The 72,089-nt window shown below is 43.4% G+C and overlaps 2 protein-coding genes across 3 annotated transcripts in view; one reads left to right on the top strand and one right to left on the bottom strand.

Moving 5' to 3' along the window:
* LOC135558220 (leukotriene B4 receptor 1-like) overlaps nucleotides 1–2,287 on the top strand; it is a 3,540-nt gene extending 1,253 nt beyond the window's left edge. Inside the window, exons 2-5 of the mRNA XM_064991947.1 lie at nucleotides 122–777; nucleotides 1,040–1,240; nucleotides 1,369–1,412; nucleotides 1,533–2,287. Coding sequence (XP_064848019.1) covers nucleotides 139–777; nucleotides 1,040–1,240; nucleotides 1,369–1,412; nucleotides 1,533–1,797 — 1,149 coding nt within the window. The 5' untranslated portion in view covers nucleotides 122–138 and the 3' untranslated portion in view covers nucleotides 1,798–2,287. The remainder of the gene's footprint in view (nucleotides 1–121; nucleotides 778–1,039; nucleotides 1,241–1,368; nucleotides 1,413–1,532) is intronic.
* Nucleotides 2,288–40,316: 38,029 nt separating this feature from the next.
* On the bottom strand, nucleotides 40,317–61,272 carry LOC135559003 (E3 ubiquitin-protein ligase ZNRF1-like). Of its 2 annotated transcripts, none has more exons than XM_064993295.1 (5): nucleotides 60,554–61,272; nucleotides 55,166–55,261; nucleotides 54,509–54,614; nucleotides 45,523–45,622; nucleotides 40,317–40,582 (listed from the first exon to the last, which is right to left on the bottom strand). In XM_064993295.1, exons 1-4 carry the CDS (start codon nucleotides 61,065–61,067, stop codon nucleotides 45,565–45,567), a joined length of 774 nt encoding a protein of 257 aa, XP_064849367.1. In that variant the 5' UTR covers nucleotides 61,068–61,272; the 3' UTR covers nucleotides 40,317–40,582; nucleotides 45,523–45,564. The 2 variants fall into 2 exon arrangements, with proteins under 2 accessions (XP_064849367.1, XP_064849366.1); XM_064993294.1 differs by lacking the exon at nucleotides 40,317–40,582 and adding an exon at nucleotides 45,113–45,363.
* Between the last annotated feature and the right edge of the window lie 10,817 nt (nucleotides 61,273–72,089).

Raw genomic sequence — 72,089 nt, 5'->3', positions numbered from 1 at the left:
TTCGAAGATCAAGCTCGATGCCACTTCCCAAATCCAAGCTTCATAAGAACAGGTCGAATTTCACCCAAATAGTACTATGCATGACTCTTTCTCTTTCTCTCTGTTCACCTCTCTCCCTCAGAATCAATAACAATCCCAATGGCCAATGACAGTGACTTCCTTCGTTCAGACTCATCCATCTCCTTCCTTGATGTCTTCAATGACACAGGGATCAAAGGTGACATCAATGTCCTGTTCTCGAACAGCACTGTTGAGGATCCCAGCGTTGTGAGTAACAACGCCACCACAGCCATTGGGGCCCTCATCCTGGGCCTGGTCTTCCTCTTCGGCGTTCCAGGGAACCTCTTCATCATCTGGAGTATCCTGGCCCGTGCCCGCCAACGCTCTGTCACCACCATCCTCATCCTCAACCTGGCGTGCGCCGACGGCTCCCTCATGTGCCTCACCATCTTCTTCATCATCTATTTGGCTAGGCGGAACTGGGACTTTGGTACCTACATGTGCAAGGGGGTGTTTTACCTGTGCAACACGAACATGTATGCCTCCATCTTCCTCATCACGCTGATGAGCCTGCACAGGCTGGTGGCAGTGGTTTGGCCCCAGCGGGTAGCGGCCCTGGCCAGCAAGAAGATGGTAGTGCGGGCAATAGTTGTGCTCTGGGTCCTGGTGTTCTTCATGGCTATCCCAGCTCTGGTGTTCAGGGAGCAGAGGGATGATCGTGACGAACTGAACAAAACCCAACGGGTTTGTGCCTCAGATCACAGAATGCCTCAACATGTAAGTTTAAGAGATAAGTGAATATTAAGTTAATAGTGGAGTTAGGTACATAATATATTGTTCTGGTTTAAGTGCATTGTTATTTATGTTGATACAGGTACGGTCATGATATGACTACTAAAAATCATAAATCCTAACCAATCCTACATTTTTGCTCGAGATCTTGTTATGACAGACTCATTCATGTTCAAATACGCCTGGTATTCCACTATGCTATCACTACATGTGAGCAGTTAATCGTTACCTCATTTCTCATGTTCAGTTGGTGTTCCAGTACACCTTTGAGACTGTCGTGGGATTCCTGGTTCCGTACGGGATTATAGTGAGCAGCTACGTTTGCATCCTGAGGCGTCTCAGACAGACCAAGTTCCATCGCAAGGTCCGCAGTGAGAATCTCATCCTGGCCATCGTTGTGATGTTTGCCATCTTCTGGTTGCCTTATCACGTCATCAACATAATACAGGTGTGTGATCATATGGGATTGGTTAATTTTGACGTTTCACTCAGAATGTGGTGAGCAGCACAGGAAGTTGTGGTATTTTACAGTGAAGGAATGAAGGAAAGGTTTTGCTCTGTGGTTGCTTCTCCTAGGTGGTGGCTGAGCATTTGAAAGACGATTCAGCAACAAAAAAGAGGTAAGTGCTCACCAACTGACCCAACATTTCCCCTTCCATTTTAATATAACATAAGCACCGCCATACAATGACAGTAAAAAGACTAATGGCAAAACATGAACTGCATCCCTCCCTCTGCAGACTATATATGATATGGCAGTCCAGTCGTGCTGTGACCTCCGCTCTGGCCTTCATCAGCAGCTGTGCCAACCCTATTCTCTACACATTCGCTGGGAAGTCCTACATCAGAGAGAACGGCATGGCCTTCATGGCTCGCCTCTTTGAAGGGACATCTCTGGACACTGGGATAAGGAAGGGCCAGCATACAACTAGGGACAAGGAGGGAAAACGAATCAAAGAGACATTGTCTTTCAGCAGCACTGGGGGCAATGTTGTGATGAAATGAAAATAGACACTCATATGCAGGGTTGCACTGCACATACTATCCACTCATCATGACGATGCACTCCTGCACACAGACCTCTTACATTTTTTTATTGCTATATAGATCTGCTCCTCTACTTGCATATGGGACCATCTGAAACAATCCCTACAATATTCAGTGCACCTCATGTGAGACACAGGTTTCTCACTAGACCCAACTTCTCTGCCACAATTCTTTTGTAAATGTGTTTGTCAAATGTGCCTTTTTTTACTTTTAATTCATTGCTTGTGCCTCTTGAATGTTTGTTGAATCGCACGCAGGCATTCAATACACTGCGTTGACAGCCACACACCCAACAACCACAGTACTAGCACACAAACACATATTCTCAACCCCTGCCCCATGGAGAGCATCACTCCAGACACCACACAGCCAGAGCACCACACAGCCAGAGCAGCACACAGCCAGAGCAGCACACAGCCGGAGCAGTACACAGCCAGAGCAGCACCCAGCCGGAGCACCACACAGCCAGAGCAGCACACAGCCAGAGCAGCACCCAGCCGGAGCACCACACAGCCAGAGCAGCACACAGCCGGAGCAGCACCCAGCCGGAGCAGCACACAGCCGGAGCAGCACACAGCCGGAGCAGCACACAGCCAGAGCAGCACTCAGCGAGAGCAGCACACAGCCAGAGCAGCACTCAGCGAGAGCAGCACACAGCCAGAGCAGCACCCAGCCAGAGCAGCACACAGCCAGAGCACCACCCAGCCAGACACCACCCAGCCAGAGCAGCGCACAGCCAGAGCAGCACACAGCCAGAGCAGCACCCAGCCAGAGCAGCACACAGCCAGAGCACCACCCAGCCAGAGCACCACACAGCCAGAGCACCACACAGCCAGAGCAGCACACAGCCAGAGCACCACACAGCCAGAGCAGCACACAGCCAGAGCAGCACTCAGCGAGAGCAGCACACAGCCAGAGCAGCACCCAGCCAGAGCAGCACACAGCCAGAGCACCACCCAGCCAGAGCACCACACAGCCAGAGCACCACACAGCCAGAGCAGCACACAGCCAGAGCACCACACAGCCAGAGCAGCACACAGCCAGAGCAGCACTCAGCGAGAGCAGCACACAGCCAGAGCAGCACACAGCCAGAGCAGCACTCAGCCAGAGCAGCGCACAGCCAGAGCAGCACACAGCCAGAGCAGCACCCAGCGAGAGCAGCACACAGCCAGAGCACCACCCAGCCAGAGCAGCACACAGCCAGAGCAGCACACAGCCAGAGCAGCACTCAGCGAGAGCAGCACACAGCCAGAGCAGCACACAGCCAGAGCAGCACACAGCCAGAGCAGCACACAGCCAGAGCAGCACACAGCCAGAGCAGCGCACAGCCAGAGCAGCACACAGCCAGAGCAGCACCCAGCCAGAGCAGCACACAGCCAGAGCAGCACTCAGCGAGAGCAGCACACAGCCAGAGCAGCACTCAGCGAGAGCAGCACACAGCCAGAGCAGCACACAGCGAGAGCAGCACACAGCCAGAGCAGCACACAGCCAGAGCAGCACACAGCCAGAGCAGCACACAGCCAGAGCAGCACTCAGCGAGAGCAGCACCCAGCCAGAGCAGCACACAGCCAGAGCAGCACTCAGCGAGAGCAGCACACAGCCAGAGCACCACACAGCCAGAGCAGCACACAGCCAGAGCACCACACAGCCAGAGCAGCACACAGCCAGAGCAGCACTCAGCGAGAGCAGCACACAGCCAGAGCAGCACACAGCCAGAGCAGCACTCAGCGAGAGCAGCACACAGCCAGAGCAGCACCCAGCGAGAGCAGCACACAGCCAGAGCACCACCCAGCCAGAGCAGCACACAGCCAGAGCAGCACACAGCCAGAGCAGCACTCAGCGAGAGCAGCACACAGCCAGAGCAGCACACAGCCAGAGCAGCACACAGCCAGAGCAGCACACAGCCAGAGCAGCACACAGCCAGAGCAGCACACAGCCAGAGCAGCGCACAGCCAGAGCAGCACACAGCCAGAGCAGCACCCAGCCAGAGCAGCACACAGCCAGAGCAGCACTCAGCGAGAGCAGCACACAGCCAGAGCAGCACTCAGCGAGAGCAGCACACAGCCAGAGCAGCACACAGCGAGAGCAGCACACAGCCAGAGCAGCACACAGCCAGAGCAGCACACAGCCAGAGCAGCACACAGCCAGAGCAGCACTCAGCGAGAGCAGCACCCAGCCAGAGCAGCACACAGCCAGAGCAGCACTCAGCGAGAGCAGCACATAGCCAGAGCACCACACAGCCAGAGCAGCACACAGCCAGAGCACCACACAGCCAGAGCAGCACACAGCCAGAGCAGCACACAGCGAGAGCAGCACACAGAGGACAACATTGTCATCCTGTGTGACCCCAACGACAAATATCTTGATGGAAGTTGGCTGTTCCCAAAGAGAGGAGTGAGGAAGATCTGGTGCCCAACTATGCAGTCAGCCCTTGGGATCCTGGCAGAGCAGAGACTGAGACCACCGACTCACATAATCTTTCACACAGGGACGAAAAATATCTGCAAGCAGGGTGGATGTAACCAAGGCTCTGACCAAAATGTTTTATTTTTTATTTTTTTACTTCAGTTTAATTTAGTAAATACTAAATAGTTGGTTAAGGGCTTGTAAGTAAAGCATTTCACTGTAAGGTCTACAGTTGTTGTATTCGGTCCATCTGACAAATAAAATGTGATTTGATTTGATGTTGATCTATTAACAATTTTAGAGACATGGTTGAGTAGGAACATTTCTGACACTGAGTTAAAAATCCAGGGTTACATATTATATAGCATTGATAGGTGCCCTCTAGGTGGGGGAGTAGCAACCTTTGTCCTCGATAAATGACTGTTTTTGAAGATTTCACGTGAAATTGTCCCTCTAAATTTTGAAGTTTTTTTGTTAAAATAACTCTACATGTCATTGATGAATGGTAACATTTACAGACCACCCAATGCCCAAGTAGACTCCATTAACAATATTATCACCACAGTAATTGAATGCATTGGTCAAATGAATGGATCATATATGTTAGGTGACTTCAATAAGAATCTGCTAAGGATTATAAAACTATTTAAAAAATATGTACTTTACTGAATTAAAGTACCAACTAGAGTCAATCCACAAACTCATAATGGGACTTTGGTGGATTGGATCTTGGTGACATGTCCTGACAGGATTATACACTGCTCAAAAAATAAAGGGAACACTTAAACAACACAATGTAACTCCAAGTCAATGACACTTCTGTGAAATCAAACTGTCCACCTAGGAAGCAACACTGATTGACAATAAATTTCACATGCTGTTGTGCAAATTGATTAGACAACAGGTGGAAATTATAGGCAATTAGCAAGACACCCCCAATAAAGGAGTGGTTCTGCAGGTGGTGACCACAGACCACTTCTCAGTTCCTATGCTTCCTGGCTGATGTTTTGGTCACTTTTGAATGCTGGCGGTGCTTTCACTCTAGTGGTAGCATGAGACGGAGTCTACAACCCACACAAGTGGCTCAGGTAGTGCAGCTCTTCCAGGATGGCACATCAATGCGAGCTGTGGCAAGAAGGTTTGCTGTGTCTGTGAGCGTAGTGTCCAGAGCATGGAGGCGCTACCAGGAGACAGGCCAGTACATCAGGAGACATAGAGGAGGCCGTAGGATGGCAACAACCCAGCAGCAGGACCACTACCTCCGCCTTTGTGCAAGGAGGAGCAGGAGGAGCACTACCAGAGCCCTGCAAAATGACCTGCAGCAGGCCACAAATGTGCATGTGTCTGCTCAAACGGTCAGAAACAGACTCCATGAGGGTGGTATGAGGGCCCGACGTCCACATGTGGGGGTTGTGCTTACAGCCCAACACCGTGCAGGATGTTTGGCATTTGCCAGAGAACACCAAGATTGGCAAATTCGCCACTGGCGCCCTGTGCTCTTCACAGATGAAAGCAGGTTCACACTGAGCACATGTGACAGACGTGACAGAGTCTGGAGACGCAGTGGAGAACATTCTGCTGCCTGCAACATCCTCCAGCATGACCGGTTTGGTGGTGGGTCAGCCATGGTGTGGGGTGGCATTTCTTTGGGGGGCCGCACAGCCCTCCATGTGCTCGCCAGAGGTAGCCTGACTGCCATTAGGTACCGAGATGAGATCCTCAGACCCCTTGTGAGACCATATGCTGGTGCGGTTGGCTCTGGGTTCCTCCCAATGCAAGACAATCCTAGACCTCATGTGGCTGGAGCGTGTCAGCAGTTCCTGCGTAGTTGGATCAGCCTGTAGTGTGGTTTTCCACTTTAATTTTGAGTGTGACTCCAAATCCAGACCGCCATGGGTTGCTAAATTTGATTTCCATTGATAATTTGTGTGATTTTGTTGTCAGCACATTCAACTGTGTAAAGAAAAAAGTATTTAATAAGAATATTTAATTCAGATCTAGGATGTGTTATTTTAGTGTTCCCTTTATTTTTTTGAGCAGTGTACATTCAGGTGTTCTTTCAGTGATCATTCCATCATCTACTCCATTTGGAAAATTAAGATACCCAAAGCACCACCAAATTTATTAATTTAAGACAATATAAAAATGTAATTATTGATTATTTCATTGAAGACTTGATATCCATAAACTGGCAAAGATTCCAGCTAATCCCACCAGCCCAAAATGCATGGGATTACTTTCTCACTGAATTCACAAAAGTATGTGATAAACATGCACCTTGGAGAACAGTGAAGGTTAAGGGCCATCACCTGCCCCAGGTTAGCTCTGACTTAATACATCTGTTCAGAGAAATGGATAAAGCCGGAGCTAAGTACCGTAGTACCAAAGATCCATCTGACTGGGAGTCCGATAGAAAATGAAGAAACACCAGTAAAACGAAAAATGCAAAAGCATCCTTCTATATGAATATTCTTAAAAATCCACAGCAGTTCTGGAAATACACAAATTACTGTTTCAATAGGTCATAGCTGCACTATGAACCCAAATACATAAAATGGTCTGCTAATGTTACAATCTATCATGGTGTTGACTCTTTTCATCAACTTCATGTAATTGTCAATAAAAGCCTTTGACACTTATGAAATGCTTGTACTGTAATGTAATTATACTTCAGTATTCCACAGTAACATCTGACAAAAAATATCTAAGGACACGGAAGCAGCAAACTTTGTGAAAATTAATATTTGTGTCATTCTCAAAGCTTTTGGCCATGACTGTACATGTTATGTACTTGAGTGAAGACCCAAAAGCGGTTTTAACAGAAAACAGAGTTCTTTAATGAAAAACAGGAATGGCATAAATCCTCTTCCAACGTTGTCAATGGAACAAAAAGAACGTTAGTATAATGCAGGATGCACCTGCCAGGCAGACTCCGACAGGATAGGACAAGGTGGAAGCAAAGCGAGGCGACAGCTTGCTTCTGGCATCAAAAACACAAACAAGAATCAGACACTGAAAGTAGCAGGAACAGAGAGAGAAATAGAGACCTAATCAGAGGGGGAAGAGAGAACAGGTGGGAAAGAGTGAATGAGCTAGTTAGGGGAGATGTAGAACAGCTGAAGAATGAGAGACAGAGAAGGTAACCTAAAAAGACCAGCAGAGAGAGACAGAGTGAAGAGAAAGGACAGGAACAGACATAACAAGACATGACAGTACCCCCACTCACCGAGCGCCTCCTGGCGCACTCGAGGAGGAAACCTGGCGGCAACGGAGGAAATCATCGATCAGCGAACGGTCCAGCACGTCCCGAGAGGGAACCCAACTCCTCTCCTCAGGACCGTACCCCTCCCAATCCACTAGGTACTGATGACCACGGCCCCGGGAGGCGCATGTCCAAAATCTTACGAACCCTGTAGATGGGTGCGCCCTCGACAAGGATGGGGGGGAGGGACGAGCGGGGGCGCGAAGAACGGGCTTAACACAGGAGACATGGAAGACCGGGTGAACGCGACGAAGATAGCGGGAGAAGAAGTCGCACTGCGACAGGATTAATGACCTGAGAAATACGGAACGGACCAATGAACCGCGGGGCCAACTTGCGAGAAGCTGTCTTAAGGGGAAGGTTCTGAGTGGAGAGCCATACTCTCTGACCGCAACAATATCTAGGACTCTTGGTCCTACGCTTATTAGCGGCCCTCACAGTCTGCGCCCTATTACGGCAAAGTGCCGACCTGACCCCCTTCCAGGTGCGCTGCAACGCTGGACAAAAGCCTGAGCGGAGGGGACGCAGGACTCGGCGAGCTGAGATGAGAACAGCGGAGGCTGGTACCCGAGGCTACTCTGAAAAGGAGATAGACCAGTAGCAGACGAGGGAAGCGAGTTGTGGGCGTACTCTGCCCAGGGGAGCTGTTCTGACCAAGACGCAGGGTTACGAAAAGAAAGACTGCGTAAAAATGCGACCAACAGTCTGATTGGCCCGTTCGGCTTGACCGTTAGACTGGGGATGAAAGCCGGACGAAACTCCCTCCAAAATTGAGACGTGAACTGCGGGCCTCTGTCGGAAACGACGTCAGAAGGAAGGCCATGAATTCGGAAAACATTCTCGATAATGATCTGAGCCGTCTCCTTAGCAGAAGGGAGCTTAGCGAGAGGAATGAAATGAGCCGCCTTAGAGAATCTATCGACAACCGTAAGAATAACTGTCTTCCCCGCTGATGAAGGCAGTCCGGTGATAAAATCTAAAGCGATGTGAGACCACGGTCGAGAGGGAATGGGAAGTGGTCTGAGACGGCCGGCAGGAGGAGAGTTCCCAGATTTAGTCTGCGCGCAGACCGAACAAGCGGCGACAAATCGACGCGCGTCACGTTCCCGAGTGGGCCACCAGAAACGCTGGCGAATGGAAGCGAAGCGTACCCCGAACGCCGGGGTGGCCGGCTAACTTGGCAGAGTGGGCCCACTGAAAAACGGCCGGACGAGTAGGAACGGGAACAAACAGAAGGTTCCTAGGACAAGCTCGCGGCGGCGGAGTGTGAGCGAGTGCTTGCTTTACCTGCCTCTCAATTCCCCAGACAGTCAACCCGACAACACGCCCCTCAGGGAGAATCCCCTCGGGGTCGGTGGAGACCTCAGAAGAACTGAAGAGACGAGATAAAGCATCAGGCTTGGTGTTTTTTGAGCCCGGACGATAAGAAATAACAAACTCGAAACGAGCGAAAAACAGAGCCCAACGAGCCTGACGCGCATTAAGTCGTTTGGCTGAACGGATGTACTCAAGGTTCCTATGGTCAGTCCAAACGACAAAGGAACGGTCGCCCCCTCCAACCACTGTCGCCATTCGCCTAGGGCTAAGCGGATGGCGAGCAGTTCGCGATTACCAACATCATAGTTACGTTCTGACGGCGATAAGCGATGAGAGAAAACGCGCAAGGATGGACCTTGCCGTCAGAGAGAGAGCGCTGAGAAAGAATGGCTCCCACGCCCACCTCTGACGCGTCAACCTCAACAACAAACTGACTAGAGATGTCAGGTGTAACAAGAATAGGTGCGGATGTAAAACGATTCTTAAGAAGATCAAAAGCCCCCTGGGCGGAAACGGACCACTTAAAGCACGTCTTAACAGAAGTAAGGGCTGTGAGGGGAGCTGCCACCTGACCGAAATTACGGATGAAACGACGATAGAAATTAGCGAAGCCCAGAAAGCGCTGCAGCTCGACGCGTGACTTAGGAACGGGCCAATCAATGACAGCCTGGACCTTAGCGGGATCCATCTTAATGCCCTCAGCGGAAATAACGGAACCGAGAAAAAGGGACAGAGGCGGCATGAAAAGTGCACTTCTCAGCCTTCACATAAAGACAGTTCTCCAAAAGGCGCTGGAGGGCGCGTCGCACGTGCTGAACATGAATCGAGAGAGACGGTGAAAAAATCAGGATATCGTCCATGTAAACGAAAACAAAAATGTTCAGCATGTCTCTCAGGACGTCGTTAACTAGTGCCTGAAAGACAGCTGGAGTGTTAACGAGGCCGAAAGGAAGAACCCGGTATTCAAAGTGCCCTAACGGCGTGTTAAACGCCGTCTTCCACTCGTCCCCTCCCTGATGCGCACGAGATGGTAGGCGTTACGAAGGTCCAATTTGGTGAAAAACCTGGCTCCCTGCAGGATCTCGAAGGCTGAAGACATAAGAGGAAGCGGATAACGATTCTTAACTGTTATGTCATTCAGCCCTCGATAATCCACGCATGGGCGCAGGGACCCGTCCTTCTTCTGAACAAAAAAAACCCCGCTCCGGCGGGAGAGGAGGAGGAGACTATGGTACCGGCGTCGAGCGAAACCGACAAATAATCCTCGAGAGCCTTACGTTCGGGAGCCGACAGAGAGTATAATCTACCCCGGGGGAGTAGTTCCCGGAAGGAGATCAATACTACAGTCATACGACCGGTGTGGAGGGAGAGAAGTGGCCTTGGAACGACTGAACACCGTGCGCAGATCGTGATACTCCTCCGGCACCCCTGTCAAATCGCCAGGCTCCTCCTGTGAAGAAGAGACAGAGGAAACAGGAGGGATAGCAGACATTAAACAGGTCACATGACAAGAAACATTCCAGGATAGGATAGTATTACTAGACCAATTAATAGAAGGGTTATGGCGCACTAGCCAGGGATGACCCAAAACAACAGGTGTAAAAGGTGAACGAAAAATTAAAAAAGAAATGGTTTCGCTATGATTACCAGAGACAGTGAGGGTTAAAGGCAGCGTCTCACGCTGAATCTTGGGGAGAGAACTACCATCTAAAGCGAACAAGGCCGTGGGCTCCCTAACTGTCTGAGAGGAATGTCATGTTCCCGAGCCCAGGTCTCGTCCATAAAACAGCCCTCCGCCCCAGAGTCTATCAAGGCACTGCAGGAAGCAGATGAACCGGGCCAGCGGAGATGGACCGGAAAGGTAGTGCGTGATCCAGAAGGAGAGGCCTGAGTAGTTGCGCTCACCAGTAGCCCTCCTCTTACTGATGAGCTCTGGCTTTTACTGGACATGAGGTGACAAAATGACCAGCGGAGCCGCAGTAGAGACAGAGGCGATTGGTGATTCTCCGTTCCTTCTCCTTGGCCGAGATGCGGATACCCCCAGCTGCATAGGCTCAGCATCCGAGCCGGCGGAGGAGGGTGGCAGTGATGCGGCAGGTGGCAGTGATGTGGAGAGGGGAGCAACGGAGAACGCGAGCTCCTTTCCACGAGCTCGGCGACGAAGATCAAACCGTCGCTCTATGCGAATAGCGAGAGCTATTAAGGAGTCAGACTGGAAGGAACCTCCCGGGAGAGGATCTCATCCTTAACCTCGACGAGGAGACCCTCCAGAAAACGAGCGAGCAAAGCCGGCTCGTTCCAGTCACTAGAGGCAGCGAGAGTGCGAAACTCAATAGAATAATCCGTTATGGATCGATTCCCCTGACATAGGGAAGACAGGGCCCTGGAAGCCTCCTCCCCAAAAACAGAACGGTCAAAAACCCGTGTCATCTCCTCCTTAAAGTCCTGATACTGGTAAATACACTCAGCCCTCGCCTCCCAGATTGCCGTGCCCCACTCACGCGCCCTTCCGGTAAGGAGAGAAATGACGTAGGCGATGCGGGCTGCGCTCCTGGAGTAAGTGTTGGGCTGGAGAGAGAACACCACATCACACTGAGTGAGGAATGAGCGGCACTCAGTGGGCTCCCCAGAGTAACACGGCGGGTTGTTGATCCTGGGCTCCGGAGACTCGGAAACCCTGGAAGTGGGCGGTGGATCGAGGTGGAGTTGGTGAACCTGTCTTGTGAGGTCGGAGACTTGGACGGCCAGGGTCTCAACGGCATGTCGAGCAGCAGACAATTCCTCCTCGTGTCTGCCTAGCATCGCTCCCTGGATCTCGACGGCGGAGTGAAAAGGGTCCGGAGCCGCTGGGTCCATTCTTGGTCTGATTCTTCTGTTATGTACTTGAGTGAAGACCCAAAAGCGGTTTTAACAGAAAACAGAGTTCTTTAATGAAAAACAGGAATGGCATAAATCCTCTTCCAACGTTGTCAATGGAACAAAAGAACGTTAGTATAATGCAGGATGCACCTGCCAGGCAGACTCCGACAGGATAGGACAAGGTGGAAGCAAACGAGACGACAGCTTGCTTCTGGCATCAAAAACACAAACAAGAATCAGACACTGAAAGTAGCAGGAACAGAGAGAGAAATAGAGACCTAATCAGAGGGGAAGAGAGAACAGGTGGGAAAGAGTGAATGAGCTAGTTAGGGGAGATGTAGAACAGCTGAAGAATGAGAGACAGAGAAGGTAACCTAAAAAGACCAGCAGAGAGAGACAGAGTGAAGAGAAAGGACAGGAACAGACATAACAAGACATGACTGTACACTCTCAAAATAAGGCCCAATGGGCAAAAAGTGGCAAAAATGTTGTTTCCCTGTGATGACGTTGAATCAACGTGGAAAACTGATTGCAAAAAGTAATTTTCACCTAACTTTTACCCTAAATGCAATGACATGGTGACATATTTTGTTGATTTCATGTTGAATTCACGTTAGTTGACAACCAAATGTAAATAAAAACTAAACGTTGAACTGACATCTGTGCCCAGTGGAAGGTGCTAGTTAGTTCCAAAAAAAGGGGTTTTAATTTTGTCCCTGCAGGCCAGGGAACCCCTTTTGGGGCTGTGGAGGACTGATAAGGGAATTTATATGTTTAACTTCTCATGACTCTCAAACCCGCATGCGGGAGCGTAACCGTAGCCTCAAACTAATTAGCATAACGCAGCGGACATAAATCTTCCTAGAAAATCTTCCTATTCATAAAAATCACAAATGAAATATATTGAGACACAGCTTAGCCTTTTGTTAATCACACTGTCATCTCAGATTTTCAAAATTGCTTTACAGCCAAAGCTAGACAAGCATTTGTGCAAGTTTATCATGGCATAATGCTATGGCTAGGCTCTGCTACCAGCAGGCAACATTTTCACAAAAATAAGAAAAGCAATCAAATTAAATAATTTACCTTTGAAGAACTTCGGATGTTTTCACTCAGGAGACTCCCAGTTAGATAGCAAATGTTTTTCCAAAAATATTATTTTTGTAGGCGAAATAGCTCAGTTTGTTCTTCATGTTTGGCTGAGAAATCGACCGGAAAATGCAGTCACTACAACGCTGAACTTTTTTCCAAATGAGCTCCATAATATCGACAGAAACATGGCAAACGTTGTTTAGAATCAATCCTCAAGGTGTTTTTCACATATCTATTCGATAATATATCCGTCGGGACAATTTGTTTCTCATAAGAAGCGATTGGTAAAATGGCTACTTGTGTACTTTACGCAAGATTTTCTGCGGGAGCCATCATGTGACCTCTTGCTAAATGTGGTCCCTTACGGCTATTATTCAACATAAATGCGTAAAAAGACGTCACAATGCTGTAGACACCTTGGGGAATACGTAGAAAACGTAAGCTCATTCGTAGCTCATTCACAGCCATATAAGGAGTCATTGGCATGAGGCGGTTTCAAAAAATGCAACACTTCCTGATTGGATTTGTATCTGGGTTTCGCCTGTAACATCAGTTCTGTTGCACTCACAGACAATATCTTTACCGTTTTGGAAACGTCAGAGTGTTTTCTATCCAAAGCTGTCAATTATATGCATAGTCGAGCATCTTTTCGTGACAAAATATCTTGTTTAAAACGGGAACGTTTTTTATCCAAAAATGAAAATACTGCCCCTAGAGTCGCAACAGGTTTTAAGGTAATGATTAAAGAATTCCACCCTGAAAAGTAATTTTTAGATTATGTAACATATATAATAAATTAGAATGATAAACTTCAGTCTAATAAGGTTTGGTCGAGCCAAGTAGAAATGTGTGTGTCTAGGAAAATACAGAGAACAATTAAACTATGTATGACCTGACCTGGTTAGAAACTTACGACAGGACAGGGAGTCTTGTCAAGGTTCCTCTAATCTCGGGAGGAGGGAACTGCCAGCTTGGAAGTGATAAACGAGTGGTGAGAACTATGGGGAAAGATCCCATCTACTGTTTGTGTGTATGTATGTGCGTGTAGTAGGTAGGGAGGGAGTGAGTTATAAAATGGCATGTCTTTGTATTATGGACTTTAGAACGTTCTCGTGAATAAAGCCAACCTTTTGCATAAGCTGAGTCTTTGCCTAATTATTGTTAAACCCAGGGTCTTACAAACCTCGGGGATTGGTCAAAGCTTAAATAATTGTTAGTTATCATCATTGGGATTGAAAATTCTCATGACAAAGACCTTTTAATATTGGTTATTTGAATAACCCTTTGTATAAACATTTGTACGGTTCTTCATTACACCGATAGAGCCAAAAGGTTTTCATTACACTGTAAAAATCCTGGCTACTAGTTGCAATGAAAATACAGAAAATATACAAAACATTGCTGTATTTTAAGAGCTGGATTGAGGTATTTTTTCAGCCTCTTTTGCAGCCTCCAGTGTTTTTGTACCTGGCCATTCTTGTAGTCCCTCTAAAAAGTGAATGCTGTGGTGGATCAGTATGTCAAAGTGGTCAAGCCTCTGATGGCCTCCGCAGTGCATACACGTAGCCTATAGTTCGTCATCATTCTTGCCACCGCCAGAGAGAAGACAGGAAAGAAACCACCATTTACCTACCTCTAGGTTGCTGTACATATTTATTTGTTTTTTTAATCTATCGTTTTTCATGGAACGTTTGTGGTAATTAAATATAATTTATTTAGAAGTTATCAGAATAGATTTTCCAGGAATAGTTTTACCAGCTCCGTGCAATGTTCCCTCTAATTGTTTTTGTCACTGAGCAAATGTCAGGTCTGCTGAGAGCAAACTTGAAAGTCGTGAAAATTCTGTGCAACTTCCAGTGCACATTTACTGTGAATCATCAAATCAAATCAAATCAAAATTTATTTGTCACATGCGCCGAATACAGCAGGTGTAGAAATGCTTATTTACAAGCCCTTAACCAGCAATGCAGTTTTAAGAAAAATACCTAAAAAAAGAAAGAAATTAAAGCAACAAATAATTAAAGAGCAGCAGTAAATATATATACATGGGGAACGGTACAGAGTCAATGTGCGGGGGCACCGGGCTGTGCCCTCTTAAAGTTAGTTTTAACAGTGGTCAAGTAGGCTACTACTACATTATGTGATCATAATGTAGGCCTACCAGAGTGGCTTCCATCAAAAACAATGGAGAAAATGCATCCCATAACATTTTAACATGGACATATCTGTTCTATCGTTCAGACTACAGTAGTAGCCAATGTGTGGTGTTCAATGTAGGCCTATTACATTCCATGTGACTTTCGAAAGAAACATGCAGGGCTTGACACTAACCAGTTTATTCACTTGTCCTTCAGGCAAGGATGTGACTGAAAAATGTTGTTGTTGTTTGATGCAAGAAACCACTTCACAAAACAAAATGCATCATTATTCACAGAGAATCAGACAAAGTATGCTACCCTCTGCCTATTAGCTACTTAGCTTATTCAAGCCTGTCTCAAAATAAAACACTGCCCCTTTAAGATAAAAAAAAGCTCTTTATCTGACTGGCTTCTCAAAAATTTCTAGAAATGCACACGTTTTGTGCTCTTGTAGGAAGCAATCAGTCCCCCATTGCTGACATAAATGATCTTTAACTGGGCTAATACCTCACTAACTAGCAAAGGACATGAACAAATGTACAAAGGTGCACACATTGCTACATGCAACTCTCGCTTTGATCTCAAAATATGCACATCTACTCACGACCGTTCATGCTGTAAAAACAGTCCAGTTGAAAGTGAATGGCACAGATCCCCATATGGCAATAGTTGATTTGCATATAGACCTACTGCAGCTCTGATTTATTATGCCTGTCAGTGCAATAAAATCCTACTCTGATGTGTTCTGCCTACAACAAAATCTCTTGCATAGTATGTTTTGCATGCTAAGTCTTGCATAGTTAGTTTTGTTTTGGTATGTTGCTATAAAAGTGGCTAATATTGCTTTGATTCGATCACAATTACTACAATGGGAAACGTTGATAGTGTTAACTAATGGCGTAAATTAGAAAGTGAGCGATCCCCCTGGCTGTCACCCTGGCCTGATGTTGCATATATTGGCTTCACTATCTAGCTACTTCCCTTCCTTCCCTCTCCTGCCAGACAGCAGTGCATGCCAAGCTGCAGGGAAGCTGTGCCCCATGGTATTGTTGTGTTCCTGGCATGCAGCACACAAACTCGCCCCATTGAGCGGTAATGTTAGACTGTATCACGACAAACAGATTACTACCAATGCAATATTATGAGTTATATCTTGTGTAGGCTGCTATCCTACTCAAAATAACATCTAAGTAAGATGGAACAAATTACCCAAGTAAACTACTGCACTGCAACATGTGATAGAGCTGCCCAGTGGGAAGCAACTCCATAGCACTTTGATGCAACACCGCAATGGTAATTTGCATCGGCTTGTTGATGCATTAGCTAATTGGCATGTCACAGCGACATCCAAATGGTGCACTTTCTTTTGTTTTAACTACCGCCATGCGGATGTTATTGCCAGCTAACCAGCATAAATTAGCTGGCTGGGAAGGGCTCATCAGGACAACTGACTGAACCTAAACTTTTTTTTAATAGTATTTTTTATTAACAATAATAAATCAATACAAAGGTGCATGGGAAACACAAGTACACATAAAGAGTATACAAAGGACAGTTGGGCTAGAGGGTACTATAACACATTACACAAAGACCATAAAAGCTGTTAACTCTGACCCCCTCTGGTGGCATTTTCTAAATTGCGCATAGTATTTTATTCTACCCCCAAAGTACATTTTGTTTTCAAAACTATAAGTCCTACAAACACATGCTGTTAGAAAGGTAAGAAACAATGTGACTACTTTAGAGCCTGAGATATAGCAGACCCAAAAAAGCTGAAACTTATAGAATAAGATAATTGAAAGTCTAGGTTTTAGAGAAAATATGTCACCAATCACTGTTCCAAAAATAATTTTTTTAAATGACAAAAAAATGGTTGGATCTAATGGTGGCACACTAAACATGCGCAAATTCCCATTGAAACACAGTGCTTGTGCAACGTGCCATACATTCATTTTTCGTCTTACAGGAGTTATATACAGTGGGGAGAACAAGTATTTGATACACTGCCAATTTTGCAGGTTTTCCTACTTACAAAGCATGTAGAGGTCTGTAATTTTTATCATATGTACACTTCAACTGTGAGAGACGGAATCTAAAACAAAAATCCAGAAAATCACTTTGTATGATTTTTAAGTAATTATTGCATGACATAAGTATTTGATACATCAGAAAAGCAGAACTTAATATTTGGTACAGAAAACTTTGTTTGCAATTACAGAGATCATACGTTTCCTGTAGTTCTTGACCAGGTTTGCACACACTGCAGCAGGGATTTTGGCCCACTCCTCCATATAGACCTTCTCCAGATCCTTCAGGTTCCGGGGCTGTCGCTGGGCAATACGGACTTTCAGCTCCCTCCAAAGATTTTCTATTGGGTTCAGGTCTGGAGTCTGGCTAGGCCACTCCAGGACCTTGAGATGCTTCTTACAGATCCACTCCTTCGTTGCCCTGGCTGTGTGTTTCAGGTCGTTGTCATGCTGGAAGACCCAGCCACGACCCATCTTCAATGCTCTTACTGAGGGAAGGAGGTTGTTGGCCAAGATCTCGCGATACATGGCCCCATACATCCTCCCCTTAATATGGTGCAGTCGTCCTGTCCCCTTTGCAGAAAAGCATCCCCAAAGAATGATGTTTCCACCTCCATGCTTCACGGTTGGGATGGTGTTCTTGGGGTTGTACTCATCCTTCTTCTTCCTCCAAACACGGCAAGTGGAGTTTAGACCAAAAAGCTCTATTTTTGTCTCATCAGACCACATGACCTTCTCCCATTCCTCCTCTGGATCATCCAGATGGTCACTGGCAAACTTCAGATGGGCCTGGACATGCGCTGGCTTGAGCAGGGGGACCTTGCGTGCGTAGCAGGATTTTAATCCATGACGGCGTAGTGTGTTACTAATGGTTTTCTTTGAGACTGTGGTCCCAGCTCTCTTCAGGTCATTGACCAGGTCCTGCCGTGTAGTTCTAGGCTGATCCCTCACCTTCCTCATGATCATTGATGCCCCACGAGGTGAGATCTTGCATGGAGCCCCAAAACGAGGGTGATTGACCGTCATCTTGAACTTCTTCCATTTTCTAATAATTGCACCAACAGTTGTTGCCTTCTCACCAAGCTGCTTGCCTATTGTCATGTAGCCCATCCCAGCCTTGTGCAGGTCTACAATTTTATCCCTGTTGTCCTTACACAGCTCTCTGGTCTTGGCCATTGTGGAGAGGTTTGATTGAGTGTGTGGACAGGTGACTTTTATACAGGTAACGAGTTCAAACAGGTGCAGTTAATACAGGTAATGAGTGGAGAACAGGAGGGTTTCTTAAAGAAACAGGTCTGTGAGAGCCAGAATTCTTACTGGTTGGTAGGTGATCAAATACTTATGTCATGCAATAAAATGCAAATGAATTACTTAAAAATCATACAATGTGATTTTCTGGATTTTTGTTGTAGATTCCGTCTCTCACAGTTGAAGTGTACCTATGATAAAAATTACAGACCTATACATGCTTTGTAAGTAGGAAAACCTGCAGTGTATCAAATACTTGTCACTGTACATCTGAGGAGAAAGCTGAAGTCTCTTCCTATCCATTGACAAACATATCCTGATTCCCTGTTAATCCAATAGATAGCAGTAGGAGAGCATATGACGTCTCTTAGCCAGTTTAAACCAGTTGCGTCTGCTTTGGGTAGTGAGTCACTGTACCAAAATGGCTGAACAGAATTTCAAGCCTCACGTCTTAAAATGACCATATCAATCAGGGCTTTTAAGAGATGGAGTTTTTAAAAAACACAGACACAGACAGGTGAAGAAACTTCAAACCTCTTTTCAAATTGTAAACGATGAGCTAGCTAAAAAGCGCATGTGGATGGAGAAGGAAATGCATTGCTAATGACCATCAGGGTGTACCCTTTCCATGCATACTGTAACGGCTTTCTTCCTGGGAAGGAGAGGCGGACCAAAACGCAGCGGGGTTAGAGTTCATGTTCTTTAATAAGAGACACTTAACATACACTAACTACAAAACAATAAATGTGAAACCCGAACACAGTCTTATCTGGTGCATAGACACAAAGACAAGAAACAATCACCCACAAAACCCAACACAAAACAGGCTACCTAAATATGGTTCCCAATCAGAGACAATGACTAACACCTGCCTCTGATTGAGAACCATTTCAGGCCAAACATAGAAATAGACAAACCAGACACACAACATAGAATGCCTACCCATCTCACATCTTGACCAACACGAAAACAAGGAAAACACAAAAGAACTATGGTCACAACGTGACACATACTAAATGTTTGCACTTTTGGGGGGGTGGGGGTGATTCTTCTGACATTGCCAGCAGTAAGTTTTGAGTTCGATTTTCAAAAAGACAAGGCATGTAGCTTTGAAATGCTATGTCACTATAGCTGTAGCATGTAGCTTTAAAGTTATATGTTTGGTACCGCCCAAACTCACCAGGCACTGTACAGGGCCAAAAACAGCCGCTCAGAGTTTAACATAATGGATATATACACATTCAGAATTTCAACAGCTTTTTTGTTGGTAGAGTATTAAATTGCCTTAAAATATTGTTACATTTATTTTTGTAAAGTAAGACAACTTTTTTCTGTAAATGTACCTTTGTGAATATTACATTTGGCCAAAATATTTTTACAAATGATTTCTATTGTAGGTCAAAGAATCCAAGCAGTAACTCTCTCCATAATAGGGTAACATCTTCCTAAATATGATAAATTATAAATCTACTGATGTCTTGCCACAGATTCTTTACATGAATACAAATCCAAAATAGATCTAACACTGTCTCTGGGTGGTCGTTACAAAAGGTACAATTTGAGTTTGTCTTTTTCATATAGATGTTGGCAGAATAATATGTATGAATCATTTAAAAGAAACTTCCTTGATTTTGTTAATAAGTAGGTATGTGTGAGGCAACATCCAAACATTTGTTTCCAACAGATGTTCCAATAGATGTTATCAATAAAAAGATTCCAGTAATGCATGACATGAGGTATAGATAGATACATCCTGTTGAAACGATGCATGTATGGCTCTATTGTTTTTGTATGAACCAAAAGAAAAATACATATTTCCTATTGGTGGTGAGTCAATAGGGGTAATCAAAGGTACGTTCTGAGGGTCAGGTCTTGACACGTTCCTGAATAATAAAGCATCACCCCTGGGAATGGGATCAAAAACAATTGCAAAATCTTTAGGTGTTACAGGGATCTTGTAGAGTGATAAGAATTCCTCATAAATAAGTTTTAAAAAACAGCATTTACAAGTTGGCTCACCAATAGGATATTATTTTGGAACCAACAGGGTTAAAATTTTTAGGAAGCCTCTAGACTTTTGATCCTTAGTAATGGTTACGCCTAAATATGTAAGTTCTTCTTTCACTGGAATACCACAGTATTTGTATTTGTATTTATTATGGATCCCCATTAGCTGCTGCCAAAGCAGCTACTTTTCCTGGGGTCCAGCAAAATTAAGGCAGTTTATACAATTTTAAAAACATTACAATACATTTAGAGATTTCACAACACACTGTGTGCCCTCAGGCCCCTGCTCCACGACTACCACATATCTACAGTACTAAATCCATGTGTATGTATAGTGCGTATGTTATCGCCTGCGTGTGTCTGTGCCAATGTTTGTGTTGCTTCACAGTCCCCGCTGTTCCATAAGGTGTATTTTTTATCTGTTTTTTTAGATCAAATTTTACTGTGTGCGTCAGTTACTTGATGTGGACGTAGTCATGGCTCTATGTAGTACTGTGTGCCTTCCATAGTCTGTTCTGGACTTGGGGACTGTGAAGAGACCTCTTGTGGTATGTCTTGTGGGGCATGCATAGGTGTCCGAGCTGTGTGCCAGTAGTTTAGACAAACAGCTCGGTGTCAATACCTCTCATCAATAAAAGTAATGCTGAAGTCAATCTCTCCTCCACTTTCAGCCAGGAGAGAATGACAGGCATATGATTAATATTACCTCTGTGTACATCCAAGTGCCAGTCATGCTGCCCTGTTCTGAGCCAATTGCAAAGTCATTTTTTTGTGACACCTGACCACTAGACTGAACAGTAGTCAAGGTGCGACAAAACTAGGGCCTGTAGGACCTGCCGTGTTGATAGTGCTGTTAAGAAGGCAGAGCATTGCTTTATTATAGGCAGACTTCTCCCCTTCTTAGCTACTACTGCATCAATATGTTTTGATCATGACAGTCAACAATCTAGGGTTACTCCAAGCAGTTTAGTCATCTCAACTTGCTCAATTTCCACATTATTTATTCTAATATTTAGTTGAGGTTTAGGGTTTAGTGAGTGTTTTGTTCCAAATACAATGCTTTTAGTTTTAGAAATATTTATGGTAACTTATTCCTTGCCACCCACTCTGAAACTAACTGCAGCTCTTTGTTGAGTGTTGCAGTCATTTCAGTCACTGTAGCAGCTGACGTGTATAGTGTTGAGTCATCCGCATACATAGACACTCTGGCTTTACTCAAAGTCAGTGTGTCAGAGTCATGTGTATAGGTGGCAGGGAAGTCAGGTGCAGGAGAATTAAACTGAGTGTAATGGAGTTATTTAATAACAATAAATGAAACATACTCCAAACACTAAATGTAACAATAAACAAAGTGGGTACGAGGACAGGTCACGCACCAATACAAAAACAACACAACACTGAATAACAAACAATCTGACAAAGACATGAGGGGAAACAGAGGGTTAAATACACAACAGGTATGAATGGGATTGAAATCAGGTGTGTAGGAAGACAAGACAAAACCAATGGAAAATGAAAAATGGATCAATGATGGCTAGAAGACCGAACAAGGAGAGGCTTCGACTTCGGGAGGAGTCGTGACACAGTGGCATGTCGTTAGTAAAAATTGAAAAAAGCAAGGGGCCTAAACAGCTACCCCGGGGAATTCCTGATTCTAACTGGATTATATTTGAGAGCATTCCATTAAAGAACACCCTCTGTGTTCTGTTAGACAAGTAACCCTTTATTCACATTATAGCAGGGGGTGTAAAGCCATAACAAATACGTTTTTCCAGCAGCAGACTATGATCAACAATGTCAAATGCTGCACTGAAGTCTAACAAGACAGCCCCCATAATCATTTCATCATCAATTTCTCTCAGCCATTTGTGTAAGTGCTGTGCTTGTTGAGTGTCCTTCCCTATAAGCATGATGAAATTCTGTTGTCAATTTATTTACTGTGAAATAGCATTGTATCTGGTCAAACACCATTTTTTTGGTCAGCTATCTGAGCCAGAAAAAGGAACTTTACTATTTTTGGGTAGCGGAATGACTTTAGCTTCCCTCCTTATCTGTTTTTAGTCACCCAACTTCTTAGAAATTCTGTTAAGAATAGTCTTGTACAAGGTATTTCTATAGCGGGACAATAAATTATTATAAACCAGCTGGCTGACGAACTACACTTTTTCTGGAAGATGCTAGTCAGATTCCCATATCGATCAATGTGAAAAAAATATGAAATACACAATAAAGTAAGCATAATATAGACAGGAAATGTTTAAAAAGTCATTTACAATACTATTTACATGTACAGGGACACTGGAGTGATGGAGGTAGATATGTATACGGGTAAGGTGACTAGGCAACAGGATATAAGATAAACAGAGTAGCAGCAGCTTGCATGTGAGTTGGTGTGCGGGTGTGTAGAGTCAGTATAAATGTTATGTGTAAGTGAGCAAATGATGGAGTGAGTGTTTGCGTGTGTATTGGAGACAGTGTGTGAGTGTGTAGGGTTTGTGGGTTTGCATAGAGAAAACTGAAATAAAAGGTCAATAGAGATACAAGGAAATGTCACGTTCATCAAATTGATGAGACCAAGGCGCAGCGTGATACACATACATTCTTCTTTTAATGAAGGAAAAATACTAAACAAACCAAACGAACGTGAAGCTATATCACACGGGTGCTGACACGAGTCTGGGTGGGCATCTAACTTTGGTGGCGGCTCTGGCTCTGGACGCCGCCCCCCTTCTTTACATTGAGCCCTCCGCCCTTGAAGCACTGACCCGTGGATCATCGCCGGAGGCTCATTACTGCGGATCATCGCTGGTGACCCCGGACTGGGGACCGTCGCTGGAGACCCCGGGCTGGGGACCTTCACTGCATGGATCATCACCAGAGGCCCCGGGCTCGGGCCTGTCGCTGGAAACCCGGGACTGGGGACCTTCACTGCATGGATCATCACCAGAGGCCCCGGGCTGGGGCCCATCGCTGGAGACCCCGGGCTGGGGACCTTCACTGCATGGATCATCACCAGAGGCCCCGGGCTGGGGCCCGTCGCTGGAGACCCCGGGCTGGGGACATTCACTGCATGGATCATCACCAGAGGCCCCGGGCTGGGGCCCATCGCTGGAGACCCCGGGCTGGGGACCTTCACTGCATGGATCATCACCAGAGGCCCCGGGCTGGAGCCCGTCGCTGGAGACCCCGGGCTGGGGACCTTCACTGCATGGATCATCACCAGAGGCCCCGGGCTGGGGCCCATCGCTGGAGACCCTGGGCTGGGGCCCGTCGCTGGAGGTTACGGTCTGTGAACTGTCGCCGGACGCTATGGACTGGGTACTGTCGCCGGACACTCTGGACTGCCGAGGCGCACTGTAGGCCTGGTGCGTGGTGCCGGCACTGGTGGTACCGGGCTTGGGACACGCACCTCAGGGCGAGTGCGGGGAGGAAGAACAGGGTGTACTGGGCTCTGGAGGCGCACAGGAAGCCTGGTGCGTGGTGTTGGCACTAGTGGTACTGGGCTGGTGACACGTACCTCAGGGCGAGTAGCGGGAAGGAGGCGCAGGATAAACTGGACCGTGGAGACGCATTGGAGATCCAGAACATAGACCTGGCACAATGCGTCCTGGCTGGATGCCCATTCTAGCCTGGCAAATGCGAGGAGCTGGACTAGAGTGCACCAGATTAGAATAGCGCACTGGAGACACCATGCGCATCTCTGCATAACACGGTGCCTGACCAGTTACACGCTCCCCAAGGAGTTGGCTCAGGTCTCCTACCTGACTCAGCCAATCTTCTCGTGTGTCCCCCCCCCCCAAAACAAATCTTGGGGCTGCCTCGAGATTCCGTGCTAGCCGTGTACCTTCATATCGTCGCTGTTCCTCTATTCTCCTGTATTTCTCCTCGTAGTATCGCCGTTCCGCTTTCGCTGCCTCTAACTCCTCCTTAGGACAGCCATACTCTTCCGACTGTGTCCAGGGTCCTGCTCTATCTAATACCACCTCCCAGGTCCATTTCCCCATTAATCGCTGTTCCTCTGCTTGGTCCTGGTTTGGTGGGTTATTCTGTCACGTTCGTCATATTGATGAGACCAAGGCGCAGCGTGATAAGCATACATTCTTCTTTTAATGAAGGAAAAACACTAAACAAACTAACAAAGATGACCATGCCACTATATCACACAGGTGCTGACAGTCAACTAACTACACATAGACAATAACCCACAAACTATCCAAGGCATATGGCTACCTAAATATGGTCCTCAATCAGAGACAACAATAAACAACTGCCTCTGATTGAGAACCAATCTAGGCAACCATAGACATAAAAACACCTAGACTGGAAAAACCCCATAAACAAACAAATCCCCTAGACAGGACAAAGACACATATATCACCCTCGTCACACCCTGACCTAACCAAAATAATAAAGAAAACAAAGATAACTAAGGTCAGGGCGTGACAGGTAAACTCGGTCTGTGTAACTATTTAGTTAGGTATTTATCAGTCCTATTGCTTGGGGATGGAAGCTGTTCAAGAGGCTGTTGGTGTCAGACTTGACGCACCAGGCTTCTTGCCGTGCGGCAGCAGATAAAATAGTCTACGGCTTGGGTGGTTGGGGTCTTTGACAATTTTCCGGGCCTTCTTTTCACACCGCTGATATAGAGGTCCTGAATGGCAGGGAGCTCGGCCACCATAAAGTACTGGGCTGTCCACACAACCCTCTGTAGCCCCATGCAATATCAGTGTAGACGAAGGGTTAGGTGACAAATATTAGTAAGGTGGTCCTAATGTTTTGTAATACTTAGTATATATAAATCGTATATATATTTTTGTGTTTGTATGCATAGATTGTGGGCTGTAGGCTTGAGAGAAGTGGAAATACTGGGTGAAATACACTAGCAAATGAGACATCAGAATGTGTTCAAGCGTGGTAATAAAATGTGTAATAACATACTGCAGTCTTCTGGGGTCATTGGCTGCCTTTTCTTGTTTCTGGGATAAGACAGAGTAATTTCAATGACTATCATGTATTTAGATATTAAAAGTACGTGGCTAGGCACAGTCACCTCCAAACTGATTTGCACCCTTGATGAAGATGAGCAAAAAAGACTGTATATAATAAATAATACAATTACCGAGCTATAATGTATGCAAAACATTTTGGGAAAATTATATTATTTTATACTAATATAATATTCAGTTTAACAAGTAATAATAATTGGGACCTCTCGACTGGCGCAGCGGTCTAAGGCACTGCATCGCAGTGCTAGAGGCGTCACTAAAGACCCTGGTTTGATCCCAGGCTGTGTGGCAGCTGGCCGCAACAGGGAGACCCATGTGGCGGCGCACAATTGGCCCAGCGTTGTCCGGGTTAGGGGACAGTTTGGTCGGCCGGAATGTCCTTGTCCCATCGAGCTCTAGCGACTGCTTGTGGCGGCCGGGCGCATGCATGTTGACTTCGGTCGCCAACTGTATGGTGTTTACTCCAACACATTGGTGCAGCTGGCTTCCGGGTTAAGCGAGCAGTGTGTGAAGAGGGTCGAGTTTCGGAGGACGCATAGATCTCTTCCATTACAAAAGGTTGATTTTGTGGTCAAAACCATTTCTATGTGGATGTTAATGTGTGCTTGGGGTCATTGTCTTGCTGGAAGATTAACTTGTATTCAAGTTTCAGCCTCCTGGCTAAATTGTTCTTGGTAGAGTTCATGATGCTATTAACCTTAAAACCTCTTAAGGATTAGATCCTTTTTTTATGTTTAAAATGTTTTAGTAAAATGACAAACTCAAATCTAACTGCCTGTAGCTCAGGACCTGAAGCCAGGATATGCTTATTCTTAACTTGAAACAGCAGGGGTTCAAACTATAGAACCCAGTTCCTACATTTGAATATTACAATTGATTTTTATCAAACAAAACTATGATTCATGTTATCTCTGGGACCCTCAGGATGACAAATCAGAGCAGGATTACTGAATGTAAGTACATTATTTACCTTCAGAGGTGAATGTATCAAACCAAGTAACGTGATAAAAGTGTTTTGTTGTTGTGCACTCTCCTCAATCAATAGCATGGTATGTTTTCACTGCAATAGCTACTGTAAATTGGACAGTGCAGTTAGATTAACACGAATTTAAGCTTTCCGCACATATAAGACAGGTCTATGGCCGGGAAAGTTGGATGTTACTAACAACGTCATTCTAGCGCACGTTAGCAACAACCACACCGATCACGTAGCGGTTAGCAAGGGCCCCAGGAGCAGTGAATGCAAAACAGTCCCATAACATCAGTTCCACCACCATATTTTAAGTTATGAGTTTCTTTCTGCATATGCATACTTCTTTCGATACCAATCCCACCCGCTGGTGTGCGAGGTAAAGAGCTCAACTTTCGTCTCATCTGACCATAGCACTCTGTTCCAATCCAAGTGCCAATGCCGTTGAGCAAACTTCAGATGTTTACATTTGTTGGTTGACGTCAATAGAGGCTTTTTTATTGGTATGGAGGTGGTGTGTAATTGTAGATTTATGAGACTTGGTGTCCCCAAGATGCGACCAAGTTCTGCAATTCTCTTCTGTAATTCTCTGTGGCCCGTGGACTTTTCTTTGCTTCCCCAACTACCTTTATTTGAGTCCTCTACCAGGCAAGTTTTCTGCTGTTCCAGGGACTTTAAACTTCTGAAATTGTTGCCCGAATAAAGGTAAGTGGAATATCTGGGCATTTCAGTGGGTTTCTCTACCCATAGCCATATTTATGAAAGTCAACAACCATTTCTCTCTTCATTGGTGAGTACATTTCCTTTCCCATGGTGATGTATGACAAGGGGACTTTACTTGCGTGTTACCTCATTTTTATACACCAGTGAAACAAGAAGCCATGGAAGTCCACAGTACAGTTCCTTAAACTTAAAATAATTTATAAAAGTACAATGTTAATGGAGATTTTATTTTGTCCGATTTTATTTCAAATCATTTTTATAGGTGCTGTGCTGAAATGAATGGAATAATGTGTTGAACTTATTCCGTCCCCTTTCTCTGTCTTAGCCAGCCATGTACTCTTTAGCTAGCTTGTTAGCAGAGCAGTAGATCCAAAAATCATTTTGTATTACTTTGTCTCGATAATTGTTTGTACACTATGTCGATTTTGGTGTCTATTTCAGACCTTGTGGTATTTTTCAAGGATGAGCATAAGCACATTTAAAAGGGGAGAAGACCCCTATAAGTCTGGCCATGTGGAGAAGTGCAGCTATAGTGAGGGGCAACTTACCAGTCTGGTCAGGGCGAGCATGAGGGATAAAGTGAATTCCTGTGTGGGTGAGTGTAGCTATTAAGTTAAGCATCTTAGCAATACAACGTGTTCTATACTGCTGTCAACATTCTACAAGGAAAGAGACACTTAATCCATTTTAAAATCTTTAACCAGATCACCCCGGATACCAGACTTAGATGAGTGACAACTCAGTACGAGAATGTTGTCATTGATGAGAATTCATTTAAAAATCTATTAACAGTCTGAATTGACTTTTTTAAACATCCAGCCCTCATTGTAGTTTCATGACCAAAGACCAATCTTCAAAGGCACAGTATGTATTTATTCGGAGTGGTACATGCATTCAAACTGTCTTGATTTATAGGATCCTTCCCATTATAATACTGTAATTTTCACATGAGGAAAACTGCAGTTTTTCCATAAACTTTGAATTGATAACGTAGGATTTTATCACTTGACATATGTCAAGTTTTCCTCATTTGAAAATGACAGTTGATTAAATATTCTACAGCTGTAATGTCATCAGTCAAATCAAACTGTATTTATACAGCACGTTTCTTACAACAAATCCATTTGAAGGTGTTCAAAGTCATGCATTGAAAGGCATGTGGCACTTAACATCCATCCTCTTGGCAGATTCTCTCTGCCACATGCGAATGCCTCCGTGGAGCTCAGAAGTGTAGCCATGCAGCCTATTTTGGTTGTTCACAATATTGGCCATACGGATGTGGAATGCGTGTGGAGGAAGCCAGCCGTGCCCAACCAGGTTTAGTCAGTGGAGGACCTGTCCAGATGAGCCCAGAGAGAAGAATCTTCAGTGTCTAAGGATCTGTCTCCGGGGCACGTTCAGTGGGATGGTATGTCTCCTTGAACCTGAGCCAGAACAACTGCTACCCTCACTGTAATCCCTGTCTGTACCAAACATTGTTAAAAAACAAGGGCACCTGGGGCATGCAGGCATCCTGGCTGACATGGTGCTGTCGGTGGAGCAGAAGGAGGCTATATGGCAGACAACAGTTGGACAGCGCACAAACCCCAACTGGCACACCATGACGAGATCGAGGTTGACAGCCAACAATTATGGAGCAGTGGTTAGGGCCAAGCGTGTAACTCCGTCGCTGCTAAAAAGGGCGTTGTCCGTAAAGTGGGGCGCAGATAACGAAGATGAGGGCATCAAGGCATTCAAAATGGCTACCTGGATGGATGTGCAGGAGTCACAGGTTTGGGTCACAGGGTCTGGGATCCTGGGAGCTTCACTGGATGGTCTGGTGGGCATAACAGCAGTGGCGGAGGGCCCCTGAGACCCTCAACAACTTTTACAGATGCACCATTGAGAGTATCCTGTCGGGCTGTATCACGGCCTGGAACAGTAACTGCATCGTCCGCAACGGTAGGGCTCTCCAGAAGGTGGTGCGGTCTGCCCAACTCATCACCGGAAGCACATACAGTGGGCGTGGTCATTAGCACTGAGCACTCCTTCCTAAGGCCGACCCGCCCGCCCGTTAGGCAGGATTATCCCGCTTGGAGTTTGCCAAAAGGCACCTTAAGGACTCTCAGACCATGAGAAACAAGGTTCTCTGGTCTGATGAAACCAAGATTGAACTCTTTGGCCTGAATGCCAAGCGTCACATCTGGAGGAAACCTGGCACCATTCCTACAGTGAAGCATGGTGGTGGCAGCATCATGCTGTGGGAATGATTTTCAGTAGCAGGGACTGGGAGAATAGTCAGGATCAGGGGAAAGAAGCAAAGTACAGAGAGATCCTTGATGAAAACCTGTTCCAGAGCCCTCTGGACCTTAGACTGGGGCAAAGTTTCACCTTCCAATAGGACAACGACCCTAAGCCCACCGTCAAGACAGCGCCAGAGCCTGGACTTGAACCCGGTCGAACATCTCTGGAGAGACCTGAAAATAGCTGTGCAGTGATGCTACCCATCCAACCTGACAGATCTTGAGAGGATCCGCAGAGAAGATGGAGAGGAACTCCCAAAATTCAGGTGTGCCAAGCTTGTGGCATCATACCTGAGAAGACTCAATGTTGTAATCGCTGCAAAAGGTACTTCAACAAAATACTGAGTAAAGGGTCTGAATACTTATTTAAATGGAATATTTCGGTTTTTTTATTTCAAATCAGTTAAACAAAAATGTCAAACAATTTTTGCTTTGTCATTATAGGGTATTGTTTGCTAATTGATGGGGGGGACTACAATTTAATAATTTTTAGAATAAGGCTTTAACGTAACAAAACGTGGAAAAAGTCAAGGGCTCTGAATACTTTTCAAATGAACTGGATATACAGAACCAGTCACCTACTAATTCAAGGGTTTTTCTTTATTTTTTACTATTTCCAACATTGTAGAATAATATTGAAGACATCAAAACTATGAAATAGGACATATGGAATCATGAAGTAAGCAAAACAGTGTTAAACAAATTAAAATATATTTTATATTTGAGATTCTTCAAACAAGCCACCCTTTGCTTTGATGACAGCTTTGCACACTCTTCGCATTCTCTCAACCAGCTTCATGAGGTAGTCACCTGGAATGCATGTCAATTAACAGGTGTGCCTTAAGTTAATTTGTGGGATTTCTTTCCTTCTAAATACGTTTGATCCAATCAATTGTATTGTGACAACGTATATTAGTATCAGTGGCAACCCATCATTCAGGGCACCTGTTTTGAGCCCCACATTTTTAGCAAAATAAAAATATATATACAGTTGAAGTCGGGCGTTTATATACACCTTAGCCAAATACATTTAAACTCAATTTTTCACAATTCCTGACATTTAGTACTCGTAAATAATCCCTGTCGTAGGTCAGGTAAGAATGTGAAATGTCAGAAAAAAGAAGAGAGAACGATTTATTTCAGCTTTCACTTCTTTCATCACATTCCCAGTGGGTCAGAAGTTTACATACACTCAAAAGTATTTGGTAGCATTGCCTTTAAATTGTTTAACATGGGTCAAACGTTTTGGGTAGCCTTCCACAAGATTACCACAATAAGTTGGGTGAATTTTGGCCCATTCCTCCTGACAGAGCTGGTGTAACTGATTCAGGGTTGAAGGCCTCCTTGCTCGCACACGCTTTTTCAGTTCTGCCGACAAATGTTCTATATGATTGAGGTCAGGACTTTGTCATGGCCATTCCAATACCTTGACTTTGTTGTCCTTAAGCCATTTTGCCACAACTTTGGATGTATGCTTGGGGTCATTGTACATTTGGAAGACCCATTTGCGACCAAGCTTTAACTTCCTGACTGATGTCTTGAGATGTTTCTCAATATATCCACATCATTTTCCTACCTCATGATGCCATCGATTTTGTGAAGTGCACCAGTCCCTCCTGCAGCAAAGCACCCCCACAACATGATACTGCCACCCCTGTGCTTCAAGGTAGGAATGGTGTTCTTCGGCTTGCAAGCCTCCCCTTTCTCCTCCAAACATGACGATGGTCATTATGGCCAAACAGTTTTATTTTTGTTTCATCAAACCAGAGGACATTTCTCCAAAAAATAAGATCTTTGTCCCCATGTGCAGTTGCAAACCGTAGTCTGGCTTTTTCATGGTGGCTTTGAAGCAGCGGCCTTTCAGGTTATGTCGATATAGGACTCATTTTTACTGTGGATATAAATAATTTTGTTCCTGTTTCCTCCAGCATCTTCACAAGGTCATTTGCTGTTTTTCTGGGATTGATTTGCACTTTTCGCACCAAAATACCTTCATCTCTAGGAGACAGAGCGCGTCTCTTCCTGAGCGGTATGACGACTGCGTGGTCCCATGGTGTTTATACTTGCGTACACTTGTTTGTACAGATGAACGTGGTACCTTCAGGCATTTGGAAATTGCTCCCAAGGATGAACCAGACTTGTGGAGGTCTACATTTTTTTTCTGAGATCTTGGCTGATTTCTTTTGATTTTCCCATGATGTCAAGCAAAGAGGCACAGAGTTTGAAGGTAGGCCTTGAAATGCATCCACAGGTACACCTCCAATTAACTAAAATGATGTCAATTATCAGAAGCTTCTAAAGCCATGACATTATTTTCTGGAATTTTCCAAGCTGTTTAAAGGCAGAGTCAACTTAGTGTATGTAAACTTCTAACCCACTGGAATTGTGATACAGTGAATTATAAGTGAAATAATCTGTCTGTAAACAATTGTTGGAAAATTACTTGTGTCATGCATAAAGTAGATGTCCTAACCAACTTTCCAAAACTATAGTTTGTTAACAAGACATTTGTGGAGTGGTTGAAAAACGAGTTCTAATGACTCCAACTTAAGAGTATGCTGACTTCAACTGTATATATTGTAGATATATATACACTACCGTTCAAACGTTTGTGATCACTTAGAAATGTCCTTGTATTTGAAAGAAAAGCATTTTTTTTGTCCTTTAAAATGACATCAAATTAATCAGAAATACAGTTTAGACATGGTTAATGTTGTAAATGACTAAATGGCAGATTCTTTATGGAACATCTGCATAGGGGTACAGAGGCTCATTAACAGTAACCATCACCCCTGTGTTCCAATGGCACATTGTTTTATCTAATACAAGAATGTCATTTTAAAAGGCTAATTGATCATTAGAAAACCCTTATGCAATTATGTTAGCACACCGGAAAACTGTTGTCCTGATTAAAACTTGTTATGGGATAGGGTCCTTTTTTCCCAATTTCCGCCTGACTGACTTCCCCAAAGTAAACTGCCTGTTACTCAGGCCCAGAAGCCAGGATATGCATATAATTGGTACCATTGTATAGAAAACACGCAGAAGTTTGTAGAAATGTTAAAATAATGTATGAGACTATAACTCAATTGTTATGGGAGGAAAAAATCCAAAGAAAATAGTTTTTTTTTGAGACTCCATGCTTTTATAATGGAAAGCTATGGGTCATATGCAATTCCAGCTCCCAGATTGCAATTCCTATGGCTTCCTATAGATGTCAACAGTCTTTGTTCAAGGTTTCAGGCCTGTTTCTTCCCAAAAGAGGAAGAATTTTGAGTTTTGGTACTGGGAGTCAGAGTTGGAAATCAGTCTGTCCCCGCTCGCCAAAGAGGACACAGACCTGCTAATTTTACTTTCCTATTGAACATACTTCTTTACTTATGAAATATTATAGATTAATTACATTTTAGGGTACCTGAGGATTACGTAGAAATGTATTTTGACTTGTTTTAACAAAGTTTAGTGGTAACTTTTTGAATTCCTGTCTCTGCATGTTAAACGAGTGGATTACTCAAATTGATGGCGCCAACTAAACAGACGTTTTGGGATATAAAGAAGGATTTTATCTAACAAAACAACCATGCATTTTGTAGCTGGGACCCTTGGGATTGCAAATCAGAGGAAGATTTTCAAGAAGTAAGTGAATATTTAATTGCTATTTGTGATTTTACGAAGCCTGTGCTGGTTGAAAAATATTTTGATGTGGGGCGCCGTCCTCAAACAATTGCATGGCATGCATTCGCTGTAAAGCCTATTGTAAATCGGACAATGCAGTTAGATTAACAAGAATTTAAGCTTTTAAACGATAAAAGACACTTGTATGTACCTAGATGTTTAATAACCATAATTTTTATGATTATTTATTTGAATTGCTCGCCATCCAATTTCACCGGAAGTTGTCGATGGGACACCAGCCCTAAGTAGAAGCAATAAAAATGGTATCTGAAGCATCAGCCTTTGTGGGTTCGATTACAGGCTCAAAATGGCCAGAAACAAAGACTTTCTTCTGAAACTTGTCAGTCTATTCTTGTTCTGATAAATTAAAGCTATTCCAGATTACCTGGCCTCCACAATCACCTGACCTCAACCCAATTGAGATGGTTTGGAATGAGTTGGACCGCAGAGTGAAGGAAAAGCAGCCAAGAAGTGCTCAGCATGTGGGAACTCCTTCAAGACTGTTGGAAAAGCATTCCAGATGAAGCTGGTTGACAGAATGCCAAGAGTGTGCAAAGCTGTAATCAAGTCAAAGTTGACTACTCGAAGGGTGACTAAAAATGAAGAAAAACCCTTGAATGAGTAGGTGTCCAAACTTTTGACTGGTACTGTGTGTACTGTATATACAGTGCGTTCGGAAAGTATTCAGACACCTTGACTTTTTCAACATTTTGTTAAATTACAGCCTTATTCTAAAATTAATTTGATTGTTTTTTTCCCTCATCAATCTACACACAATACCCAATAACGACAAAGCAAAAACAGGTGTGTAGAAATGTTTTCAAATGTATATAAAAAAACCCAACATAAATACCGTATTTACATAAGTATTCAGTATTGAGACTCGAAATTGAACTCAGGGGCATCCTGTTCCCATTGATCGTCCTTGAGATGTTTCTACAACTTGATTGGATACAGCTTGTTCTGATATCAGCACACAGCTTTTTTATGTTGTCAAATCTCACCCATAATGTGTCTTTCTAATGTAAAAAAAAAAAATGAAATTAAGGTTGTTTTTACATAAGCTATTGCTATTCGTGTATCAATGACCACATCTTAAACACAAAACTGATTTTATTGATAACAAATACATGAAAAAGTAATTCTGTAAGAGCTCGACAAATATGTAAAAAAATAAACTGTGTTCATTGTGAACATGTTCAGGGATTTTGTATGCGTGTTTGGAGAGCTAAAAGCTGTAGCTGGAAATGAGTGTCATGGTACAGTATGACAATCATCCATGAGTTAATTATTTGCCAGAGCTTCCCATTAGGATGAGCAGGTAGAGGAATATGTTTATGATGGACAGGATCAGGGCAGCAAATACATACTCCTCTGGATCCAGGGCATACTTCTGCCTGCCCATTACCAGCTGGCAGTCAATCACCAGGAGGGAAAAGGTGTCGGGGGAAAGAAAGGGTTTAGGGTGCAATAGAAGGGGTATTCATTCTGGCTACAAGGCTGCATAAACAGAAAGGGCCTAATAAAAGGAGATATAACATTGAGTGAGTTCTGTATCAGTGAGGAGAGCAGGGCTCCCAGAGATCCATAGACTATCTGCAGCACATGGGAGTGGTAGAAACAGCAGAAGAAGCTGAACATGAGAAGGTCCATTGCCAGCACCAGCAGGATGCCATTGTAAAACGTGAAGTCCACTCGAGTCTGCAGACCAAAGAGAGGAGAGTGATTCACGTTTATTTCTGAATTCCAAAGCGACCCTGGGCAACATGGTATTTGTTGTCCAATAAGCTTGGTCACCTGACCACAAACTGATGTGGTATGGTCGATTTGGAATTAGGCATAATACCATGTTTTTAGTGATTTGAAAAGACAGTCAGACCTGGGCTGAGAAGAAGATGATGATGATGGTGAAGGAGATGACCACTGTTGCTGCCATGGCGATGACTACAGCAGTGTTGTCGAATGAGGCCACAGTGCCGACCATGTAGGAAAGGCTGAGAGCGACCACTGACTAGAGGCAGTACACACACCATAACACTTAAAATACCACTCACTCAATCCCAAATCTCACGTTATCCTATCATTGTGTTTAAGTGGTGATAGAATCAAAGCAAGATCAAAGATGGTTGTTCTCATTAGTCATGCAACTAAGTTCTAGGAGAATGTATTTGGCATTAACCAATAGGGAACTGTGAATACAGTAAGATGCATTTATAACCATCACCGGTAACTTCACTTTTTAAATCATGTTTGTGAACACATCTAAAAAACAATTGTATACTTTATATCTATATGTGAACAGATACATTTAGAGCTCAATTCAGTCTAAACCACACTTCAGTATTTACTGAGTGACTTTGCATGGGCCAGTTGGTCAGTCGCTGGTCTAGCTAGTTGTGATGGGGTTGTGTTTATATGTTTGTGAGTGCGTGTGACCCACCAGGGTCCAGGGATGGCTACTGCTAAATGAGCTGCAGCAGATCAGGCAGATGGCCACTGAAGCAAACAGGATGGAGGAGCTGAGGTAAATCAAATGTTATTTGTCACATGCTTTGTAAACAACTGGTGTGAACTTAACAGTGCAATGCTTACTTACGGGCCCTTCCCAACAATGCAGAGAGAAAGAAGTGCAATGCTTACTCACGGGCCCTTCCCAACAATGCAGAGAGAAAGAAGTGCAATGCTTACTTACGGGCCCTTCCCAACAATGCAGAGAGAAAGAAGTGCAATGCTTACTTACGGGCCCTTCCCAACAATGCAGAGAGAAAGAAGTGCAATGCTCACTTACGGGCCCTTCCCAACAATGCAGAGAAAAAGAAGTGCAATGCTTACTTACGGGTCCTTTCCAACAATGCAGAGAGAAAGAAGTGCAATGCTTACTTACGGGTCCTTTCCAACAATGCAGAGAGAAAGAAGTGCAATGCTTACTCACGGGCCCTTCCCAACAATGCAGAGAGAAAGAAGTGCAATGCTTACTTACGGGTCCTTTCCAACAATGCAGAGAGAAAGAAGTGCAATGCTTACTTACGGGCCCTTCCCAACAATGCAGAGAGAAAGAAGTGCAATGCTTACTCACGGGCCCTTCCCAACAATGCAGAGAGAAAGAAGTGCAATGCTTACTCACGGGCCCTTCCCAACAATGCAGAGAGAAAGAAGTGCAATGCTTACTTACGGGCCCTTCCCAACAATGCAGAGAAAGAAGTGCAATGCTTACTTACGGGCCCTTCCCAACAATGCAGAGAGAAAGAAGTGCAATGCTCACTTACGGGCCCTTCCCAACAATGCAGAGAGAAAGAAGTGCAATGCTTACTCACGGGCCCTTCCCAACAATGCAGAGAAAAGAAGTGCAATGCTTACTCACGGGCCCTTCCCAACAATGCAGAGAGAAAGAAGTGCAATGCTTACTTACGGGTCCTTCCCAACAATGCAGAGAGAAAGAAGTGCAATGCTTACTCACGGGCCCTTCCCAACAATGCAGAGAGAAAGAAGTGCAATGCTTACTTACGGGTCCTTCCCAACAATGCAGAGAGAAAGAAGTGCAATGCTTACTCACGGGCCCTTCCCAACAATGCAGAGAGAAAGAAGTGCAATGCTTACTCACGGGCCCTTCCCAACAATGCAGAGAGAAAGAAGTGCAATGCTTACTCACGGGCCCTTCCCAACAATGCAGAGAGAAAGAAGTGCAATGCTTACTTACGGGTCCTTCCCAACAATGCAGAGAGAAAGAAGTGCAATGCTTACTCACGGGTCCTTTCCAACAATGCAGAGAGAAAGAAGTGCAATGCTTACTTACGGGTCCTTCCCAACAATGCAGAGAGAAAGAAGTGCAATGCTTACTCACGGGCCCTTCCCAACAATGCAGAGAGAAAGAAGTGCAATGCTTACTCACGGGCCCTTCCCAACAATGCAGAGAGAAAGAAGTGCAATGCTTACTTACGGGTCCTTTCCAACAATGCAGAGAAGGAAAATGGAGAAATAATATAAAAATTGTCCATATGTTGCTCTCACCATACTGGAGAAAGTGTACACACACAATGCTGGAGGTCACCAGCAACTGCAGGGTCATAATACTGAACACCAGGTAGAAAGACAGGGTTACCATTAGCCCCTTGACAGGTACACTTGGGAGGATACCAAGAAACTTAGGGCTCCAAGACCAAATCTCTCTGACATATCAGTACAAACCTTTCTGATATTGTCTCGTGATCAAAAGATGATCCTTTGTGAGTGACAGAACAACAGTCTCATATTATTGGTCATGACAACACTGGAATATTGTAGTGACTTTGGAGACTTTTCAGTGGTCATGTAACCCAACGAGTGAATTCAACGGACATACATTATTCCAGCAGAAATTTTCAATTTTGCATTAACATTTTATTGTAATTGGCAGTAATACAAGGGAAGACCTGATTAATCCACCTGCATGATAGATTCCCCTCTTTCCTTGCTATTGCAGGACGGGATAGATAGTTACCTGGCTCTCCCACATGGTTACACTCTCTAGGTTGGAGGGGTTCGAAGTCCACCCATGCCTGTAGTGGGTACAGGACTGTGGGGTAGAGTAGGTCATACTGAGCCTCTGTGGGCGTGGGGTAGTTCTGTGCACCTGTCATTCTGAGCGAGAGCGTAGTGTGAAGAGGAGTGGGTTGGAAGATACTGATGTTTGGAGGAAAATATAGAGGGCTTAGATGATATCAAAAAGCCTGTGAGAAAAGAGATGCGAGATACTAGCCTGGGGGATTCCACTGTCCACATGAGGAACCTGGAATTGAGTAAACCTTCATAAAGTAATGTAACAGTTACATGTCAGAACAATGCAACAACAACATCCTTGCATTTATGACCAATTCAGCATACGGTGTATGTTAATATCACCAAGGAATGTTTTGTATTAGTGTTCTCACTGACACATTGTTTTGTCTATAGATGTGTGTGAATGCAGATATTTCTTAGTAACTACAGTTCTCAATAACAGGAATCAGTAGGTCAAACCACTGGGATAACAACTGAATTCAAAAAAAAAAACAACTGAATTCAAAAACATAAATATATTTCCTTAAAAGATATATATTTTTTCTCCATTTTTATTTTTTACAATTTACAACTGGAAAACTGACCCCAAAAAGATTAAATCTATTATTTTACTATAGCATTCATACACAATTAGATAATATGTTTGTGTTGTCCAATTTATTTCATTATTTTGTCCAAAATGGCACATCATCATCTACCAACTGGAGATTTTTGACAACCCCAAAATTATGTAATCTTAGTTCCTTGAAGTAGTGGACCAATTGGGAGATGACTGAGCACTTACCTTCTTTATACCTGGGTTTCACTTGTGCTGAACCTCAATTACCGCACTGCACTTCCTGTGTAGTGAGTGATGATCTAGTGGCTAGCCTACACACAGACTGGCGCTTTGCTGTTTGACTCAGACTGAGAAACTGGAACTTCTACATTCACCTTTAGCAGCTTGTGCCCGTTTGGGTTATTTCCAGAACTGAAATGTCACTGACAGTGATGGTGAACTAAGGCCTTGTTCACCCTGCAGGCCTTAATGCTCAAATCAATGTCGTTTTTCAAATCCATTTTGGACTACTGACTGTCCAAACAGCAAGTTACAAGTGACCAAATAGAATGTGTGTATTCAGACAGCATTCATTTGCTGACAAGGCTACGCTTGTTGTCATAATAACGATGAGTGTGTGCAGTGGGGTAGGCTGACTGGTGGTGGTGCTCAGGGTTCCTATCAGAAGTTATGTAGCAAGCTAAGGTGACAACAATACATGCCATGGATGTTCCCCGGTTGCTTTGAATGCTCAAAATCATAGGGTAAGAACACATTTAAAGCCTCAAAGGATAAGATGATCCAACTTTCAAAACAAGTCATTTTTGGCTAGTCACAGCAGTCAACTAGCGAGCTAGTCACAGAAGTCAACTAGCGAGCTAGCCACAGCAGTCAACTAGCGAGCTAGCCACAGCAGTCAACTAGCGAGCTAGTCACAGCAGTCAACTAGCGAGCTCGTCACAGCAGTCAACTAGCGAGCTAGCCACAGCAGTCAACTAGCGAGCTAGTCACAGCAGTCAACTAGCGAGCTAGCCACAGCAGTCAACTAGCGAGCTAGTCACAGCAGTCAACTAGCGAGCTAGTCACAGCAGTCAACAAGCGAGCTAGCCACAGCAGTCAACTAGCGAGCTAGCCACAGCAGTCAACAAGCGAGCTAGCCACAGCAGTCAACTAGCGAGCTAGTCACAGCAGTCAACTAGCGAGCTAGTCACAGCAGTCAACTAGCGAGCTAGCCACAGCAGTCAACTAGCGAGCTAGTCACAGCAGTCAACTAGCTAGCTGGGTACTATAGCTGTTCAGCTTTCTAGCACATTCACTAATTTGTTTGTGAACACTTCAGACTTCAGGAAAAATAAGACTTGAATCGGATATCGGATATGAAAATATATTGGATTAGAATCACTGCCAATGTGAACACGGCTTAAGTGATAGATCATAGTGCCTTCAGAAAGTATTCATACCCCTTGATCTATTCTACAGTTTGTTGTTAGTCTGAATACAAATGGATTAAATATTTTTCTCTCACCCATCTACACACAATACCCCTTAATGATAAAGTGAAAAGATGTTTTTAGACATTTTTGCAAATGTATTAAATGAAATACAAAAATCTAATTTACATAAGCATTCCCACAAGAGTCTACTTTGTAGAAGCACCATTGGCAGCAATTACAGCTGTGTCTCTTCCTGGTGACACAGCATTCCACACCTGGATTGTGGAACATTTGTCTATTATTCTTTTTTAAATTCTTCAAGCCCTGTCAAATTGATTGTTGAGAATGGCTAATTAGGAAGGACACCTGCATCGTTGTAGTGACGGTGTTTTGATGCTTTAAAAAAATATATTTTTTAACTCATCTACTAATAGGTGCCCCCTTCTTTGCGAGGATTTGGAAAACCTCCCTGGTCTTTGAGGTGGAATCTGTGTTTGAAATACTCGACTGAGGAACAATACAGGTAATTGTATGTGTGGTGTATAGAGATGAGGTAATTGTTCAAAAATACTTGTAAAGGAGAGTCACAGTCAGTGCAACGTGTGCAAGAAAACATTTTGCTCAAAACATTGTTTTATCCTTTTTGTGTTTTATACTTGATATCGCTTCTCACCAAGAAAAGTTTTTTTTTTTTTTTTAAATCACTAGAAGACCTCTAAAGGATTGAGTAACCAGTACCATATTTTTTTAAATACAGCGAATCCAGGAAGGAATATAACATTTCACATGGTTGATTTTTAAATTTATTTTTAAGATATTCTAGTTTTCCATGTATGCTAGTAATTTACAGTAGATAACTGAATCTGTCACAGCAGACAGCACTGCCTATTTGGCAAAGACCTTTAACAAAAATGCCATAAAACAGTTAACAGTAACCTAAACAAGGACATTGACAAAACAGGGCTCAAAAGTATATTTATTGTAAAAAATACATATAAAACCAATTGAGACATACAAAAGATTGGAGCTTAGAAACAGTCAAATGAACAGACAAAGACCAAGCCAGTTTGAATTGCAATACATATTTACACTTTAATAAATAAACGTAATTGTTCTATTATACCAAAGAGAAGGCAGATTGTCCATATCTTGGGAGGCAGATATCGCTGTGGTGACAAACATTCTCATTGAATATATCAGCATAACCGTCACAAAGCTCAGCGTCTAGGAGGAACAGAACCCTGTGATTAAACGCCAAGAATGCAATACATAGAAAATATCATCCCTGGAGAATAGCTATGCTTTTGTATTTGTAAAAAAATCGAGGTATTGCACCACACAGTAAAAGAGAGAATAGTAATGTAACATTTGGGGCTTCAGATTGTCCAGATTTTTATTGACAACCCCCCCTCAAAGTACACAACATAATTATTCATCATATTCACCACACACAAAAAAGTACATTTAGGGCTTATGATCAATTCCTCTTTTTCACACACATCCCTTCCCACTGTTTCAGTTACACAGACATACATACTTTTGGCGTAATAGTTTATTTTTTGAAGTGGAAAGAGTAACATGCACAGGGCTGCCAGGGCACGACACGTCGTAGCACCTCAGCGAGTGCAGGATGTGGTGCAACAACTCAGGGAGATCATCCAATAGGAATGCTGAACAGGACTGATCCTCATGCTGGTCTACAGCAGTCCGCCTGTGCTTTGATAAACTCACTGTAGCGTCACCACTGATCCCCAGACTAAACTACACCATAGGAGCCTGGACAGACAAACCTCTCACCAGGCAAAGGCAGCCAACGGTAGCTTGTTTAACACATATGGTAATAATACACGGTCTAAAAATCCTCTTATGGGGAAGGGTGGTGGCTTAATACAACAAATCCCCCCATCAGATGTTCATTGCCTCCAGCGATGGGAATCATGGGATAGGCGAGGCAGATGCCTCATGGCGTAATCATGCCCTAAAATACATCATCCCTCACATTGACATGAACACAGCCAGATGGCCAGACAAGTGCACAGGGCCTGGTCCAATATTCCGGACTACACCCCAGACAGAGCGAGAGAGGCAGGGGGACACACCACCACATGCCTTCAGCAAGACAGGACAGGTTGGTCTCACTGAGAGGAGGGCCAAGTCATCGTAGCAGTATGGTTTTTAATCACACCGCCTTAGGAACAAAGTAGAACTATGGTCGTTCCACCTTTGTTCCTAAGGTGGAACGATCATAGTGCTACTTTGTTCGTAAAGCAAAGGAAAGAGGGTAGACCTCAACCATCATTGATTGTTCTGAAATCATTTCTGTTAGGAACATAAGATTAGCATTCATGCAACATATTTTTGAAAGCTAACTGATTGCATCCAAATTGGGCATTTTAATTTATAGGATTCATATCATATTTATTCAACATAGTACCTAACATCTGAATTGGGCCACACTTTCTTCAAACAATGAGTTAGACATGAGGAATCCAAAAGAATGGTCAAAAGCCAGGCACTGACCCCCCACACCAGTCCCAACAAGTATATACAGTGCCTTTGGAAAGTATTCAGACCCCTTGACTTTTTCCACATTTTGTTAGGTTACAGCCCTATTCTAAAATTTATGAAAAATGTTTCCCCTCAATCTACACACAAAACCCCATAATGACAAAGCAAACATTTGTGGTTGACATTTGTCAATTTCTAACAAAAAAACAGAAATATTCCACTTACACAAGTACTCAGACCATTTACTCAATACTTTGTTGAAGCGCCTTTAGCAGTGATTACAGCCTCAAGTCTTCTTGGGTATGACACTACAAGCTTGGCACACCTGTATTTGGGAAGCTTCTCATTCTTCTCTGCAGATGGTCTCAAGCTCTGTCAGGTTAGATGGGAAGCGTTGCTGCACAGCTATTTTCAGATCTCTCCAGAGATGTTTGATCGGGTTCAAGTCCAGGCTCTGGCTGGGCCACTCAAGGATATTCAGAGACTTAGCCAAGACAATACAGGAGTTGCTTCTGGACATGTGCTTAGGGTCATTGTCCTGTTGGAAGGTGAACCTTCTCCCCAGTCTGAGGTCCTGAGCACTCTGAAGCAGGTTTTCAACAAGGATCTCTGATGTACTTAGCTCCGTTCATCTTTGCCTTGAACCTGACTGGTCTCCCAGTCCCTGCCGCTGAAAAACATTCCCACAGCATGATCCTGCCACCACCATGCTTCAACGTAGGGATGGTGCCAGGTTTCCTCCAGATGTGATGCTTGGCATTCAGGTCAAAGAGTTCAATCTTGTTTCTCATAGTCTGAGAGTCTTTAGGAGCCTTTTGGCAAACTCCAAGAAGGCTGTTATGTACCTTTTACTAAAGAGATGCATACATCTGTCCACTACAATAAGGGCTTGATTGGTGGAGTGCTGCAGAGATGGTTGTCCTTCTGGAAGGTTCTCCCATCTCCACAGAAAAACTTTGGAGCTCTGTCAGAGTGACCATCGGGTTCTTGGTCACTTCCCTGACCAAGGCCCCTCTCCCCGATTGCTCAGTTTGGCCAGGCAGCAAGCTCTAGGAAGAGTCTTGGTGATTCCAAACTTCTTCCATTTAAGAATGATGGAGGCCACTGTGTTCTTGGGGACCTTCAATGCTGCAGACATTGGTACCCTTCCCCAGATCTGTGTCTCGACACAATCCTGTCTTGGAACTCTTCGTACAATTCCTTTGACATCATGGCTTGGTTTTTGCTCTGACATGCACGATCAACTGTGGAACCTTATATACACAGGTGTGTGCTTTTCCAAATCATGTCCAATTGATTGGAATCCACCTGTGTTAAATTCAATTAAGTAGTAGAAACATCAATGATGATCAATGGAAACAGGCTGCACCTGAGCTCAATTTCCAGTCTTATAGCAAAGGGTCTGAATACGTATGTATCTATTGACAAATTTTCTTTCGCAATTAAAAATAATAACTGTTTTCGCTATTTCATTAAAGGGTATTGTGTGTAGATTTATGACAGTTTTTAAAAATGTAATCCATTTTAGAATAAGGCTGTAACGAAACAAAAATGTGTAAAAAGTCAAGGGGTCTGAATACTTTCCGAAGGCACTGTAGTATCAGTTCTCTGTGACAGACAAGTAGTGTCAGGAACTCTTATCTGTTTTTCAGAACAATCTGAGATGTTGGGTGTCATGGCTTGCTGAAATGACATGTAACAATGCTAGGGTTAAAACAATCTCACCCAGAGGGTATAAGGGCACTAAGAACACACACACACACACACACACACACACACACACCTCTCATTTACACAGCCAGTGAGAAGTCTGCAGTTCGCCTCTGCTGTCCAGAGTCGGGCGCTGTCATCCAGGACATTGACTGTCCCCATTCGTCCACACACACACACACACACACACACACACACACACACACACACACACACTACTGTTGTTACTAAATTAGCAACTGTGGTTCAATCAAGCACACCTTATCTAAGGAGAAAGTTCAGCCTTGGGGTAAAAAGTGCTCAGTATGGGCATAACACCAGTACTATGGCCTGGGAAATGCCAACAACCTACTGTAGCTGCGGTAAAAGGCGCTAACACAGTGGGTTCAGCACCAACCAACATCATCCGCTTTTAACTCCACAATCAACTCACACCCACCAACCCTCTCCTGAAATGTATCATGGCGACAATAGAAAACCACCTACAATCACTACTACTACAGAAACCCCATCCACAAAATAAAGCCCTGCTTTCCAACATCGGGCTATAAAAAAACAATGCATTGCAATATTTAAGCATGAACAGTTAACATTTTCAGAGCTGGGTTGTTTTTGTTATGGACAGAAACATTTATTCACTGGAACGTGAATCTCTGCCCAATATTGTTTTGCTGCATCATAAAAGACAAAAATGACCTATCCCATATGGAAAGGTCCACATTAGGGGAAGAGGAATGCCTGGGACAACAGAAACACACATTTTTCCTCGCCTCCTCGAGTTAAAAAGGACTTTCACGGGATTGTCAACCAGGTATGATAATATATCGATTTACCGTTTTTCTGGAGTGCAGCAGTTTATAGTTTGGGCTATGTTCACAGAGGAGAGGTGGCTGTCTATTCCAGCGGTAGTTATAGTGGTCTGAGTTGAGCTCAAACGGACTGAACCAGCTCAAATGGACTGAACCAGGTCGAAAAAAAAAAGAAAAAAAACGTGGTCTGCGGTCGCATCCTTGTGGGGCTGTGTCTGGGTCAGTAAAATTAGGAGGCTTGCCTCTGGTATTTTCATTGACATCCTTGTGGGGCTGTTTCTGGGTCTGTGTGTCTGGGTCAAAAATTAGGAGGCTTGCCTCTGGTATTTTCATTGACATCCTTGTGGGGCTGTTTCTGGGTCTGTAAAATTAGGAGGCTTGCCTCTGGTATTTTCATTGACATCCTTGTGGGGCTGTGTCTGGGTCAGTAAAATTAGGAGGCTTGCCTCTGGTATTTTCATTGACATCCTTGTGGGGCTGTGTCTGGGTCAGTAAAATTAGGAGGCTTGCCTCGTATTTTCATTGACATCCTTGTGGGGCTGTGTCTGGGTCAGTAAAATTAGGAGGCTTGCCTCTGGTATTTTCATTGACATCCTTGTGGGGCTGTGTCTGGGTCTGTAAAATTAGGAGGCTTGCCTCTGGTATTTTCATTGACATCCTTGTGGGGCTGTGTCTGGGTCTGTAAAATCCTTGTGGGGCTGTGTCTGGGTCTGAAAATTAGGGCTTGCCTGTGGTATTTTCATTGACATCCTTGTGGGGCTGTTTCTGGGTCAGTAAAATTAGGAGGCTTGCCTCTGGTATTTTCATTGACATCCTTGTGGGGCTGTGTCTGGGTCAGTAAAATTAGGAGGCTTGCCTCTGGTATTTTCATTGACATCCTTGTGGGGCTGTGTCTGGGTCAGTAAAATTAGGAGGCTTGCCTCTGGTATTTTCATTGCCGTAATATATTTGCTGCAATTATAGAAACATTGCAGTCTCCTGTGGGGGAAAGAAGTACATCAAATATTTATACTTTCCTCACACTTGGAATGTAACTCTTCCTATTTCACATAATATTTTGTCCACACCAACTTCTACCATGTTGGCTAGTGTGACATCATGGGGTTGGAATAAATGGAGTCATGAACACGTACGTACCCGAGTCAGGTGTGTCCCTGAGCAGGACATGTGACCCATGGGTCAATCAAAAGGGTGTTCGGGACAGCATGGCTTCACCTTGGACCAGGAGTCTATACAGCTGGACAGAGAAAGACAAAGACATGTAATGAGACATACAGAAATGGAATGGCTGTGTTCCCTTTTGATTATCACTTATTCTGGACCATGCAGAACACATGTATTACAGCAGTTTAAGTTACATAATTCAATCCCATCCGCGGTCCCAGGGTGGGACTTAACTCGGACCATGGTGCAGGCAACTGACTGACTCACTGTGAGACAGCTGGATTAGAAACACTTGTTGTGGTTACTGTATTTCTTTCAAAAGGAGGTTCACACCTTAAAATACCTCTTAGTCAAACAGAGGTGAATGACTTGCGATAAGGTTAGGTCATTCTGGTAAAGAAAATAAGGTTATAGCCGCTCACTGCTTGACGCTCCCACAAGTGTTCTTCAAAATCAAAAAGCAAATAAAAATGTGAAACGCTTACTTATGGGCCCTTTCCAACAATGCAGAGAGGAAAAATAGAAAAATAAAAAAGAGGAATAGATAATACCTTGGCTATACATGGAGTATACCAAACATTAATAACAACATTAGGAACGCCTTCCTTCCCTTTTTGCCCTCAGAACAGCCTCAAGTCATCTGACATGGACTCTGAAACATGAATAAAGTGTTCCACAGGGATGCTGGCCCATGTTCACACGGGAAACTGTTGAGTGTGAAAAACCCAGCAGCGTTGAAGTTCTTGACACTAAAAATATTTTGCCTCCCATACACCCTCTGAATGGCACACACACAGACACACAATCCACGTCTCAATTGTCCCAAGGCTTAAAAATCCTTTTTTAACCTGTCTCCTCCCCTTCATCTATACTGATTGAAGTGGATTTAACAAGTGACGTCAATAAGGGATCATAGATTTCACCTGGATTCACCAGGTCAGTCTGTCATGTTCTTAATGGTTTGTATACTCCGTATATGCACGGGGTGCTGTATACTGAATAAAAAACTAACGCAACATGTAAGGTGTTGGTGCCATGTTTCATGAGCTGAAATAAAAGATCGCAGAAATGTTCCATATGCACAAAAAGGTTATTTCTCTCATTTTCTGCAATAATTAGTGAGCATTTCTCCTTTGCCAAGATAATCCATCCACCTGACAGGTGTGGCATATCAAGTGGCTGATTAAACAGCGTGATCATTACACAGGTGCACTGTGAGCTGGGGACAATAAAAGGCCACTCATAGGTGCAGATTTGTCACACAACACAATGCCACAAATGTCTCAAGTTGAAGGTGCAATTGGCATGCTGACTACAGGAATGTCAACCAGAGCTGTTGCTGGAGAATTTAATGTTCCTTTCTCTACCATAAGCCACCTACAATGTAATTTTAGAGAATTTGGCAGTACGTCCAACCAACTTTACAACCCCAGACCACGTGTAAGCACGCCAGCCCAGGACATCCACATCCGGCTTCTTCACCTGCGGGATCATCTGAGACCAGCCACCAGGACAGCTGATGATGTCCGAGCTCCCCAGCGGGTGGGCCTGGCTCCCAAGTGGGTGGGCCTATGCCCTCCCTGGCCCATCCATGGATGCGCCCCTGTGCAGCCATGTGAAATCCATAGATTAGGTCCTAATGAATTTATTGCAATTGACTGATTTCCTTCTATGAACTGTAACTCAGTAAAATTGTTAATTGTTGCATGTTGCATTTATATTTTAGTTCAGTATACATACGGGAAGGGGAAAAGTGACAGGAAACAGGATAGATAATTAGTAGTAGCAGCAGCATATGTGAAGATTTAAGAGTTAGAGCAAAGGGGGTCAATGCAATTAACCAAATAGCTACTCGGACTAACTATTTAGCAGACTTATGGCTTGGGGGGGGTAGAAGCTGTTCAGGGTCCTGTTGGTTCCTGACTTGGTGCATTGGTACCACTTTCCATGCCGTGGCAGAGAAAACTGTCTATGACTTGGATGGTTGGAGTCTTGATACATTTTAGTATTGAGAGTCAGCGTGGCGGATGTGTTGTTGCCTACCCCCTACCCATCACCTGGGGGCAGCGCGCCAGGAAGTCCAGGATCCAGTTGCAGAGGGAAGTGTTCAGTCCCAGGATCCTTAGCTTAGTGACGAGCTTGGAGGGCCGCTATGGTGTTGAACGCTGAGCAGTAGTCAATGAACAACGTTCTCAATTCTTAAATTATTCAATGGAGCTTTTAGTGATATCAAAGATGACTTGTGGGTGAAAAACATTACAGGATTTCTTTTCGCAGTAAGCAGTGACAAAATAACCATGTAATTTCACATAGAACGGAAGGCACATTACTAAATAAGAGTTCCAAAGAATTCAACTCATGATTGCATCACAACTCTTTGCACAGATCTGTGCTTGGTTCCCCCTTTCTGTCTCCTGGGCCACATGTACAGTGCTTTCAGAAACTATTCACCACTCCTTGACTTTTTCCACATTTTGAGATATTTTGTGTCACTGGCCTATACACAATAACCCATAATGTCAAAGTGGAATTATGTTTTTAGAAATGTTTTCAAATGATTTAAAAATTAAAAGCTGAAATGTCTTCAGTCAATAAGTATTCAACTCCTTTGTTATGGTGAGCCTAAATAAGTTCAGGGGTAAACATTTGCTTAACAAGTCACATAATAAGTTGCATGGACTCACTCTGTGCAATAATAGTGTTTAACATGATTTTTAATGACTACCTCATCTCTGTACCCCAAACATACAGATAATTGTAAGATCCCTCACTCAAGCAGTGAATTTCAAACATGTTTAACCACAAAGACCAGGGACACCTATTGGTAAATGGCAAAAAAAACAAAAAAAACAGATGTTGAATACCCCTTTGAGCATGGTGAAGTTATTATTTACACTTTGGATGGTGTACCAATACACCCAGTCACTACAAAGATACAGGCGTCCTTCCTAACTCAGTTGCTGGAGAGGAAGGAAACCGCTCAGGGGATTTCACCATGAGGTCAATGGTGACTATAAAACAATTACAGAGTTTAATGGCTGTGATAGGAGAAAGCTGATAATGGATCAACAATGCATTACATTACATTTAAGTCATTTAGCGTCATTTAGCAGACACTCTTATCCAGAGCGACTTACAAATTAACCTAACCTAACCTAAATGACAAAAAAAAGAAATCTGTACAGATTCAAACAATTCCAAAACATACATCCTGTTTCAAATAAGGCACTAAAGTAATACTGCAAAAAAGGTGGCAAAGAAATGTACCTTTTGTCCTGAATACAAAGCGTTGTGTTTGGGACAAATCCAACACATCAGAGTACCACTTCATATTTTCAAGAATAGTAGTGGCTGCATCGTGTTATGAGTATGCTCGTCATCGGCAAGGACTAGGGAGCTTTTTTTTTTAGGATATTAAGAAATGGAATAGAGCTAAGCACAGGCAAAATCCTAGAGGAAAACCTGGTTCAGTCTGCCTTCCAACAAACAAATTCACATTTCAGCAGGACAAAAACACAAGGCCAAATATACACTGGAGTTAAGCTTATCAAGATGGTGCCAAAATAGCCAGCGTGAAACAGGGTCAAGAACAATGCATAGAATCTTCACTGTCCAATCGCAAAAGCTGCACTTTCACTTACTTTGCATATGCTTGTGAATCGTTCTGCACGCAATTTTGACAAGTACATGTATACTATGGTTCACAAGTCTGATTGGCACCTGTTTCAGTGGACTAATCCATTGGAGGCCACGGGGATGGCACAGTCCATCACTAAGACATGCGATACTGAAATTGTATATGGTTATATTATGGAAAAATAACGGTGCAACACTAAAATCTAATATTTTATAACAAATGCGCTTTCTCCCGCATTGGATAAGTTAGTGGTTTGTGGTTCTGAAACAATATTCAGTGCGCAGTAGAATTGGCGCCTTCCCCTATGTTGCTATGTGCAAAATAGCAAAATTAACCAGCATATTGGGATTGAGCACAATGCGGTGGAGGCAGCAGCGGAGACGAGGAAAGAGCCCTTGCCTTTGCTTAATTGAATATTGAGGAGACAGGAAACCCCAACTTAATTAGGCTTATAATCAATAGCCTAACTGCTAAATGTGCTTGACTTTATAAATCATCCATATATATCTACAGAAATAAGACAGATATTGCTTCTGTTGCCTGTTTGTTTAATACCCTACTGATTCTGTGAGCACCAAGCCTCATGCTTGGTAGGCAGTCATTGCAAATAAGGATTAGTTCTTAACTGACTTGCCTAGTTAAATAAAGGTAAAAAAAAAAAAAAAAAATGCAACGGCAAAATTTTGGAAAAAGCAATTTCACAGATTCGGTTGCTTTCTCATTGATTTTGTTAGAACAGACTGTTATTACTTAGAAATGTATTGTTTACACTGTTCCAAACAGGCAGAACAATAATATTGTGATCTAACAGCACCTGTTTGTTACACATATGCACGCAGCACTTGCTCCTATACCCTCCTTTTTCTTGATCTCCTTATTGTTATTATTACAATTATTATGATTACCATTTTTTTTATTTATTTTTTTACACCTTTATTTAACCAGGCAAGTCAGTTAAGAAGAAATTCTTATTTTCAATGACGGCCTGGGAACATTGGGTTAACTGCCTGTTCAGGGGCAGAACGACAGATTTGTACCTTGTCAGCTCGTGGGTTTGAACTTGCAACCTTCCAGTTACTAGTCCAACGCTCTAACCACTAGGCTACCCTGCCGCCCCATTATAGTAATAAGTAGTTGTTATCATTGGTAGGCTTTGTATAGTAGCCTTGTATAACCACCATCGAGCTGTAGGCCTAAGAGAGGGTACTGTTTGATCTTAAAACCACAACTTACTTAAACCTACATTTCAATATACAGGCTACTGTATCAATCAATCATTCATTCGCCCATGCCATCACACAGCATATGCTTTGAAATGCAAATCAAGCATTTTAGTTTTAAAATTAACCAAAGGGCGCTATGAATAATTAGGCTAAATGATACATAAACTGCAATTCACGAACGCATGCAATTGTTTTTAGGTCTGCTGTAATAAAGGCTTTATAGATCTTTTGTCCCCGTTAGAAAAGACTCTCCGGTACACTTATTTATTTTGTGTTGTTTACAGTTTCAAATGGTTTGAAAAAATACACACAATACTCACGCAACCCTTGCTCCTATACCTTCCTTTTTCAAATGCCAAATGGTCTTCCACAGACCTGACTTCCTCTTTCCCTCCTGAGCAACCAGTAAACATTTGCCTGTTTCCGAGTTTCTCTTTCACTTCCTCCACATACATTTTGCTGTCATGTGTTACTGTGTTTAGAGTTTGCTATAACAAATGTATTGTTGTAATTATGATGGGCTATAGGTCAGGCCCTATTGGTCACATGCATGCGATGCTTACATGTTTCACGTAAAGAGAGCAAGGGTTGAGGGAGTGTTTCTCCAAATTGGGGATTTTGGTAACAGAACTTCTCAGTCAGAAACAAGTTAAAAAACGAAATGGCTGAAATGTTGCAGCTTCAGCACGGACAGCGCAATAAACACTTGCTCTGCTGTGGTTCCTTTTCGCTGCAGTAAACCCTTCTCCTTTCTTCCTGTGCCAATCTAATTATCCTAAACCTACTGTCAAGTTGCCAGGAGGCTGCATAACAGTGAATTTGCAAAGTCTACTCAGACTGGTCTGTGCTCTTGGTTATAACAGGCGATGAAACAATGTATCAACATTGCTCTCTGCTCGAATGTAACAAATGTACAACTCTGACAGAACACTCAATCAGGGTCTGGGTCTGCATCCCGCTCGCCATCACGGCAAACTTTGATTTGAAAAAAAAAAAAAAAACGGATGGAATAGACACGAGTGAAGAGAAGGTGAGAAGCAGGTGAGTGAGGGCTGGTAGGGTCTGTGGGATACGGCTGGCATGAAAGTATAGTGGATATTATTGGACCTGCACATACAACCGCATTACCGCCCGAGAGATCTCTCTTCGGTCATCGCCACAGCCGTATATATTCCCCCTCAAGCCGATACCACGAAGGCTCTCAGGGAACTACACCGCATATCCCAAGGCAGCATTTATTGTAGCTGGGTACTTTAATAAAGCAAATCTGAGGAAAACTACCGAAGTTAACACATTGCCTGCAGTACTCAAGCTTCAAAAACTCTCAACCATTGTTACACTCACTTTCGGAATGGCTACAAGGCCCTCCCCCACCCTCCCTTTGGCAAATCAGATCACAACTCCATTCTGCACCCCCTTCCTATAGGCAGAAACGCAAACAGGAAGTACCGCGCGAAGGTCTACTCAACGCTGGTCTGACCAATCAGAATCCATGCTTCATTATTGTTTTGATTACACGAACTGGGGTATGTTCCGTGTTACCTCTGAGAATAACATTGACACGGTGACTGAGTTCATCAGGAAGTGTATAGGGGATGCTGTTTGCACTTTGATGATTAAAACCTATCCAAACCCAAAAACGTGGATAAATCTAAAAGAACGGACCACTGCATTTAACCACAGCAAGGTGACTGGGAATATGGCCGAATAGAAACAGTCCAATTATGCCCTCCGCAAGGCAAAACGTCAGTACAGAAACAAAATAGAGTCACAATTCAGCGGCTCAGACACGAGATGTATGTGTCAGGGACTCCAGACAATCACGGATTATAAAGGGAAAACCAGCCACGTCGCTGATACCGACGTCTTGCTCCTGGACAGCTAAACATGTTCTGCAACCGCTTTGAGGATAACGCCGTGCAGCAAACACGGGCCGCTTCCCAAGGACTGAGCTCTCGTTCTCCCTGGCCAACATGAGTAAGACATTTAAGCATGTTAACCATCGCAAGGCTGCTGGCCCAGAATGCATTCCGAGGCCCGTCCTCAGAGCATGTGCAGACCAGCTGGCTGGAGTGTTTACGGACATATTCAATATCTTCCTATCCCAGTCTGCTGTCCCCACTTGCTTCAAAATGTCCAGCTTTGTTCCTGCACCCAAGAAAGCGAAGGTAACTGAACAAAATCACTATCGCCCCGTAGCACTCACTTCTGCCATCATGAAGTGTTCTGAGGGGCAAGTTAATTTTTTTTCTCCCTCGGCTGAATGATCTGAATCTAGGATTACAGGGACTCTCCACAACTATATTCAATGTGCGGGACAAAATTGAGGCTATGATTAAGAAGTTGGAGCTCTCCTCTATCTGCATTATCAAGTACAATATACAGGTCTTTCCATCATTGTATGATTTTTTTGTGTGCAAATGAACTCAAGCTTACGGACAATGGCAAACCATCGAATCCCCAAGCTGACATGGTAAAAATCTGTCGTTCTGCCCCTGAACAAGGCAGTTAACCCACTGTTTCCCGGTAGGCCATCGTTGCAAATAAGATTTTTTTCTTAAAATGACTTTCCTAGTTAAATAAAGGGTAAAAAAAAAATGTCAAATGTGATATAGCGAAGAACCCGAAATGGATGACACAAACAACTGGATTAGTTATCCCTTTCATGCCCTGCCTCCAGTCCACGTACAGATATCTGAACAAGAGACTTATCGAAATTGCAACAAGCGGTTCTGTGAAAATGTAATTTAAATCAGATGCCACTGCCAGATTTCTGGATTGGGCTGCGCTCAGAGCTTTGTCTATTTCAACAGTATATTTTTGCTGAATATTAAAATACATTTCAGATCATGATCGAAAACTAAATAAATTTGGCAAATTTGCCTTGGCAAATCACACTGTTAAGACACTGATGCCCTTTGCAACCACGTACCTATGTGAGAGTGGGTTTTCGGACCTCACTAGCATGAAAACTAAATACAGGCACAAACTGTGTGTGGAAAATTATTTAAGACAGACTCTCTCCAATACAACCCAACATTGCAGAGTTATGTGAATCCTTTCAAGCACACCCTTCTCATTAACCCGTGGTGAGTTATTCACAATTTTCAATTAACAAATAAGGTTGTGTGTAGAATGGTTAAATAAAGAGCACAATTATTGATTATTAGTAAGAGCTCTGTCCTATAAGAGCTCTGTCACTTCCCACGAGCCTGGTTGTGATAAAAAAATGTATTGTATGTGGCAGGCTTACAATGATGGCAAAAAACAAAATTTCAAAGTGCGCTGACTGACCCTGGTGATAGAGAGGGGGTACGCAGCTGGAGGTTGAATGTTTGAAGGGGTACAGGACTATAAAAAGTTTGGGAACTACTGATAAGGAAATCGGTCAATTTAAATAAATACATTAGGCCTTAATATGGCTATAGGAAAAGACGGGGAGCCTATAATGCTGGGCTCGGGCATGTCATGAACTGGTGAAGTGAGCACAACTGGAGAGGATGTGTTAACAAGGGCCTTATTGCTTATATCAATGGTCACGTGGCTGAGATGGGCACAAGCACTGTCCATGACAAACTGTTCACACCCTTCTTGTTGGCGAAGAGAACATTTTGCAGGTTTACGCGCTTATTTCCTGCCATTCTACAACTTTTTGCCATGTCTTGTGTGTTCATGTGATATCTGAGTGACAAACAACAAAATCAATGGGCTAAAAAAAAACCTAGCTAAATAACATTAGCTGAAATGGGCTAGTTGATCTAGACATTTCTGCTAGGTTACGAATAGCTCTTTCTTAGGTCTGCAATTACAAGAGGAAAAGTGCCGATTCGAAAATTGCACCTCGTGCATTGTAATATTACAACTTTCAAGAGTAAGCCTGACTGAGCTCCTTAAAAAATATATATATTTAAGTTTAGGAAACACTGGCCCAGGGCTTTGAGAAGTGTGAGTCCTTAGCCCTGAGCTCGAGTTTAGCCCATGTTAACAAAGGATTGGTGAACACAGGATAAGCTAGCCCAGGGTCAGCCATAGCCTGGGGCTAAGATAGCCAGAGGTCGAGGTTAAAAACAATGCGTGTGAAAAGGCCTAGTGCTATTACCCCTTGTGGTAGACACATAGGCAGGCCAGCCGGGCAATGGTCTCTCCTTGCTGCAGCTCCTCCAGACAGATGGAACACTCACCGCTGTCCTTACTGAGCACGTCCGCTGAGAACACAACACACACATCACAAACATGACAGTTAGAGGTTAAAATATCCTCACAAACCCAGGGGGCAGGGAATGAGCTTTTAACATACATACTTTCAACACACATTATGCCTGAACTTTCATATATGCTACTGTTTGTGTAATAGACTGTAAATATTATTATTTGGTGGGTGCTTACATTTGTCCTATTTCAAACATGTACAAGTGTGTATTAATGTGTGTGATTTGGAAATGTGTTTTTCCATATCCCTCTGAGAATGGGGTCACGGCCAGGGTCTGCCATTCAAAGGTAACCCTGGAGCAAATATGATTAAGTGCCTTGCTCAAGAGCACAGACAGATTTTTCACCTTGTCGGCTCGGAGATTTGAACTAGCAACATTACGGTTACTGGCTCAAAGCTCTAACCGCTAGGCTACCTGCCACCACTATAACACCACTGTTTACCATACAATGTCAACCCTTTCTCTGGGTGAATGTAAAGAGCCTCTTGTTTGTAACAAATGAAACAGGCCTCTGCTCTGAGTTTTTTTGGTGCACTCATACTCACTGTTGTAAGGGAGAGATGGCGATGTGAGGCAGCTCAACAGGTGATTCTCAATCTTGCCCCCCGAGAAAGACTTGGAGCAGAACGGACAGCGGATATCTGGGGATGAGATGGCAAAAAAACATGCACATGATTAACAACGAAACATTAGACAAACAAAGGCGGGGAGAAGATCAAATCACCTTGTCCATCATCATGCCATGGGTCTTCAGTAGATGTTGACATGTGTGTGTGATCCAGGTATCATCCTGACACTGATGAAGTCAGGTCAACTCAACTCATGATTAGTTTTCCAGTCATCATTCCACCAGAACAACATGCATAACTAGAGGAGTCCAGCCTCAGGGGTGGGACGACATGGGGAAAGAGTGTGCCCAGTTGGCTTCCATATCCCCTCCCTCCCTGGCCCTGCTGTCAGCTGTGCCCATGTGATTACTTTGACCCATTTCCTAGACCTGCTTGGGGGCTGGATTAATGGCGCGTGGGAAAATAAATCCAAAGCTTGGTTTGGGTAGGGGTCTCACTGACATACAACCACTTCTGTCCATCTGTTTGATTAATAATGTAGGCCTACACTGAGATTCTTCCTTGTCAGTCAGGACCTGGCCATATGTGAAAGCTTGTTTAAAAAAAATAGCTGTGGATTGTTTCGTAGGCCTATGACTATAAGGAAAGCTTATTTTTTTAAATAAATTCCCCATTAAATGCCACCAGTAGTACATGTACAGTTAATCCCCGTAATCTGGTTACATCAATTTCTGTTCCTGCATATATAAATTACAGTCATTTACCGATCTCATTCTCAGAGTGGAAATGTTGTTTGTAGAGTTCACAACCTGCTACACAACCTGAAACAAGTTTTGGTTAATTTCATAACCATAATTGACAAGTTGTCCATTTTTTTCATTGTCTTTTGTTTGGAGTGGTCCATGTGACCAATCAGCATGTGTCTAGTTTCTCTGTCCTGTTAATGTTGAGGGAGTGTGGGTGCCTGAGCACACATAGAAGTACCTGGCCTGCTGCGCAGCAATGTAGGAAAGTTAAAGTATTTATTTTATTTTTTACATCCATTGCGAACGACAATATAAAGCTATTAATTCTAGAGTTCCTCACTGGAGGTTATTTGAAAAATCTTTCCAACAATCTCCCCCCTCGATAATCACAGAGCCTCAGAGTGTTTAAGAGCAAAATGTAATGTGATGATCTCATACAGCGCAATTGGAAAGTATTCAGACCACGACTTTTTCCACATTGTTATGTTACTGCCTTGTTCTAAAATTGATTAAATCGTTTTTTCCCTCAACAATCTACACAATACCCCATAATGACAAAGCAAAAAAAAGTTTAGAAATGTTTGTAAATGTCTTAAATAAAAAACTGAAATACCTTATTTACATAAGTATTCAGGCCATTTGCTATGAGACTCGCCATTGAGCTTAGGTGCAACCTGTTTCCATTGATCATCCTTGAAAATGTTTCTACCACTTGATTGGAGTCCATCTGTGGTAAATTCAAGTCATTGGACATGATTTGGAAAGAAACACCTGTCTATATAAGGTCCCACAGTTGACAGTGCATGTCAGAGCAAAGACCAAGCCATGAGATCGAAGGAATTGTCCGTAGAGTTCCGAGACAGGATTGTGTCGAGTCCCAGATCTAGGGAAGGGTACCAAAACATTTCTGCAGCATTGAAGGTCTCCAAGAACATTGGCCCCCATCATTCTTAAATCGAAGAAGTTTAGAACCAACAAGACTCCTAGAGCTGGCCGCCTGGCCAAACTGAGAAATTGGGGAGAAGGGCCTTGATCAGGGAGGTGACCATGAACCAGATGATCACTCTGACAGAGCTCTAGAGTTCCTCTGTGGAGATGGGAGAACCTCCCAGAAGGACAACCATTTATGCAGCACTCCACCAATTTATGGTAGAGTGGCCAGACGGAAGCCATTCCTCAGCAAAAGGCCCATGATAGCCCGCTTGGAGTTTGCCAAAATGTCGCTAAAGGACTCCCAGACCATAAGAAACAAGATTCTCTGGTCTGATGAATCAAGATTGAACTCTTTGGAATGAATGCCAAGCGTCACATCTGGAGGAAACCTGGTACCTTCGCTACAGTGGTGGCAGCATCATGCTGTGAGGATATTTTTCAGAGGCAGGTAGACTAGTCAGGATCGAGGGAAAGATGAACGGAGAAAAGTACAGAGAGATTCTTGATGGGAACCTACTCCAGTGAGCTCAGGACCTCAGACTGGGGCGATTGTTCATCTTCCAACAGGACAACGACCTTAAGCAAACAGCCAAGACAATGCAGGAGTGGCTTCAGAACTAGTCTCTGAATTCCCTTGAGTGGCCGAGCCAGAGCCCGGACTTGAACCCAATCGAACACCGCTGGAGAGACCTGAAAATAGCTGTGCATCCAACCTGACAGAGCTTGAGAGGAACTGCAGAGAGGAATGCAAGAAACTCCCCAAATACAGGTGTGCCAAGCTTATAGCGTTAGGTTCTGAATACTTATGGAAATGTGCTATTGTTTTAAAAATAATATTTTTTTTTACATTTGCAAAAATGTCAACCTGTTTTTGCTTGGTCAAACATTGAGTCACCATCAGTCGATTCTTGTAAAAATGGCAATTCTGAAAATGTTTGTCCTGTACAACAGTGGTCCTTCTGCAGGGTGCTGAAATTCATACTTCTAATAAAAACTATTAGCAAACTTTTACTGGGACGTCACTAGCATAAACTATAACATTAACACCTGCCCAAACCTTATGCATAACCCTTACCATAACCATTTAAAATGTAAACTTCCATTGCGTAGGGGCATCCCAATCATCCCATCCACTGTCTCTAACTCAGTGGTTCTTAACCTTGTTGGAGGTACTGAACCCCACCAGTTTCATATGCGCATTCACCGAACCCTTCTTCATTGGAAAAATAAATTATTTTTTTTCAAATTCAAAACATATGTATATATTTGGCTGGTGCACAAAATGAACCGTGCATAAAACATCAGTGTTCAAAGAACAAAATCATCAAAACATGATTTTCACACAAAAACAAAAACATAATAATGAATATTTACTGCAAATCAGTGTGACTTCTGCTGTTGTCTTTCAGAGACCAGTTCAGAAATGCGCGGCTTCACCTTGGCAAGTGCCACTCATGTCATTTTCGCAACAAAGTCTGTTCCTTTTCTTTGTTTTTATGTCCAGCATCCTCGAAAAGGATTGCTCGCAAAGATATGTTGTAACAAACGGTATGAAAATCTCCAGAGCTTTCTTAGCAATAACAGGGTACGTTACCATTTGTTAACACCAAAACGTTGAAAGCGTTGTTGTTCTGAAGAGTTGCTGTTGAACCTGGCTCTGCTGAATTTCAATGATTTCATCGAGGTATTCATCATTGACATCTGTTGTCAACACTAAACGTGAACGGCTGTCTCACCCATGCTGGATATGACTCTCTTGTAGGGAAGTATCTGTGGAGAGACTTTGCAAGCTCATCTAAGTGCGTGGCAATTGCTTGCTTCAGTTCCGCAGGTACAGAAATGTCTCCGATTCCAGATACATCTTCGATCTTACTTACACAGTCGTCCAGCAGGGGAAAGTTTGCGAAGTTATTGTTCTCTGTTCGTCGTTTCCATAACGGTAGCTTTTTTGAAAAGCCTTCAGGTTTTTCTCCGCTTGGATGATGTTGACTCCACCGCCCTGCATCTTTTGATTGAGATGACTTAGAGCTGCGAAGATATCGGCCATGTACGCTAAAATGAGAATGAATTTTTGAAGCAATCTGCGTGACAATGTTGGTGCTCTTGCAAAAACAGGGCTAATTCCGGACGTACGGCAAAAACACGATTCAGCACCTGTCCCCGGGATAACCACCGAACGGTAGAATGGTACAGAAGTACCTCGAATTCAGAGCCCATTTCTTTACACAGCTCACTGAAGATGCGATGCGACAGAGCACTAGTTCGCACATAGTTCACGCATTCCACTACAATTTTTAATACTTCTGCCAGTTTTGGAGGTAAGGTTTCTGCTGCCAACGCATGCCTGTGCAGAATACAATGCGTAACAATGATGTGTGGTGCATCGGCTTTCACTAGCGCACCAAAACCAGACTTTCTTCCCAGCATGACTGGAGCTCCGTCCGAACAAACTGCAGAAACCATATCCCACGAAAGATTGTTGTCTTTGAAGAAGTCATCCACAAGTTTCTTCACATCGGCTGCCTTAGTTGTTGTTGTAAGAGGCTTACAAAATAAAAAAAATCACATAGCGCACGAATATAGCAAGCTGGCTTAGATTGGAAACGTCTGTGGTCTCGTCGAGTTGAAGGCTGAATTTTGCCGGGCTTGAAATCAGATCTGCAACTACTTGAGCCAAGATGTCTTTGCTCATGTCCTCTATTCTGTCGCTGATGGTGTCATTTGAAAGAGGAATTTGGGATAACTTAACTTCAGCCTCTTTTCCCAGCATGATATTCGCCATCTTCAACACAGCTGGTTTTATGAGTGTTTCACCAATGGTGTGTGGTTTGCCCTGCTTTGCGATCAGGTAAGCAACTTCGTACGATGCTGTGAGGATCAGTTTGTTGATGGGTACAAAGCCGAGAACAGGCAGAGTAGCCTTTTCATCGAATCTGGCTCTCTTCACCTTGAGCGTTGTGTTCTTGTATTTTCCATCTCCATGTAGCTTCTAAGGAAGTGTTCTCTTAGTTTTGCCGGTGCTAGACTAGAATTGCTCATTTTGGCATTGCAAATCATGCAGTTAGGACGCTGACTCCCATCACGTTCCGTTATACATGTGAATCCATATTGTACATATTCGTCCGACTTAATTTTTTTGCTCGACATAGTAAGTATGACGGGATTAAAATATTAAGAAAGAAATCACAAGACGTACCATCACGACAGTCACAAGTCGACTACTGAGCGCACCAAATTCCCTGCAGCACAGATAGGCCAAACGATCGAACCCAGTTTAAGAACCACTGCTCTAACTACAGAAAACATTTCAGCACAATCTGAGATGGTGGGAGTCAATTGCCTTGTTCTTTTTGAGGTGGAACGACGCAACAGCCTGATTATCACAACTTAATTACAATGGGTTCAGTTGTAAGTCAAGTAGCCTGTATGCACGAGAGAAAAATCACCCCTCCAAGAATGCCGTTTTAGTAGTACGTCTGACCAATGTGTCACGTCTCACATATTAGCTATAACAGATGTTTGCGCCCAAGCCAATTAACGTTGCTACCTAGGGTACATTTGTGTTTTTGTTCACACTGACTGACTGCCTAAATGATGCCGTGTACAGGATTTAAATATGCCAAAAGTGAATATCAACTGCAACTTAATAAAGCACTACATAAAAAAACACAAAAAGGGTTGTCACCATGTCGGTTGTTGACACGGTAGAGGCCAATCCAAGCCTCCGACGCCGGGCGTTGATTGATGCCTCTCATTCGTGCGGATCTTGCGCTGACGTTGCGCCAGTTAGAGTGTCGATTGCCGGGTAAACGTTCAGAGAATGTGCGGTGAGACACGCGGTCTGTCTCCTCTCCAGGCAGATGTTCCCCGTTGACAGCACCCTCGGGACTGCTATTACCGTCTTCCTCGCGCTTGCAGTCGCTGTTGTCTTCCGCTGGTGATGACTGGCTGATGGATGGGTGGCTGTTGTGGTCGGCGGGGCTTCCAACGGCACTCGCCTGTTGCCCTATGTCCGAATCGCTGCCCTCCTCCGATCGGCTACGGTTGGTCTCCGAATCGTCAAAACTCCCCGAAAAGTCTATTTTAAGACTGGCGGGCCTATTGCAGCGGGGTCGTCGATAGGAATCCCGCTTTATGCCATCTTTGACGAAAGCCGAAGACACTGGGTCCTCTTGTAAACGACTAGCTCTTGTCCCCATCTCTTTCTTTTTTTACCCACAAAACAGGAGATTTAGCTAAAAATGTGATATTTTCGAAATGTCTATTTAAATTCTTACCACGATCTCTTAAATTATCTTCGTTCTATAAATAGAGTATTGTCAAACGGTTCCTTTCCTGTTTCTGAATCGTCTCTTCTCTCCACATTTAATTTTCTTTGACATCCCTCACGTCTGACTGCTTTTGGTTACCAGCGGAAGTGAATTCAGTTTCATCTTCTTCTTCTTTGGGTTTAATTGCGAACTACGCGCAAAAAGGTGTATTGTCGCCACCAACTGGAAGGTTGTGAAGAAATTCACAAAAGAAAAGTACATTCCATTATGGGAAAGATAACATTTTAATTAATCCACACAAACTACAAAATAATTTACAAAAATAAATAATATATATTCCCACTCCTTCAGACAATTGAAAACTTTAAATCCCCTGCTCAGGCTCTGGAGCCTGAGAGTGTGGCACTGCATGAGCCAATACTCCAATAGCTCCTCAGATGTATTTTAATCCCAAAGGGGAACATCAATGATGTCAATCTATTTTTTATTTTTTTCAACTTGCACATCACCATTGCTATAAAAGCCGATAACCATATGATTCATCATACGAACATCGACCACTCCAAAAATATTCTTTAGTATATCAATGTCAACTTCTTCCGGCACTCCAGAAATTACTATTTTGACATGTGCCCTGCTCCGTAGCTCAATGCACGACCCAGGATAATCATCAACTTGAGTGAGGCCCAACACACATTCCCTCTGATCAGCACAAACACAATAAATCAAAACATGCGCACTTCTCGTGATCTTCACCGATGGTACTTTACCCAAAACTTTCATACCAAGGTAAAGACAGTTTCAAGTTGGATATTCAACTGATATTCACGCTTTCAAACCACTTGAGCCACAGACTCCAAATAAGTGTCATGATGTTGGAAAAATTGCACACAACATTGCACAGGTCTTATTTTCACGATTAGGATATTAATTCGCTTTCCAAAGCTAATAAACATGTGGAAATGTGAGCAGCATTTTGTATTTTGCTGACCAACTGGCAGGTGTCTTCACTGACATTTTCAACATGTCCCTGATTGAGTCTGTAATACCAACATGTTTCAAGCAGATCACCATAGTCCTTGTGCCCAAGAACACAAAGACAACCTGCCTAAATGACCACAGACCCGTAGCACTCACGTCCGTAGCCATGAAGTGCTTTGAAAGGCTGGTCATGGCTCACATCAACACCATTATCCCAGGAACCCTAGACACACTCCCATTTGCATACCGCCCAAACAGATCCACATGTGATGCCATCTCTATTGCACTCCACACTGCCCTTTCCCACCTGGACAAAAGGAACACTTATTTGAGAATGTTATTCAGTGACTACAGCTCAGCGTTTAACACCATAGTACCCTCAAAGCTCATCACTAAGCTAAGGATCCTGGGACTAAACGCCTCCCTCTGCAACTGGATCCTGGACTTCCTGATGGGCCGCCCCCAGGTGGTAAGGGTAGGTAGCAACACATCTGCTACGCTGATCCTCAACACTGGAGCTCCTCAGGGGTGCATGCTCAGTCTCCTCCTGTACTCCCTGTTCACCCATGACTGCATGGCCAAGCATGACTCCAACGCCATCATTAAGTTTGCAGACGTCACAACAGTGGTAGTCCTGATCGCCAACAATGACAAGACAGCCTATAGGGAGGAGGTCAGATACCTGGCCGGCTGGTGCAAGAATAACAATGTAACCAAGACTATGGAGATGATTGTGGACTACAGGAAAAGGAGGACCAAGCACGCCCCCATTCTCATCGACAGGGCTGTAGTGGAGCAGGTTGAGAGCTTCAAGTTCCTTGAACAACAAACGAGAATGGTCCAAACACACCAAGACAGTCGTGAACAATGCCTATGTCTGTTTATCAAATATGCATAGTCACTTTAACTATACATTCATGTACATACTACTTAATTGGGCCGACCAACCAGTGTAGCCTCGCTACTTTTATAACCTCGCTACTGTACATAGCCTGTCTTTTTTTGTGTGTGTGAATTTTACCCCCTTTTTCTCCCCAATTTTGTGATATCTAACTGTTAGTAGCTACTATCTTGTCTCATCGCTACAACTCCCGTACGGGCTCGGAGGTTGAAAGTCGTGCATCCTCCAATACACAACCCAACCAAGCCGCACTGCTTGGTTGCTGGTGTGCGATGAGACAAGGATATCCCTACCGGCCAAACCCTCCCTAACCCTGCACCAGGCTCCCTAATACCTTTTTGCACTTGTAAGTAAGAATTTCACTGTAAGGTGAATACAACACCTGTTGCATTCAGCGCACGTGACAAATAAACTTTGATTTGATTTGATATTCCTAGTTTAATTAGTTAGGGAGCGTAAACAAAGTACAAACTTTTTTTGAATTCGAATTTCAATAGCTCCTTGGTCATGTGACCTACTGACATCAACCAAGGTTTAGAATGTCCACTGACTACAATTCTGTATTGCACACCCTTTAGTTTGTCCATTTTCATATCACTCAATTTTACATGATTTTTTTCAAAATGTACCATTTAAATAGCTCCTTGGTCATGTGACCTACTGACTTCAAACAAGGTTTAGAATGTACATTCAGTGGGCCTACACATTGCACACCCTTTAGTTTGTCCATTATCATCTCACACATTTTTACATTCATTTGTCAACTTTCTAATTTCAATAGCTCCTTGGTCGTGTGACCTACTGACATCAACCAAGGTTCAGAATGTCCACGGACTACCTTTCTATATTGCACACCCTTTAGTTTGTCCATTTTCATCTCACATGGTTGTACATATCTTTTTAAACATGTTTCATTTCAATAGTTCCCTGGGTCATGTGACCTTACATCCCTCAAACTACTTTCAGAATATCCACTGACTAGCCTTATACATGGCACACCCTTTTGTTTATACATTTTCATCTCACATGATTTTACATTAATTGCCTGCTCTGATTCCCTGAAGGACAGTGTCACTCACACACCTATTCACTTGGGTCTTCTCCCTGGGGCCTTCCTGACCTCCAGGCATGTCCCCATTGACCTGATGATTCCAGGCCTCTAGTGTGAGATGGAAATGGACAAACTAAAGGGCGTGCAATGTGTAGGCCCACTGAGTACATTTTGAACCTTGTTTGAGTCAAGTAGGTCACATGACCAGGGAGCTATTGAAATTAAAATGTTTGAAAAATTCATGGAAACGTGTGAGATGAAAATGGACAAACTAAAAGGGTGTGCAATGTGCAGGAACAATGAGTAAATTCTGAACCTTGTTTTAGGTCAGCAGGTCACATGACCAAGGATATATTGAAATTCAAAAGTTTTCAAAATTACAGTAAAATCATGTGAGATGAAAATGGACAAAATAAAGGGTGTGCAATGTTTAGGCCCACTGAGTGGACATTCTGAACCTTGTTTGAGGTCAGTAGGTTACATGACCAAGGAGCTATAGAAATTTACAATACATGCAAAATCACCTGATATGCAAAGGGGCAAGCAAAATTGTGTGCAATATAGAAGGGCAGTCAGTAGACATTCTGAACCTTGGTTGAGGTCAGTGTCACGTCCTGACCGTAGTCCCTTTTGTATGTCTCTATTTTAGGTTGGTCAGGGCGTGAGTTGGGGTGGGCATTCTGTTTTGTTCTTGTGTTTATATTTCTATGTGTTTGGCCTGGTATGGTTCCCAATCAGAGGCAGCTGTCAATCGTTGTCTCTGATTGAGAACCATACTTAGGTAGCCTGTTTTCCCACTCTTGTTTGTGGGTGGTTGTTTTCTGTTTAGTGTGTTGTTTCACCTGACAGGACTGTTTCGTTTCTTCCATTCACTTTGTTATTTTGTTTTGTGTGTTCAGTTCTAATAAATTAACATGGACACTTACCACGTTGCATATTGGGCCGATCCTTCCTACTCCTCCACAGACGAAGAGCAGAAGCGTTAGAGTCAGTAGGTCACATGACCAAGGAGTTATTTAAATGCAAGTGAAAATGTATGTATAATCTATTGAAATTAGATTTGAAATTTGAATCTTAAAATTATTTTAAAATCTCATGAGATGCAAATGGACAAACAAAAAGGGTGTGCAATGTGTAGGTCCACTGAGTGGACATTATGAACCTTGTTGGAGGTGTGTGGGTCTAAAAAAGTGTGTGCAATGTGTGTCTATGTCATCGGGTTAGCTAGAACCAGTTTTGAAAGTTTTAGGAGTATTGGTTAAAGAGCTATTAAAATGTGAACATTTTGATTTGTAACTGTTGACGGACCCTAACTGCTGTTGGTGGACGTAAGGAAAACTACAGGCGAATATCCGTCGAATATCCAACCTGAATCTGTCTTTACCTCGGTAGCTATCATCACCAATATTCACTGAATTGTTTCAATTTATTTCACCTTTATTCAACCAGGTAGGCTAGTTAAGAACAAGTTCTCATTTGCAACTGCGACCTGGCCAAGATAAAACAAAGCCGTTCGACACATACAACACAGAGTTACACATGGAATAAACAATCAATAGTACAGTAGAAAAATCTATATAGAGCATGTGCAAATGAGGTAGGATAAGGGAGGTAAGGCAATAGGCCACAGTGGTGAAGTAATTACAATATAGCAATTAAAACACTGGAATGGTAGAATGTGCAGAAGATGAATGTGCAAGTAGAGATACTGGGGCTAAAGGAGCAAGATAAATAAATACATTATGGGGATGAGGTAGATTGGATGGGCTATTTACAGATGAGCTAGTGGGGCAAAAAAGTATTTAGTCAGCCACCAATTGTGCAAGTTGTCCGACTTAAAAAGATGAGAGGCCTGTAATTTATCATAGGTACACTTAAACTATGACAGACAAAATGAGAATTATTTTTAATGAATTTATTTGCAAATTATGGTGGAAACTAAGTATTTGGTCAATAACAAAAGTTTCTCTCATTACTTTGTTATATACCCTTTGTTGGCAATGACAGAGGTCAAATGTTTTCTGTAAGTCTTCACAAGGTTTTCACACTGTTGCTGGTATTTTGGGCCATTCCTCCATGCAGATCTCCTCTAGAGCAGTGATGTTTTGGGGCTGTTGCTGGGCAACACAGACTTTCAACTGCCTCCAAAGATTTTCTATGGGGTTGAGATCTGGAGACTGGCTAGGCCAATCCAGGACCTTGAAATGCTTCTTACGAAGCCACTCCTTCGTTGCCCGGGCTGTGTGTTTGGGATCATTGTCATGCTGAAAGACCCAGCCACGTTTCATCTTCAGTGCCCTTGCTGATGGAAGGAGGTTTTCACTCAATCTCATGATACATGGCCCCATTCATTCTTTCCTTTACACGGATCAGTCGTCCTGGTCCCTTTGCAGAAAAACAGCCCCAAATCATGATGTTTCCACCCCCATGCTTCACAGTAGATATGGTGTTCTTTGGATGCAACTCAGCATTATTTGTCCTCCAAACACGACGAGTTGAGATTTTACCAAGAAGTTATATTTTAGTTTCATCTGACCATATGACATTCTCCCAATCTTCTTCTGGATCATCCAAATGCTCTCTAGCAAACTTCAGACAGGCCTGGACATGTACTGGCTTAAGCAGGGGGACACGTCTGGCACTGCAGGATTTGAGTCCCTGGCGGCGTAGAGTGTAGGCTTTGTTACTTTGGTCTCAGCTCTCTGCAGGTCATTCACTAGGTCCCCCCGTGTGGTTCTGGGATTTTTGCTCATCATTCTTGTGATCATTTTGACCCCATAGGGTGAGATCTTGCGTGGAGCCCCAGATCGAGGGAGATTATCAGTGGTCTTGTATGTCTTCCATTTCCTAATTGCTCCCACAGTTGATTTCTTCAAACTAAGCTGCTTACCTATTGCAGATTCAGTCTTCCCAGCCTGGTGCAGGTCTACAATTTTGTTTCTGGTGTCCTTTGACAGCTTTTTGGTCTTGGCCATAGTAGAGTTTGGACTGTGACTGTTTGAGGTTGTGGACAGGTGTCTTTTATACTGATAACAAGTCCAAACAGGTGCCATTAATACAGGTAACGAGTGGAGGACAGAGGAGCCTCTTAAATAAGTTACAGGTCTGGAAGAGCCAGAAATCTTGCTTGTTTGTAGGTGACCAAATACTTATTTTCCACCATAATTTGCAAATAAATTCATTAAAAATCCTACAATGTGATTTTCTGTATTTTTTTCTCATTTTGTCTGTCATAGTTGAAGTGTACCTATGATAATTACAGGCCTCTCATCTTTTTAAGTGGGAGAACTTGCACAATTGGTGGCTGACTAAATACTTTTTTTGCCCCACTGTATGTACAGGTGCAGTGATCTGTGAGTTGCTCTGACAGCTGGTGCTTAAAGCTAGTGAGAGAGGTAAGAGTCTCCAGCTTTAGTGATTTTTGCAGTTCGTTCCAGTCATTGGCATCAGAGAACTGGAAGGAGAGGCGGCCAAAGGAAGAATTGGATTTGGGGGTGACCAGTGAGATATACCTGCTGGAGTGCGTGCTACGGGTGGGTACTGCTATGGTGACCAGTGAGCTGAGATGAGGCGGGGCTTTACCTAGCAGAGACTTGTAGATGACCTGGAGCCAGTGGGTTTGGAAACATAGGCTACTAGATACTGTACAATGGGATATTATCAACACGAGACGTTCTCACCCACATTTTAGTTTATTTTTCTATTATTTTGGACATTACATTGGACAAAAGTCTATTCATCCTTATTTCCACTGCCATCAGATTTAAGCTCCATATCCACTTCTGCCAGTGTCTCATCGCCCGCTGAATGTAAAATGCTAATGCTCGGCGGGCCAGAGTTCAGTTTGTCAGTGGCGGCCACCTGGGCAGCTTAGTCCCGTTTCAATTTAAACCCCTGAAACATATCAAAGCCAGCCCATGGAAACATAGGGCAGGCCTAGTTCTATCACATTCTTTTGTCATTTTCTTACTCTCTCTTTCTTAAGAGAGACAACTCTCTTATTGTGACCTATGTATTATTATATGTTAACTTTGACGCCCTCTATTGACGAGATACAGATCTTTACGTAGCCAGGGTTGGATCTCAATACAGCTTCCTCTCCACTTCCGCTTTAATAATCTACACTCATTTGAAATAACTGAACAGGTGAAACCAAAATCCCAGTATCCACCATATTGCTTTCACCTGTCCAGGGTTTTCAGATCTTTGCAGGTGAAGGGAAGGAGCCAAGGAGATGAGCCAAGAGTATTGACATTTACCCAGTGTACGTGTATGAAAATGACTCAAATGAAGTCTGCTTAGTATGCTGCCTGCCAATTATTCTTGTCAGCAGTTCATTGATAAATGCCAACTTCAGTTTGCAGGTGACAGCTGCACGCTATTTCAGCCAACCGTGAGGTAAGAGGAACCCACCTTACTCGTTTGGACGCTTTCTTATGTTCTTCGAGAGAAAGAGTCAACAAAGGGAGGACAGGGAAGTAGGTTACTTTTTACAGCCTCGCTCAAATAATCAATGGTTCGTGCAATTCGGGATCCCTGGGACGTCCCTACACTAAACTCTAACCACTACCCTAACCCTTACCTAAACCCAACCTTAGGTGTTTTAAATGTCAATTTCAATTGGGTGATGTCAGAGTCTGGAAAGTCCCAAGGATTCCGTTTCAAAGAATCAAATCCAGACAACAACAAAAAACTATTCGGCACAACCCCCCTTTCAACAACCACAGCAACTTCTTTTACAATCGGTAAAGGCTAGGTGGGCAAATTATATACTGCCACAAGTTCACAGACAAACAAATACCGCAGGCAATCCTAATGGTAAGAGGTGGAAAGCATCGCCGTGGGAAGTCGTTTGGGGTGGGGGTGTTGCGATTTGAGGGGTGAGAAATAAAAAGCCCATGCTGAAGATGTAAATATTGGTCAGGACTAGTAAAGGCTCAGTGCACTACTTTTGTGAACAAATTTAAACTAAATGTATTTAAATGTTTACCAGCATTTGTAACTTGAGTCTAATCATTATCTGTACAAAAAAGTGAATTAGATAAACAGGATCTGTCCAGCTTGTATAAATACTTTGCAAATGCACTTATTTCTATGTGAAAACTGAAATGGTCGTTTCATTATTGTTTTGTAGACGCTCTTATCCAAAGCAACTTACATTAGTGAGTGCATACATTATCATACTATTTCAAACTGGTACCCCATGGGACTTGAACCCACAACCCTGGCATTACAAACACCATGCTCTACCAACTGCACCACATTACATAAACCAAAACTAACTTTGCACTTTTTGATGTAGCCTAAATGTTTGAGGACAGTGTTTTGTCCTTTCTGGATTCCATTAGAATCAATCAAACGTATTTATGAAGCCCTTTTTTACATCAGCCAATGTCACAAAGTGCTTTACAGAAACCCAGCCTAAAACCACAAACAGCAAGCACTGTAGATGTAGACGCACGGTGGCGAGGAATAACTCCCTAGAAAGGCAGGAACCTAGGAAGAAACCTAGAGAGGAACCATGCTTTGAGGGGTATCCAGTCCTCTTCTTGCTGTGGCAGGTGGAGATTATAACAGTACATGGCCAAGATGTTCATAGATGACCAGAAGGGTCAAATAATAATAATCGCAGTGGTGTAGAGGGTGCAACAGGTCAGCACCTCAGGAGTAAATGTCAGTTGGCTTTTCATAGTCGAGCATTCAGAGTTTGAGACAGCAGGTGCGGTAGAGAGAGAGAGTCAGTCTGGTACAAGGTAGCACGTCCGGTGAACTGGTCAGGGTTCCATAGCCACAGGCAGAACAGTTGAAACTGGAGCAGCAGCACGACCAGGTGGACTGGGGACAGCAAGGCGTCATCAGGCCAGGTAGTCCTGAGGCATGTTCCCAGGGCTCAGGTCCTCCGCGAGGGGAGGGAGAGAGAGGGTGCATACTTAAATTCACACAGGACAAGACAGGATAAATATTCCAGATATAACAGACTGACCCTAGCCCCCCGACATAAACTATTGCAGCATAAATAAAAAATAAAAATATATATATATAAATATAAAAAAATAAAACAAATACTGGAGGCTGAGACAGGATGGGTTGGGAGACACTGATGCCCCGTCCAACAATAACCCCGGACAGGGCCAACCAGACAGGATAGAACCCCACAGCAGGGGTTGAAACTGTAGAACCCAGTTCCTACATTTGAATACAAAAATGTATTTTATCAAAGAAAACTATGCCACATTTGATTTCTGGGACCCTCAAGATGACAAATCAGAGCAATATTACTGAATGTAAGTACATTATATACCTTCAGAGGTGAATATATCAAACCAGTTGCCGTGATAATTTTTGTTGTTGTTGTGCACTCCCCTCAAACAATAGCATGGCATAGCTATTGTAAATTGTACAGTGCATTTAGATTAACAATAATTGAAGCTTTCTGCCCATATAAGAACTGTCTAATGTATGTCCTGGGAAATGTTCTTGTTACTTACAACGTCATGCTAATCACGTTAGCTTATGTTAGTGCAACCGTCCCGGTGGAGGTTCACCGATCCCGTAGAGTTTTTAAAGGTCGAGACCGAATCTGCGTCTCTCACATGGGTAGGCAGACCATTCCATAAAAATGTTGCTCTATAGGAGAAAGCCCTGACTCCAGCTGTATGCTTAGAATTTCTAGGGACAATAAGGAGGCCTGCGTCTTGTGACCATAGTGTAGGTATGTACAGCAGGACAGATGGGTAGGAGCAAGCCCATGTAATGCTTTGCAGGTTAGCAGTAAAACCTTGAAATCAGCCCTAGCCCTGGAAACCAGTGTAGAGGGGCTAGCACTGGAGTAATATGATCAATTGTTTTTGTTCTAGTCAATATTCTTGAGGTGGCAGGTAGCCTGGTGTTTAGAGCTTTGGACTAGTAACCAAAAGGTTGCAAGATTGAATTCCAGAGCTGAAAAAAAATCTGTCGTTCTGACCCTGAACAAGGCAGTTAACCCACTGTTCCTAGGCTGTCATTGAAAATAAGAATTTGTTCTTAACTGACTTGCCTAGTTAAATAAAGATCAAATGTAAAAAATAAAACAATAAAACAATTCTAGCAGCTGTGTTAGTGCCTAACTGAAGTTTATTTAGTGCTTTATCCGGGTAGTCGGAAAGTAGAGCATTGCAGTAGTCTAATCTAGAAGTGAAAAAAGCTTGGATTCACTTTTCTGCATCATTTTAGGACAGAAAGTTTCAGATTTTTGCAATGTTACATAGATGGAAAAAAGCTGTCCTTAGAATGACAATTGCAGAGAAAGGGACAAGGCAACAACTCTTACAATTCCAACTATTGAATCATGCAAGATACTGTTCTTAATTATACAACTACCTTTTTTGCCAAAGCTGAGATGGAAAATATTCCCCCCTCAAAATAATATTTTTTTATAAGCACCCTCAGCACCCCTACTTCCTGTGGCCATGGCCCGAAGGGATTCATGAAGTTGTAAATATTGGAACTATTTTGGTTATAATTTTAAGGGATATTTTGATCTGTTGTGTCAGCCGAGATGCATTATTGACTGGGGGAAATACAATACTGTAAATTGTAAGCTGATGGTAAATTGCTCATGCGTTATTATGGGAGATTGCTTAACATTGGTTAACATTTGTTTTGACAGGATTGGAAAGGGCGATATGATGACATGCTTGATTTGGAGTGTGAGGGAGAAGTTATGGTTAGCCTTGCACTGTTGAATAGCATCATTCTATTCTAATCTGAGTAGCCTACATACGTTTTCTTTAATCCAAGACACAGGACCAATCCCTCTGTGTAATTGTATAAGTCCTCTGTGAAAGAATACACATAGGCTACCTAGCGCTAGAATGTACTGTTAAGGAGTGTAGCCCACCCTTCCCAGTGGGCAAAACCTGATTTGAATCATGAAGTATTGGCTCGAACTCCCCCCCCCCCCCCAAAAAATAATTACTGACCAGAATGAGATTTACACTACATGACCAAATGTATGTGGACACGTGCTCTTCAAACA

This window comes from Oncorhynchus masou, chromosome 17 (assembly GCF_036934945.1).
Source record: "Oncorhynchus masou masou isolate Uvic2021 chromosome 17, UVic_Omas_1.1, whole genome shotgun sequence".
Lineage (NCBI taxonomy): Eukaryota > Metazoa > Chordata > Actinopteri > Salmoniformes > Salmonidae > Oncorhynchus > Oncorhynchus masou.
Note: the sequence above shows the minus strand (reverse complement) of the source record. Positions and strands in the feature narration are given on the sequence as shown.

What these genes read in the sequence shown, in the direction of transcription:
- LOC135559003 (XM_064993295.1), bottom strand. Translation starts at nt 61,067, where the DNA reads ATGGGGACAAGAGCTAGTCGTTTACAAGAGGACCCAGTGTCTTCGGCT. An exon ending in GCCATCTCTCCCTTACAACA is followed by an intron (nt 54,615 to 55,165) that starts GTGAGTATGAGT and finishes TTGTGTTCTCAG; the next exon opens with CGGACGTGCTCAGTAAGGAC. An exon ending in CTATGTGTCTACCACAAGGG is followed by an intron (nt 45,623 to 54,508) that starts GTAATAGCACTA and finishes TTCTCTGTCCAG; the next exon opens with CTGTATAGACTCCTGGTCCA.